The sequence below is a fragment of the Spodoptera frugiperda genome, chromosome 15 (assembly GCF_023101765.2).
Source record: "Spodoptera frugiperda isolate SF20-4 chromosome 15, AGI-APGP_CSIRO_Sfru_2.0, whole genome shotgun sequence".
NCBI lineage: Eukaryota > Metazoa > Arthropoda > Insecta > Lepidoptera > Noctuidae > Spodoptera > Spodoptera frugiperda.
This window is the reverse complement of record NC_064226.1, coordinates 6,567,918-6,640,006: the sequence shown is the minus strand read 5'-3', so window position 1 is coordinate 6,640,006 and position 72,089 is coordinate 6,567,918. Positions and strand designations below refer to the sequence as shown.

Below are 72,089 nucleotides of genomic sequence, written 5' to 3'. Positions count from 1 at the left end.
AAAGTTTACCTTTTATAGACCTTCTTACGCCACGTAGGTACTCGTAAACTACCAGCGATTTTCTCAACTAATTATTTCTTAAGAACTTGGATAAGATATTTTCAAACAAGACTCATTATCATTATTAAATCTCAACAAAGGATTCTAATTTATTTTAATATTCCTAACGATAATGGGTTGTTTTCACATTATTTTGAGTCATCTCTAGATTAAGTGACATTCAAACATGGCTTCATGTCTTGCTCAGAGCTGGTATAAGACATGTACGAAATAATTTATTACAAAGGGCAAAATACCCTTGTCTTTTATTCCTGTTTAAATGGAAGATGTAATATTGTGGGTAAAATATGGTTTACATGACCTTGCTTCCTCGTTATACATAGTTTATAAGACAGTGAAAGTATGCGAATAAAGTGTATTTTATACGAAAACTTCCTGCTTAAATCAACTAGGTAAACGTTCAAAGAACTAGACTGCAAAGCGGTTCTCTAGTGCAGTACGTGGTAAAGAAAATAAAAGTTGCATGTACGTACACAGCTACATCTACATAAGGTAGATATGTTACAAATCGAGCTCCCACTCACAGTCGCACGACAAAAGAGCTGAGACCACCTTTTTTATCTTTCTCTTTTCGCTTGGACGAACCTCGTGAGTGAAGAAAATTATTGCCTCGCAGAAAAACCTGTGGAGTTGGAGGAAGGTCAGGAAACAGCACACAAAGACAAAACTGCCGATTGAGGAGATCGCCGAAATAATCACCGCCGACGTCGGAACCCTGGCAATTTATCTTTATAAATTCCTTTTCTATTTTAAGAGTTCTGTGTGTGACGCAGTTCCGAACTATTGTTCAGCGCTACACAAAGACCTAATGTAATGAATGTTTGATATTCGGGAATCAGTTCTCCTCACCTCGTTCTAACCTCCCATTGTGTTAGATCAAATCTAATCACTTCACTTAACTAACTACCCACCCCAAATTTTAGGATTCGCAATTACACTCAATCACTCATATTATTAAATTGTGTGAATTTGACACAATATTTGAATAGCAAATTGGAGTACACAATCAGGAAATTGGAGCTGTTGTAAAGTATAGAGGTATTTAAATTTCATTGAAGTGGAAAGTATATTAGGGTATAATTAAGTGCGGCGAGCGTTCCCTGGCCGCCTGTGGAAGTAATAATTTGAGTGGGAATAGTGGTGTGGCGGGAACCTAATCATGCCTACATGACCGCGCGCCGATCTCCCCATCTACGTCTCATTAAGGCTCGGCGCTAGCGTGTAGGGCGAGGCGTACGATTCCCGGCAGTTTAGCAGAAAGCCCCAAGTCGTAATTCGTGGCGGCGAAGGCTGCTAACAGACCGACTGGCGAGCATTATTAACGGGCCATTAGCTCTCATTCGACGCTCGCCGGGATCTGCAAGACGCCACCGCGGCCTATAGACAACTATTTCGAGCCGAGGAACGGCGAAAATTGTAAATCCGATAATTGTCGACGACAGTTTAAGTTTGCGAAGGTTTCTTTGGGTTATTTCAACACAGCGTAATTGACTCTTCTATAAATAAAAGCGAAGTTGTGTATTTTCAGACTCACCTTCTTACTTAGATATTTCAAACACGTCCCTAAGTCTTAATGTAACAAATGGGTACACATTTTTACAGTGTACGTCATTTTCTCCAAATAAAGCAAAAACCTACGTTTCTTGAGAACAGTAGTTCGCTACAAACTTCCCTTTATCACAAGATTGATCGCAAAATAATATCTTACAACACAAGCTCCATATGTACACACACACTACGAGAAATATGTATGTACGTACTTGTATAGAACAAAGCAAGGCCGCGATATCGCGACGACAGCTTATAAGATGTTCTGTGAGCTCCAGATATATCAGTTGCTGACACGAAAACAAATACAAATCCGTTTTCAAACTTCCGTAAACATTATTCCATGAACTCTCAGCCGATTCAATATGCATTTCATATGAACAATAAAGAGAATAACCCATTTCCGTCGCAAAACAATTTTACTTCAAATAATATTTGTGCGCCGGCAAACTATCTGGCAGTCAACAGTAGTTCATGGTACACCGGCGGCTATATTCTGTAGCTGCACTAACTTTTATGCAAATACAAAGTGTAACGCAGGAGCATATCCCACCTGGGATCCGACGCTCAACTCCACAGCACGCCCTCCACTCACTAATTAACGACCAAAGTTTGAACAACAACAATACCTAAAGCCATACCTCATTAGAGATTGTACTTGTGTATGAAAAATAAACCGTTATCCGACAAAAGTTTGGAAATATCTTTGGGATAAAAAATGATGAGAAAAATTAGGGGTAATATTTTTGTAAGGCTTAGTGCAGGCTGAGGCGCGATACCACACCTACCAGGCTTCGGTAGTAAGTCGAGTCTACACAATTTGTAGTTCTTCGGATCATGGATCATTGGCAGATTAATACGTCGTAAATTCTCGGAGGCGTCATGACGCATGATCTGGTACAAAATCACGCGAACGTCCGGTAATCAGGACGGCCTAAGCCCCTGATATCTGACCTACTTACGTATAGAATAAGAGGATTTCTACTTCTAGGACGAATATGATTTACGAAGCCAAGTAATCTAGCCCAGTTATAGTAATACAATAGTGACGTAGCTTAGTCTAGCCGCTAATAAATCCTTGATGTTGCTGAGTTGATTTGATTAGGGATTATGGTTTGTCTGATAAGAATTCAAAGTGTCTTGTGTTGGTTAGCCTAACGCTAACCTAGTCGTAAGCGTGACTACACGGCACTATATTCGAGTTTCAACCCTAACTTGGATTATTATTAGATTGTATTTAGATTTTAACTACTCATAACTACAACAACAAAAACTGCGCTACTGTAAAGTGTGTTTCATAAATATATTTTCTCAATAAATCACTTGTCTTTCAAAACTATATCTTATACATTACGCACAAATATAGAAACAACATATAAAAGGTCACAACTAAAGATTTGTGTCAAGAAAATAAAGTGAACATTGAGTGTACTAAAAATAAACATGATTCGCCAACCCTATTCCGCTTGTATCTGCCTACTACTATACGAGTACTTAATAATATAGTAAAGAAAACATTACTAAGTATTCCTGGTAATAAATTCGAAGCCAAGAAAATACTTACGAAATAGCTATGAGAGAAATAACTAGAATTGTCAAATATAAGTGGCTGAAGATTTCTTTGAAATACGAACAGATCGTGATTTTCTTATTATACACGTGTTCTTTTATTAATTAGGACTTTGATGCTTTGTTTTACATCTTAACGCCTGTTTCAACACCTACATATAAGTACCCGTTCTGTTTAATATAATTACAGGTAGAATTACTATTGTTAGGATTTCCCTTTAACATAATGCGCGATAATTTACGGGGAACGCAAGACGTTACAAACCTCACCCCTTTCTATTTTCCATCTACGGTCCCATACTACAAAAACGTTGTCAATTGTCCACAAATTAATGTGCAATATTCTGAGCGCTTATAACCTATCTACACCTTTTTACTTTTAATAATCATTGTTTTAGTTCATTAATAATTGTTTTATCACAGTGCACAATCACATTATAGTATCTCCTCTTTATACTTACCTCCTAGGTAGTAATAAAGCTGCATATTTAAGGTGTGGTTACCGTAACCTAAATATACTACTACTATGTACGCCCGAAGTATCAAGTGTTTAACTGTGCCGTCGCTTCCGAGGAGGAAGGCTTCCCGAAAATAATAGCGCAATTAAACAGCGCACTTTCATCCGAAACGGGCGATATCTAAAAAAGAAAGAATTTCGACATCAAACAATTTTATCCTCTAAGGTCATTAGAAACGATTACTACCTACACAATGTTCTGTATCCTTAGTGCGAGTTTGCTTTACGTTGAACAAAAACGAAACGACAGCGTGTTCGGCGCTCTGATTGGCCGGCTCGAATGAATCAACCAATTAGAGCGGGGAACGCGCTCTCGTTTTGATCTCGTTGAACGTAAAGCAAACTCATACTAAAGCCCCTGTACAGAAACATAACATAACACACATAACTAACATAACATCACGCCTTCGTACTCGAAGGGGTAGGCAGAGGTGCACATTACGGTATGTAATACCACTGTACAACGTACACCCACTTTTCACCATTTGTGTTATAAGTCCTATGTAATAAGGGATGAGCCTATTGCCATTTACTGGGCACAATTCCAGACTCCGTGATACTACTGAGAAACTATCGAAAAACCGAAAAAAAAACCAGTAATACGCACAATACAGAAACTTTGTACAATATTGTTGATTAATTATTTTCCTAGCTTTTTCCTTACGTTGAAGCCAGACCCTAATTTTCCTATGACCTCAATATGTGTTAATTAGGAACTTCATTAACTCTCTACTAAAAATACTCTAATTCAATTTTTTGTGTTAGACTCTGTGCATCCGTTTTCGAGCAAAAGTTTCATGTTTATTATTTTCTCACTATTTGTTTTGTAGCTCACATTGCAGAAATTTTTGTATTTTGTTTTAACTATGAAAAGTGATAGATGAAAATGTAATGTATTTAATTGTTATAATACTTTACAGTATCCTGCTAACTAAAATAATACGTTGCGAGGTCCTCCTCGCAACAAAAAAAGACAATCAAACAAACACACATTCGAATTTATATTGTTTATATAATACTAGCTTCACCCGCGCTGCCGTAGGATAGAAAGAGATAAAAACGAGTATCCTATCATCCAAATCAGCTCATACCCTATTTGTATACCAAATTTCATCAAAATCCGTTCAGTAGTTTCAGCGTGATTGACGGACAAACATCCAAACAATGAAAGTGTGATTATTAAGATAGTAAAGATTTTCGAATGCAGCGTGCATTCTTAATATTTACACAATAATATTTATTATGCAAAGTAAACATTTACTATTTCTGTATTAAGTAAAATATTTTAAAGTAATTAACTTGATTCAATATTAAATGTCGGTAAACATCAGTTACAGGATATCGCTTTTGAATTTCCTTTTCTCGGAATGGTCTTTTGTTTAATGAAGTAATTAAGTACACAATCAATCAGAAGTAATATGTAAATTTTGGTCATATATTAAAGTTATATTAAGCTTTTTACAACTATAAAATCGGTAAATAGACGAAAAATAACAATTCTGGAGCCATTTATTAGAGTACACGATTAGCGCAGGGCAACTGGGACCCACAGATTGTTGTTCCGGGTCTGGGTGTTATGTGTATGTGAAATTGTATGTTTGTAAACACACTCACGACACAGGAGATAATCCAAGTGCGTTACCTCGCCTAAAAAAAAGTTGGTTCAAGAAGACCTTTGATGTTTTACAGGAACTATCATGAGCTTCTGCCAGGCTGCTTCTTCTGGCTTCGCTCGCGATACCTTAGGTTAAAAAATAGCCTAATGTATTTATTGTATAACATAATCTATCCCTGATTCTGATCCCTTCAGCCGTTTTGACGTGATTGAGTATCAAACATATGAACACACAAATTGGTCATACTCAACGTTGAAAAAAGAGCTGGTAGGAGAGTGAAAAGATACTCATTGTTCCTTATTTAACAAAGAAGGCTTATGTACAACCTATAATAAACTCTGATACACATGATATTAAGGTTAAAGTTTGTTGCAGTAACTTTAGAAGATTAGACTTTCTATAGTCGCATAGGTTGTGTTGTAAAACAAGTTAGTGCCACACGTCTTAAGAATCGTTCCTTAGAAGCTGAGATCCTGTTGCAGGAATATATAAGAAGCTTTAAAAGTATCTGCCACGACTTTAATAGGAGGTAGTGTTGGGTTTGAAGATTACAATAGTAAATATAAATTATTGACTATAACTTTCTTTTTTCATACAAAAAAAAAATAACGTATGAGTTTGTTATGAAAGAATTTTAAGAACTATCTCTGTCACTGTCTCTGTCGTACAAATAGCATTGATGACGTTGGAAAAATCGGCCCATAAAGGCAATAGAACTTCCCCCCCAATCAGTAACCCCATTCATAATTTAATATTTTACAACTGAATTCACAAATGTAACCCTCATACATTTGTCTACGAACGATTTCAAAGCATTTCAAGTTGTAAATACCACCTGCGTACACTACCGGAGCTAGGCAGGAATAAATCCTTGTAGACACAAGATACGACATAAAGGCACGCTATACCGTTTGTGTGGGGAGTGAGCTACGTAATATAGTGTATAATATCTCAGTCTGACATTTTTATTTTTGTATTTAAGAATATAATAATTTTAGAAACTTTGATTGGTTTCCGGAGCTGCGGACTACCTAGCGGGTTTACCGGGGCTCTGGCTCGAAAAGCAGGAGTAGAAACGGGGTAGTTTTTAGTCAGTAAGAGTCTGACACTCCCTCTCGCTTCGCTCAAGAAAGGAGAAGCAATTGGATGATTTATCCCCTTTAAAAAAAAGCTTTCATTGGTTAGACCTTTACGGCACTTTTGCCCTTTAAGATCCTTAAAGATCAGATCAGATTTACCCTTTACGATAAAGGGTATCTGATATACACACTTTTTTCGCTTCACCCACAATCATATCTCCGTACTTAAGTGTCGTTTGTTATACCTCCTTATAGCCATACCTCAAATCCTTATCACTCAACATACTACGTATTATTTTTAATTGTTAAAAACATAAAGGTTGTATTAAGCACTGTGAGAGAAAGGTTTCGTTTAACACCCTTTGGAATGTAAACATTAGGAATTCAAATGACATACCATTCGAGTTGCCAAACAATTCCTAACTTCAGACCAAGACACGGGTTCAGTCTATAGTTCGCATAGACACTAGTTTGTTAAACTGTAAATGTCACATAAATCACCACAGATTAATTAGAAATAGGATAATACGTGTAATTTGCTTAATATCAGTACATGGGCAATCTACGACACATAACAAGGTGGCCCCGTAAGGGAACAACCCAATTTACTAGTGTACAAGTTTATTTGCTCAAATGTCCTTTGGGTATCATAATAAATGGGAGGACAAATTCTCGACCTTTCCCTTTATATTGAAATTTTACTAAATCATCCACTCGGAAAGTTTAATTAGCATTTAAATATAATATGGTTTATTAACTGTGGATTCGGATTTATGAATAGTATTTTAATCTGCCTTTTTGGGTGCCGTACTTGTACAGAAAATTACAGATAGACGCGGTGGTTGGACAACTAGCTGCCGTGCAACGGGCTACCCCTTAATTCTCGTACTTACATAAAACTAAACCTAGACTGCACGGTTGACGCGGTATCTGGCTACCGTACAACGGGTAGCGGGTTTAATCACACATAGAACAACTCTATATGTAATCCACAAATTGTCGCTTCGGGTCTGGGTGTTATGTAAATCCATGTTAAATTGTACGGTATGTTTGTAAATACACCCACGATACAGGAGAAAACTATAAAGCGGGCCACATCTTTTAAAAAAAGAGACTTAAAAAGGTCTACCTAATTGAAGCTGTAGTAGAAATTTGCGTTCGATTCCAAAATCTACCGAAAATAGATATAGAAATCTGCAGTTAAAGAACAGAGTAAGCATCCATACGTACTCCCTTTATGATAATCATTTCCCCTTCAATGGCAGAATTGACGGAATGTGGGCGTACAAACCGTCGACCTTTTCACCGAGAAATAAGCGTGTGTTTAGTTATATGGAGTTGTTCTTTCAACACGTAGGCAGATACTTTTAATAAGGTTTCCGTGAACTTTTTAATACATATGTACATACATAAATTCACGCCTGTCTCCCATGGGGGTAGGCAGAGGCAATGGACCGCCAATTGCTACGAATCTTACGTACCTCTTTCGCTTCATCAACAGTCATCAGTCTTTTCATGCATACTTGTCGGTTAAGGGTCCCTTTAATTTGGCCCTTCTTTATTATATCGCCAATCTGGTCTCTATATATCCGTCTCGGAGCTACGGACTACCTAGCGAGATTACCGGGGCTCGAAAAACAGGGTGGTTTTTAGTCAGTAAGAGTCTGACACTCCCTCTCGCCCAAGGCGGGAGAAGTCATTGGATGATTTTCCACACTTAAATAAAAAGGCTGCCTCTACTGACATTCATATTCCTTGTATATTTTAATAAAAAGTTTAACTTTTTAATAAAATCCATTGAATACCGAATCATATTAATACTTGGTTCGAACAAACGGTCTAACCAACTTTCTAATTCATTCGTTTGAGTTTAATTACTGTTATTAATCAATACGGATTAGGAACGTATTTGTACAAAATTATTGAAATTCCAATTTCACTTTCCCAACACCACAGTGTGTTATTAGTGTATTAGTAGATTTAATTTTGTGGTTTTGTATTATACAGCGGTTAATTAATCTTGTATTAATGACCTTATAAATATTGTATCATTTATTACAAGTGTAGATATTTTATTATGGTGTTTACTGTTTCAATCTTTAAGTTCATTTTTTATTGTCTTGAGACATCAATAGTTTAACTGTGTCGTGTGTAATCTAATAAAGTTTAATTCATAAGATATTGAATGTGCCCTGGTACCCAAAATCCATTCTTGGCTAGCTTTTGATACCTAGCTTCACTGACAGACAGATTGACGGACAATTCAATTTGACGTTACAAAAGTGCCTAATTAAGGATTAATTGAAATAAATGCTTTGACTTTGATTTTGTTAATAGAGAGCTCAGAAGGTTTGGTAGGTAAGGTAGGTTTGGTAGGAAACTTTAGAAGGATACGATATACGTCACTTATCATAATAATATATGATATGTTACGTATAAGATATTTATATATTAGTTTCAGATTTGAACCTTCTAAAAAATCAGAATAAGCTTTCTATTAAATATTTAAATAGAATTCAACGCAAAACCAAGCGCCAAAACAAGTGAAGTATATAAATACAGAGCTTATTGTTCCATCATTATATTCCGAGACGATGCATTATGAAGGAGTCTGAAATGAGTATTCCTTTAATCCGGCTTACGGCTCTATTACAGACGGAAGAAAACAAGGGATCAGAATTAAAGAAAAGATTAGTAATTCCCCGTTCTGAGACGGCAAAGTGAAGTGGCGCAAACAATAAATCTTTGGCCGTTTTCTTCCGACCGGCCCGGCCGCTGCAAAAACGGCTACGCGTAATTAATTACCTCACTTGGTCGACCAACGTTGGATTCCAATCCCTGCTTTCGACTTTTTTGGCCGACATTAAACTGCGGATGGCTGGATAATTGATTCGGTCTAAGCCGCCAATCAGAGCCGTATTATACATAGGCAAGTGCCTAATGTCGTTGTGGCCCTGTGTTTTAAAACGCCCGCTTCGATACACGAGATTGCGGGTTCGAAACCTACTAACGGCAAGTACCAATGTGACTTTTTCCGAGTTATATGTACTTTCTAAGATTATTTAGACACCTCTGACAAACGGTAAAGGAAAATATCGTGAGGAAACCTGGGCTTATAATTTCTAATTACAAGTTTGAAATCGCCAACCCTCATTGAGCAAGCGTGGTGATTAATGCTCAAACCTTCTCCGTGTGAGAAGAGGACTTTGGTCAGCAGTGGCCACTTGTAGGCTGATGATGAACTACCTAGGGCGCCAGGTTACCGTCTGCCCAATGGAGAAAAAATTATGGGCGCTACAAAAATTATGAGGTGTTTTCCCAGGGCGCTCTCTAGGTTTAATTCCCCTCTGCCGCCAATGCTGCCAACTGTACAAACCTATTGTCAATCAACTTCAATTTGAGGTGAGTGCTGAATGACGGTTCCAAGTATTCGGATTGACGGGACTTTGACTTTATCGGTGATAGGTACGGATGTGAGGATTTTTTGAAGCGTAAGATTATTTGGTAATCTTCCATTATTATTATTCGAGTGTTAAAATATTCAATGCTTTTATTCATATTAGGATTCTAATGGCTGTATTGACATTTATTTGCGTAAAAGTAAAATTTAGTTGAATATTTTATTCGTAGTCTTGCCTAGACTAGGCGCTACTAAGCAGACTTACTTAACATTATTAAAATGCCTTCGGGTCTGAAAAAAGTGGATTACCTAAATTCCAACCCACATAAGTACAGTCTATCAAAACGTTGATGCTCTAATGTAGGTCGGTATATTATATTATTTTAACTGACAACGCGACGCGATGTATCGCTAATTAATTATATAAAAGTAAAAAACAAAACAAAGACTTATACCGAAAAGCATAATATAGACGTATTTTGACAACGCCAATCACAATTTACAAAGAGCTGAAGTACCCTTTTTTGCAGGGGGGGAAATCATCTAATGACTTCTACCACCTTGGGCGAGGAATGAGGAAATTTCAGACTCTTACTGACTAAAAACCATCCTGTTCCTAATCCTGTTTTTTGAACCGGAACGCCGGTAACCCGCTAGGCAATCCGCAGCTCCGAAGGTAATCCGCAGCTCCGAAAGCAGTCCGCAGCTCCAGACCTGAAGTACCCAAATTGTAGTAAATAACCTAACTATTAAAATAACCTAAAACAGAACATTCCAAAAAAAAATATACACCCAAATCATATCACAAAAACAAAAGAGTAGCTACTAACAACAAGTAAAGTAAGATAAAAAAAAAAACAAGAAAAAAGTACAGCCACGAACTCGAACTGAACTGTTTATTAATTTCCATGAAAAACGTTAAAGAAAAACGTGTTTCTCTATAAATTACTTCGGAGCACCATCTGATAGCCAGACGGGGAAAAAATATTAAAACATTGTACAAGTTGAAGATCTCTATAATGATCTGCTGTGAAACATTTTCAATTGTTTTCGTTCCCCGGCCCGAGGTTCGACTTAGCAAGAAACGAGACGAGAAACGCGTTTATCTGAGTTCTGTATCTGCTTGTATTCTGTAGCCTTTATACGTCGTACCTTTATTTTGGTGATGTGTTGAATGATATTTTACATGCATTCACACTTCAGTTATGTCTTTTAAGATACAGTTTTATAGTCGTTTAAGAAGCAAGGCTCATGAATTGTCTACAGATTTGTTCCTTACGTAATAATTATTATAATCACTTGTTATCCAAATTTTTATTTCAACCAGTCTGTAAATCTTAAAGGAAATACTTTGTTTTTGAATTTCTAATGCTATTAATGACAATTTTTTAAACTCATAAATAGTGTTGAAGCTGGAATGGCAAGAATGAATTATTACTTAATATATGAAGAGTTTGTTTGTTTGTTTGAACGCGCTAAGCTCTGGAACTACTGATTTGAAAAAATCTCTTTGTATAAGATACTCCATTCATTGAAGAAGATTATAGGCTAAAACATCACGCTACAATCAAAAAGTGCTAAGCAGAGTGAGTGAAACTGCACTAGTTTAGTAATAAAGCTCAACTAGCCAGATTTTGCTATACCATAGCAATAAAAGACACTAATATAATTAACTGACCAACGCACATCAAATATATTTTAAATATGCAAACGAATTGACCTTCTTACATTACCTCTTCTGGGAATCAAACCCCCTCTCTAATAGAGGGTACGGACCGTAATTTACTACGGGAGTCCAGTGAGGATTGTTGGATATGATGTGCCTTTAGGTCCAGATACTTATTATATTCTTGCTTACATACGTTAACAGAATGGAATTTTTGCTATAACTTAATATAGTCATCTCTTTTAATTTAATCCAAATTGTGATTGAAAGATATTATGACGTCTTAATGCATTGTAGCACTATTATTTCGATCAACTATAATTATAATAGGGATGATGACAGGGTTGCTAAATTAAAATAACATTAAGTCCATCAGTTAGGTAATGAAAAAAAAATATTTTGTCATATACGAAAAAAATACTCTACCAGAAGGACATTAAAACAAAAATTAGTCATCTATATTAGTTTTTTTTTTCAGACTTATTATTTGATCTTGAATCTAGAATTATATTATCAGCTAATAATTAAACGAATTTATAAAAGCGATCTATTCCTGAACAAAAAATAATCCACATTTTATTTTATGTTCCATTCCGACATTAGACAAATGTTCCCAAAATAACTTACTAATAAGCCCGGAAAGTTTTGTTTGACTACGTAATTAATTTCATAGCAAAATCAGCTACAATGTACGAGTAGGTATAACATGAAATAATTAATTGTAGACCACGAACAAAGAACTGCACATCATTGTACTGTAACCAATATAAACTGACCCCAGTAAATACTAGAATCATTCTAAAGTCCAGACTAATTTATAATGGATGATATAGCATGACATGCGGTAGTCTAAACTTCGCCTAGTGGCTAGTATGTATGTAGAGGTAAGTACTAAATACCCTTGTTGGGTTCCCCAGATTATCTAAAGAACTTAACTAGTTATTTACTGTCCAAAGAAACGTGTCCAAACATGTTCTAGTTGTAAATACACTATAAATAATCGCCCATTTTGTCTGTAGTCCCTTCGTATGCATAAAACTTTAAAACTACGCAACGGATTTTGATGCGGTTTTCACTAATAGAAAGAGTATTTTCTCCGACAGGTTTTTATATATAATTGAAATACATTGAAACTATATTAGCTGAGTTATAGCGATTTATGTCCAAGAAGTCAGAAAAAAAATCTAATTGAAGATTGCATTTGTGCGCGCCGCTTATACCGTTGGATACAAGTAAGAACAATGTATAGCAAAAACATTGGTCTTTATTAGTTCTACAAAAAAGTCCGCGATGACATTATCCAGCTTTTTTATTTAAGTCACAAAAACTACTTTTCTGTATTAAAAAAACATTTAATTCGTTGGGTGATGTTTAACTGGTGATATAACCAATAATACATATATCCTTATCATAATAAGTAAGTTCATCATCACGAGCATTTAATTTAGATTATTTTTGCAGTTTACAGTGTGTTATTTAGACATATAGTTTAGGAGATATCACGATATTAGTATTGCGGCACGGTACGGGCCGGCCGCGGCGGCGGGGGCAGCGTCCCTATAAATAATATTAAAAAGTAGGTACTACGACTTTGATCTATACATATAAGACAAAAAAAAATCTGTACATTACTTAAGAAGAGTCACAGAAACCAAAAAACATTTTAATATTTTAAACGCGGTTAAGGGAAAGAGAAGTTATTGTGAATTGAAAATTAGTATCCAATATGTGTTGGTGCGTTGACTGTATTTGTCGAAGTAGCGGGATACACGCAAACGAAGTTGCGCGGGTCAGCTAGTAAAGGCGTGACGTTGTGTATTGTTTAATTTTATGACTATTTCCACATCTCGCTAGTTTTATTATATTCTAGCTTCTATTTCTATTCTAGCTAGGTTTTTTAGAAAGAACAAGCCTATTACCTAACACAAAGCAACGACTAGACAAAAGCCTTTACCTACACACATATTGCTGAAAATTTCGCAAAGCAGTGTAACGTTTGTACTCCTCATAACATAGCGCTAATACACTTCTATCTGACCTCATAAATTCCAGCCTTTATAATAGTAATACGGGATAATACTCAAATATTTCCATTCTGAATTGTCATAACCCTGGCATGATATATACATAACCGGACGGAGGTCACGAGCCCTCCCCTAAATTAGGGGGATGAAATCTCAACAGGTGCCCACTTAAAGGCTGAAATACATTGGTGTCGCGCGTCGTGGGCATACATTGGGTGCAAGAATTTGGCGTCCCTGTGACAGGACATGTCACATAAGTGTGTCTCTAACCATAGAAAATATATGAAAATAATATGCTTCTGGCGTAGCACGACACGCCATGCTACGACAATGTGTTTCTGTCTTTATACTTAAATAGTCGGAGTTTATTATGCGTCCACCTGTGATCGTACCGTCTTATGATATTCAATGTCTTTTGAACTAATATTATGAATTCTATTACTTTTGAAACTATTTTAGGCTCTTTGATATGGATGTGCAATGTGGTGGCAGTCTGATTGTCTTTATTCAACATTAAAAGGTTGAAAAATAACATTATTATTATTGCTTTTCATATTTTTAAATGTTATATATTTTTTTTCTTTTATAATTTAATATTTAAAAATGTAACAAACAAGTATTAGAAATAAATAAAAGTTATAAAAGATATTTTTCAGCCGATATCGCTGCAAAACCGACTGCACGTAGTCATGTCTGTCCTACCCCTAGAGTGCAACTTTTAAATCGCGAAGGCGCGGAGGAGCAGGCGGCTGCGAGCGAACCGCCGCTGCTGAGGCTGGCCAATAATCAATCGAAAAACCATGCTTGGCTGCTTGCTTCTGATATGCTGCTTGCTTGCTTGCATGCTTGCTTGCATAATATCTAATCATCAAATTAGATATAATATTATTATCAGATTTTTTCATTCCGATTATAAAATCATTCCATTCCAATCAGATCACAGAACTATTTACACAACAGTCGTCGCTATGTTCACTAGACTAGTACACGCTATAAACCATCGTACGATTTAACTGTACAGGCTGACTGTACAGTTAAAATTGCACAGTTAAAATTATAAAATCATTCCATTCCAATCAGATCACAGAATTTCTTACACAACAGTGTCTATGTTCACTAGACTATGCACGCTATAAGTACGATTTAACCAGTCACAGGCTGACTGTACAGTTAAATCCTAATGCAACGAACCTATACTGTATGACTTTTCAAACAGATATATACTATATCCATAAACACTAAACTTAATTCTAATACAAAAGAAAATCCAACAGAATTTTCATAACATTTATAGCAAAGAGAATAAGTAGTGGGTTGCATTACAAAGGATGATGCTAAGAGAAGCGGAGAAGCCGACAAGCCTAGGGTTGATTGTCGGCTAATTCTTCGCGCTCCACTGAAGACTTGTACATCGCAATAATTCGTCGCATTGTCGGGACCCAACCAAGTGAAAGAGCTCCGATAAAAACGAGATGACTTGCTCTCCGCCACATTTTTTTACACGAAACACAACGTTTGCGACCCCTGAGGTATTAAGACGTCTACCCACTGATGGGTATTGTTTCCATTGAATATTTCATTACTTCCTACGCTTTTATCGAAGATCTCGAGTGAATGGAAGGGTTTTGTGTAAGAATAGTGCATTTCTTAGTAGTTGTAGCTTATTTGTATCGGGTGCGTTATTTTTTGATTTTTTGATTCGGTTCATTGTTCATGTGACCGACTGTGATTCGACCAACACTAACAATGATAAACATATGCAAATACTTATATTAAAAGAACACCAAATAGCTCGATACTGAGTTCCTATTCCTTTTGCTTCATTAACTTCTTGCAATGAGCACATTACCCACATTAGTTAGTAACTTAATATTAGCAGGTGCGTGATAATTATGGCCATAGTATTATTAATTTTGTTAATTATTAATAATATCTAATCTAAATTGGACGGTGTGACTGGCGTAGTGATCTATCAACCCACAGCCAGGACGGATCGGGTTGAAAGGCATGCTGGTAAATGTTATGACGTAGGCATTCGCTAAGAAAGGATTTTAATAAATACTTTAATAATAACATTTCTTAACGAGAGCGAAGCCTCAGACAAAAGGTAGTCATGAATAAAATTAATAATTAACTACTACTATTTACTATCATGCATCTGCTGTTAAAGTGATTGGCGACATCCAGTTCTCCCAATATCAATGTTTATCCCTTATGAGTTTGTCAATCGTCCGTTGTTAAGCCAAATGGTAACGTTACCGTATTTTATAGATTTCTATCGTAATACGGTGTTTTATATTAGTATTTACGAGTTTATTACGCGATTGTTTCAACAAATAAGGCTGTTTTGTGTCTGATTGTGTTCGGAAAATAAAAAAGGTTCGCACTCTTGAGGTCTTTAATGACGCCTCTGTTTGTTATTGAAATTGTATCAGGATTTCGTCATAGTGGCTTCAAAATAGTGATGTGTTTGATTCGACTGTGAACTAAAGAGTTTCTGATATAAATTTAGAAAGATGATGTCAATACGACTAGTATGAGTAGTACGATGTGTTAAGTTTTACTTCTGAATGTAATTAATAGGTTTTTTTATGATATAAGCCGGTAAATGAGCTGTGTGATAGCTTACCTGATGATAAGCAAGCAATCGCCGCCGCTCAAGGACACCCGAAACACCAGACGCGTAACAAGTGGGTTGCCGACCTATTGGGGGGTTTGGACCGATGGACACCCAAAAGACCAGAGGCGTTACAAATGCCTTTTGGGGTTTAGGAATTTGAGGATTGTTGGGAAATCGGGGTTTGCCAAGATTGGGCAGGGAGGTAATTGGGTCTCCGGTAACCTCATTCACACAACGTAACACAACGCAAGCATTGTTGCACGTCGGTCTTCTATGAGGCCGTGGTATCACTCCGGTCGAGTCGGCCCATTCGTGCCGAACCATGACTCTCCTACACTTAAAAGTAAAATAGTGTAAAACCTTAACCTTAGTCTTATTTTAGATCTACTTAATACAACAAAGAAATTCGTAATCTGATATTTAAGCTTGACTTTTAGATACTCGTTGGAATCCCTTCATTAAGCTAAAAATAGACGATCCTGTTCTCGTGGGAAGCATACTTTATTCTAGGGATTTTAATGTCTTTTTCTAATCATTATTTTCCTGAAGTCTTGTAGTTGTAATATAACGCTTGTTGTTCATGGATAGACAAACAGGGATGTATCTAAAACAGTTATTAAACTAACAATTTCCTTGGCCTGTGATGATACTAATGATACTAAGTTTAGAAGTCGTTTAATCCTTAAAATTGACATTACATTAGCCCAGTAATCCTAGTCTAACTTAGGGAATTGAACGCAAGACCTCTTGTTCGGCAGCCGCACTTCCGATCGCTCGACCAACGAGGCAGGCAGTCACTCGACCAATATTGTTATTTGTTATTAATCCAGTTGTAATGGTCAGTGAGCCTATTCTCAAACATTGGTTTCAATTCCAGGCTCCGTGCAATCTATGTTAATTTCAAATTGATTTAGGTTTGGCACTTACTCCACCGACTGTTTTTGTATTTTTGATGGTCAAGAGTTACTACATTTGTCTATTATTTAAAAAAAAAGTTGCCCCACTGTAAGATATTCACCTATGTCGTGGGTGCGTTTACAAACATACACACGACATCCAGACACGAAACAACAATTTGTGGATCACACAAAGAGTTATTCCGTGCAGGAATCGAACCTGCTACACGCTTCGCGGCAGCGGGTTGCCCAACCAACGCGACAATCGTGCACTATATACTTGGTTTTACTTAATAATCGTTTAAATGTACTCGTTCTTTACGTATATTTCTGTTATAAATAAAGAACCAATAGTAAAATATTAACCAACTTAACAAAAACGTGTCACTCATAAAGACTAACTAGGTCTAACTATATAACATAACGTAAACCCCAAGTTCTAACGTTACGTGATCTAAAGATAACTTGTCTCGCAGTCAGAAACAACTGGCCAGGATTACTTGCAAGCTTAAACACTTCACATTGTTCCCGACCCGAGGTTCAAAGGTTCCACAACTTTCTAGAACATTCACGAGACTGAGACTAGATTTTGATGTGACATGCAATAACGTTAACTAAGGCAAACAACTGCACTGAAGTTAGGTACTATTATTAATATAATATGTATTGTGTATCAGAACACAGAGTGTGTCAGAGTAAAATATATTTATCACCACCTCGTCTCTTTCCGTGGGTGTATTAAGAAAATACACATGTGACAGGGACTCGACAGTAGCACACTCAGATAAAACCCAAATACCCAAATACCTAAACCCTTTAAACTGCAATCTCAAATCCGTCTGCCAGACGTGGTAATTATGTGTATAGAAGAAGCCAGTAATCTAGCAATTGTATTTAGAAGGAGTAAACGATATGTAACTTACCTTGTCATTTTGGGTGTGACGTAATTGATGTGTCATTTGTTTATGAATTGGCAATGATTTATTATTTGCATTTATTAACTAAACAAAGTAACACCGCACAATACGCATTGCAAAAGAAATAGTTGGTTCATCGTTTTTTGCTTGAAATACCTAATAACAAACTTTCGTACGGATTGAAAAGTCATTTTACAGCTAAACATTTATATGGTAAGCAGTAAAACGACATAAGTTTTGACGTTCATAATTAACAAATAATTCTATCCACCTACTTATCATTACGCCAAGACAATGCCATTTCTCCATTAATCCTAAAAAGATCGAACATATTAACATTCCTCTTCTTAAAGAGGTTTAACAAAACACTCAGAATCAGGGTACTTTGCCACCAAAGATGTGCTATGCTACGTTACTATGGATGTGTTTGGCTTCCATCAATCATATTCATTGGTACACATAGCATTGCAATGGTGGAAACGAACTCAGCTAACCTATGTTTTTTAAATGAAAAGATGCATACTATAGATCTCCACCCTAATATCGATACATTCCGGAGCTGCGGACTACCTAGCGGGTTTACCGGGGCCCCGGCTTGAATAGCAAGAGTAGGAACGGGTGGTATTTAGTCAAAAAAAGTTTGACACTCCTTCTCGCCTTGCACTGGCGAGAGAAGTCATTGGATGATTTTCCCCCCTTAAAAAGCACAGCTACATAATAGTGAAAACAGTCACATAGTTTCACAGCTTAGCTATTACATCTTCCGAGCTACATAGCACATCTCTGCTGGAAAACCACCCTTAAATGGATCCCGTTTAACATACCCAAAGTAACATCTCAAGTAGAAAGATATCTTGAAATCTCTTTGTAGAAAAAGGTATTTTCTCGTTGATCGGAAATTCGAACGGCTTTGTAACTAATTACTGCAATACATAAGTAAAGAGAGGTTCTATTTTTATTTTTATTTGCTCGCTTTATCGGAACTGTTTCTACTTGTTTACGGTTGATAATCGGAATGTTGTATCTTTTATTACGAAGTTTTATGAAACTAGCTTTTATACTTACTTTGCCCGTGTGTTTAAAAGATTACTTACTCTTGATTATGTAGAATTCGTACGATTCGTAAGAATATGTGGATAAAAAGTAATCTATGTTAATATAGTCTCCCTGAAAAGTGAAATTATCTAGATAGTAAGCTAAGGAGTCGTTCCAAGTAGTCTAATAGTTTTAATATTCAATGTAACAATCCGTCAAACGTTTCCGCTTTCTAATAAATATATATTTTTGTATTGTATTTCGGTACGTTATTCTTTGAAGATCTGGATAGTTAGTGTAGGTAGTTGAAAGTAGGTGTAAGTAGTCCAGAAAATCAGACACGTTTTGCTACTTATCCCTTCCCACGTGAAGAGTTAAGTCTGTTGCTACCAGCACACATAATCTGGACCTCGTTATGCTGCTTTTTATGGCATAAACAATAAACGAGCAGACGGATCGCCTGATTTTTCACTTCACTTTAAACACCAGAGGCATTACAATTACGTTGCCTTCCGTTCCTTTTGGGTGTTAGAAATTTAAGAATTGTTGGAGAATCAGGGATTGGGAAGATTGGAAAGGGGTGAATTGGGCCTCCGGTAACCTCACTCACCAACGAAACACATCGCAAGCGTTGTTTCACGTCGGTTTTCTATGAGGCCGTGGTATCATTCCGGTCGAACCGGCCCATTCGTGCCGAAGCATTACATAGCTCTCCTACACACAAATAATGCTGCTATTAAAATCGAACAATCCAAAAGTGTCTTTACCTTTAAAACAAACCGACCCAATAAGCACTCGATTCTCTCGACGATTCTCTTACACACAAAACGTTAAAAACAGTTTAATAGAACACCAAACAATAACCAGATTACAAGCTAAATAAAATAATGACGTACAACACAAAATAAAACGTATACTTATTGAGACCGCGGCCGCGTCCCGATAGTAACAATTTTGGAAAACCTCGCTCGCTTCAATTTTATTTTCACGCCTGCAGTTCGGAGATACGCTGAAACTTTCATCGCAGGCTTTCACTAGAGGCGAGAGCGAAACATAAATTTGTCGACAGACGGCCCGCCGCCTATGTCTTTATTTTTCAAAAACAATGCTCGTATGCCATATTTTTTGGCCATTTTTTGTCAAATCTACTGTCTCTTAAAAGAGTTTATTTAAATTAATGTCCATGAGTGTTTTGTGTAGATTAGGCTGCTGGTTTTGTGGCTTAATTCCTTTTTTACGATTTTTTAAATCGCTACATAGTATAAAATAAAGTCGCTTTCTCTGTCCCTATGTCGCTTTGTATGCCTTTGTAATCTTTAAAACTACGCAACGGATTTTGATGCGGTTTTTGTAAATAGATAGAGTGATTTAAGAGGAAGGTTTATATGCATAATGGTCGTGTCGCTAGTTAATAATAATAAACTGACTGTACCTAAGTAATCGTTAGTATGTACTTTTATAATGTTTCAATAGTTTTCAGTACTTTTCTTTCAGATAAGTAACATCTATGTAGCAGTTTTTTTGATATACATACATAGATAACCTCAGGCCTGTCTCGCACAGGGGTAGGCATAGACAATGGAACGCCAATTGCTTCGAATCTTATATACCGTACCTCTTTCGCTTCATCAACAATCATCAGTCTTTTCATGCATACTCGTCGGTTAAGGGTACTTTTAATTTGGCCTTTCTTTAATCTATTGCCAATCTGGTCCCTATATGTTCGTATTTGTTTCTATTTTATTATAGTTCAGTGATACTCCTAGGTTTTTGAAGTTAGAGATTTAAGTCAAGTAAGACACAAATAAATAATTGAATACTAGTTTAATATAATAAGAACATAACATTTAAAACTAGAATCTTGGAGAGTATTATAAAAGCGGCCCTTTAACTGAAACAAACTATACAATTTCTATCCAGTTCTCAATACGAAATACAGTTCACAAACTAGTTTTATTTCCTTTGTATACTAAGCAATCTCCTTATGGAATTATACGTCCGCATCACTGAAGTAATTGTTCTTTGAAACAATACAGTATTTACGGTACTACACTCTTGTGTATCAAGCTCCTTTACTATTGTAATTAATAATAGATGTTGACCTTGTACTACGAGGTAATGAAGTCCCCGTTCGATTCCTCAACAAAGTATTAGTACGCTTAGTATGACTTTGCTGGGCCAGTGCGAATGAACCAACCAATCAGAATACCGAACGCGCCGTGAACCGATTACTTTAAACGTAAAGCAAACTCGTACTAAAAGTACTGTTATTAAAACTTTCAATTAAAAGTCTTGATTTGTGTCTAGTACCTACATCTCTCTGATACTATATCTTTTGTCTCATTATCTGACTGATCGAAATTTTGTATCTAAGTACTTTCTACGTATACAGCACGGAATCTATAGCACTATGCCTGGACTGAAATATGGCATTAGGCTCACTCCCTATTACATGGGACTCACTTAACTAGTGGACAACTACATTGTGTATGTCTGCCTATCTGAACTTCTGCCTTACGTGGTACAGAAGGATACATATGATTCCTATGTGTTAATTTTACCTCTGGCCATTGAACACAATACCTACAAACAGTGATAGTAATTCTATCGGCGATGAAGCACTCGTATTTAATACCGGGAAATACAACCAGGCACAATTATCACGGGATTAATTGAAAATTCGATTACCAAACACAATATTGGAAGTAAATGAAACCACGCAATTATTTGCTAATATATTACTGATCTCTATAACTCCTGAACTATGACTATTTGGTTACCAATTCGTAGTTCGTTGCTGGTAGCTATATTATTGGTTGTTTCTCCCAATTAATCAAATATTTGGTTTGATTTATTTATAGTTTTCGAGGAGGGGGAATGCGGAATTGATTTCTTAAAATATCCACTGTGACGGTGAATTATTTCACAGAAGTCACGATAGCAATTAATTTTCATGGAAGCCATGTATTGAAATCGGTTTTCTCGCTAAAATAAAAATAAAATACGTAGGTACCTAAAGCCATATTTAGGTACAAAATAGATAGATAGATAAGTAATATTTCAAAAATAAAGTAAAAATGAGTTTAAAAGTGAAATTCCTTGCCGAAATCTGTGTTTCCTGCAAAATACAACTAGGGTGGCTTCAAGTTCCGAGTAAACAGCTAGGTTGCTCATAGGTAGGCGTGGTTCATCGTCCACGTTATCGCTTACCACCAGACGACATTGGGGCCAAACATCATCTTATTAAGTATAAAAAAAATTTAGAAGTTAAAGTTAAATTATGAACCTTTTTTATGGAATAGGGTGCAAACGAGCTGACGGGTCACCTGATGGTAAGCGATCAGCTCCGCTCATGGGCACCCGCAACAACAGGTGAGTTTCTTGAAATAGGAAGGAATACGCTCTTTTTTGAAGGTTTGCCTTTTTGGTAGGTACCATTAATATTTCTGTGGGCCCTACTAAACATAAACCAACACTAAGGCTAGCCGCACACACTCAATAATATTGTCAATGCAAGATTGTCAATATCTTCATCAATAAAATGATCCCCGCACACTACACAATATTATTGTCAATTTTTCATGGTACAATCTGACTCAGTCGATCCGCAGCTAGATTCATGTGCGCACGTTGAACATCATGGAAAGAAAGAAAAAAGTCGTTGCATTGAGTATTGCATTAATTTTACTAACTAAAAAAAAGCAAACAAGAAAGAAACGATGGATTAAGGACTGGATGAGAAAAAAAGCTGAGTTAAATCACTTTAATCTAATAAATGAACTACGAGTGAATTTGTGATTTTTTTTATTTTTTTTCGATTTGTGAATCTTCTTTAATTCTTTCCGAAAATTTGTTCGTAGGGAATTAATTTTTTTTTACGTCTTCTCTTGTACTATTTGGTTTGTTTTTTTTTATAAATTTTGAGCAACTTATCAAGCGTATTATTTTTCTTAACTGTATCACGATATGCTTTGCAGGATGTATTCCATAATTCTGGATAAGTTTCCCATGTTTTAATAAACACTGACAAATAATGTTTTTCCGTAAGGGTACAACACTCGGCGTCACAAAAATCGCACCTCTTGGAAAATTTAAGTTTAAAACATGTCCCGCCAGTAACGAATACATTACACCTTATTAATATTGGTATCAATTGAAAGTACGTTTAACGACCTTTAAATTAACAACAGTTAGAATTCCTAAACATAACAGATCTCATCAGCACGTAACGTTAAAAAAATGCAGAATGGGATAACATTCCTCAAGAGACTGTTGTCACATTAATTCGTCCATGAGAGAAAGCATGGAAGCAGTCATCAGGGCTAGGGAGGGTAACACTAGGTTTTAAGTTGTTTTAAGGACTTATTTGCTGATAAAATAAAATGTAACTTTTTAATCATTTGCATTTGCTTGCTTTTTTTATTCCCTGCTAAACAAAAAACCAAATCCATTGATTTATTCTTAAACTTAAATGAATTGCCTTTCCAATGATACTTTAGAGTCATATGTCTGCCATTGATTAATAGGGTTAAAATGACTATGAAGGGAACTTTTAAAGAGGTGCGATTTTTGTGACGCCGAGTGTATTATCAACAGTATCAACACTATTTTCGCTTTGGAAACTGTTTTCGTCTTCCATTTTGAACAAATAACACGAACGTCCGCCTGCCTTGAAATCTTTTCCTCAACTAAAATATTGCCGCGCGCCCGCACACGTCAATATTATTGACAATACCCCTGCCTCCCCCGATATTGACGTGACAAAATCAGAATTTCTGGATAATCTACAATATTATTGAACAATACCGCAATACAGGTCGCACACACACAATATTATTGACAATACGTACTTTATTGACAATATTATTGAGTGTGTGCGGCTAGCCTAAAACCAAATATAAAAAAAACAGTTCAACAACACAACACCGAAAATATTTCGCGCATAATAATTTCAAAAGAGAATTGGCAGAAGCTCAGCAATATCGCGTTATCAACGGCACTGGTATCGAACATCAACATTACCCGTATTCCTCCATTAGCACTTGTAATGGTACGCCCAGATTTTATCTAGCTGTCGAGATACAACGTAATTACACCGCTAATGTGTTTTCAGTATAGCACAATAGATATTTATGATGTATTTGCTAACATGCTCTTGCTTATTGAATCAGGTTATATTGTCGGTCACGTTACGCTTTGGGTTTTTTTTTAAAGTTTGTAGGTTTATCATGTGAAGTGTAGCTGTCTTTTCTAACGAAAGTAGTCCTCCATTCGTTAGAAAAATTATAAGGCCGGGTTTCCTCACAATGTTTTCCTTCACCATATAAGAAAGTTTTTAAACTGACTTTGCCAGTGTTGTCTAAATAATCTTAGAAAGTACATATAACTCGGAAAATGTCACATTGGTACTTGCCGTTAGTAGGTATCGAAGCCGCATCCTCATGCATCAGGAACGATAAACCTTCAAGCCACCATAACACTGAACCGAAGGCGTAAATGAGTCCGTAACCTTAATGCGAACATTACATTTAAAAACACATATAAATCGTTCTTTGTTTCAACTAACAAAACCCGTTTCGCTCAATATTAATCCACATTGTCAATACTTCAAACAGTAGAGTTCATATTCCAATAGTAAAAAAATAACAATTGTCGATTAAACGGTAGCAGGATTGGTATTTGCGTCATTCTAAAATCGCCCGTGGCGTTTTATGATTCCTGTTTGTTTAGTTGTTACTTTTTTAACGTGAAGCGTTTTATTTAATAACCGATTGGAAATTACATTGGTGTTGTTGTTCCAAAACTTTATTTATTCCGATTTTTTCTATGGTACTGGGCACAATATGTAGTGCAGTATGATATGGCAATAGGCTCACCTCCTATTACATGGGACTGAAAACACAAATGGTGAAAATTGGGTGGACATTGTAATGCGGCATTACGTGCCGTAATGTGCACCTCTGCCTACCTCTTCGGGGATAAAAGGCGTGATGTTGCGTGTTTTTCTATGGTCTGATCATATTAATATGGGTAAACTGAAATGGTGTACCCCTGTGCCTTATACAATGATTATTTACTTAACCAGAACTTAGTAATAACAATCTTTAGATTTCATAACAAGGAAAGATGTATGAAGAATGAAAAATCCTTTAATCATAACTTTCGTGAGACATCCTAAATAAATTATTATGTTTTTCGACTGGCCATACTAAAGGCTCATATTCATGAGCAGCATTTCGCGATACACAACGCAGCGACTATCGCGCTGCTACTATTGTTGTAGCACTGCGACAGTCGCGCAAACCAGTCAAGTTCCTCGTCAAATAATTACATGAGTAAACCGAAAAACATAATAAATAATTCTTTAATCATTCAAAACCTTACTTTTCAGAGATAGGCCACTGTTTTTTTCAATGTTCTGCCATATTCGAGAGAAAAATCTTCCAAGTTCCACAAGGGGAAAGCTACCGGCGGAATGTGAGCCTTAAACAAATGCATTCGGTTATTGGCAACGCCTAAACCGCTGGCCGAAGCATGCAAGTATGCACAAGAGTTTTCTCATTCAATGAAAGTGAGCTCTCAGAAAGAAATTCTTAAGATTCCTGGGAATCAAGTCTCGGACAAAGCGCTTGTTGATTTCAGAAAATTGTTTAACAAAAGATTACCTACCTCGGTTCTCTTGAACGGGTATAAACGAGATTTAAGATTTTTAGTATCTGTAATTAGAATGTAATAAATATGTAATAAATAGTAGTAATATGTTTAGTTTATTTTAAACTTAACAATTATGCATTAAACCTTTCCTTATAGGTCATTTCATACGTTTTTCAAGTTTATAGCCCTCAAACAAGCAAACTAGATGAAAACAGAATCTTTGCCTTGGTAATATGTAGACTTAATAGTATGGAGCGTTGCTTTTACTTAATAGTCTGTAACATTACTGTGATATGAGTATCAAATGGTCAATATAAAATTCAGAGATATATTACACCTAATCGCCATATTTATCAGTGACCCCAATATCATATCGATATAGCCCACAAAATTTCTCGGTTGAATACCGCCTCCAGCAAGAATCGTTTGCTTAGAATTGATACTTAGGTAAACACGATTTTGTTTACAGAAAAAATTAAATATAAAATGGTGTATGTGTTCCTATAACAGTGTCTAGTGTGTATATTGTTATTATTGCTGAATTGGATGGTTATTTTTGTTTCGAAAATTGATACGTACAATTTCCATAGGTAATGTCACGTCTTGTCGGTCCTTTAAGGGTTTACAAAATATTACATCTATTATTTGATGATTGTATAAACAGAGATGTTAGTGATCTTTTTGACAGTTTCAAATATAAATTTCAGCATCAATATTTTTTGATGTCTACGCCAAATAATCGCGTTTCACTGTACGTTGTCCCACATTAGGATTTTCTCCTGTCTCGTGGGTGCGTTTACAAACATACAATTTCACATGCACATAACACCCAGACCCGAAACAACAATCTGTGGATCACATAAATGGTTGTTCCGTGCGGGAATCGAACCCGCGACACGTTGCACGGCAACCAGTTGCCCAGCCACCGCGCCAACCGTGCAGTCAAACTTGTCATGTACCTACATATAGTCAAGGATTGTTTAAATTTTAAAGCATTGTTGGACATTCGGGAATTGTGGAGATTGGGGAGGGGAGTAATTGGATCACCGGTAACCTCACTCACATAACAAAACACAACGCAAGCGTCGATTCACGTCGGTTTTCAATGGCAGTGGTATCACTGCGGTCGAGCTGGTCCATCCGTGCCGAAGCATGGCCCTCCCACACTTAAAATTATTAAAAAAAAATGGTATAGTATCCAACATACTCTAAATCTACAATAATACATGCTAGATAATTGTCTACTCAATAGAGCGATAGCAGCAGAATTTACCTACGATAATAAGGTATCGATCGCTGCACCGCAAGCGAGCGAAGACACCTCACCGCTTTGAACGATATCATTAGCATTATTTCTTAGAGACATGTAGTCAGCTCCCTATATACTTTGTAATGGATGGTGTTTTATTTTAGTTTTACTAGATACATAGGTACGTAATATTGTTTCCTGGTAAGGCTGCTAATGCTAGCTCTTCTCTCTTAAGCAATGTAATTGCTACAGAAGAAAATTATGCATTAATAAAGTAATAAATGAATGAGACAATGTGTTGTGTTTTTATTATTTAATGCCATTGACTTTTCCCTGTCGCATAAAACAGAACATGGCTATCCAGTAAGTACTGGTGTAATACTTTCTCCTTTAAAATTAAAACACTTGAAAAATATTTTACTAAAATTCCAAGTGAATATTTGTAACGGACACAAATTCTATTCAATTTAGCATATCAACACTTTTCCCCATACACAAGACGGACTTAAACAACTGACGGCACTTTTCTAACAAAACCAAACATCAAAACGAGCAACAAACAAAATTCTAGGAAATGTGAAGAACGGGAGCAACCATTGTTGAAAGACATAAGTCAATATATGAGGCTGCAAGTGCACTGGGCAAGAACACATCAAGCTACAACAAACCAGTATAAATTGACCGTCGAATGTACGGAGAGATCACCCAAAGCGAGACCAAGATAAACTGGTTTTGTTAACTTGATATGCAGCCGTAAGTAAGTACTATCTGCCAGTACTCTTCGCTAGTACTCACCTTAGCTAGTGAGACGTGAAATTCGGCACTTTGAATTTACGATGCCACCACTCCCGCGCCTTATACGAGATTCTGACCTTTCGTTTATTTCACATTATACTGTTATTTTAACCTGTATCCACCTAAGATCGTGTTGGTTCAGAATATCTTGAAATAAAACTTAAAATAAAATGTGAAAGTTAGTTTGTTTGGATGTTTGGAAGCTTGTCCGTTCATCACACTGAAAATACTGAACGGAGTTTGATGATATTTGATATGCAGACAATGTATAAGCTTACATTTTTATCCCCCGGGAACGCGGGTGAAGCCGCTAACAGAAGCTAGATTTTAAATATTTTTCAAGAACATGCACACCATATTCTTGACTTACTTATAATTTCGAAAATGACTGTAATATTTAAAAGTTCCGTAACATTTAGTACAGAACTTAGATCAAACTCTGGAAACTGTAATGTTTTAAGAAACCAAACCAGCAACGACTATACTATACCTCATATTAATGCAGGTAAAATCACAAGTAAAAGTTGGTCAAGTATCAAATATTAATAGTTATTCTCAAATATCCTATCCTAATATTATTGCTGAAAAACCCATTTATTTATAGTAGAGCTCGTAATATCAAAAGTTTTATTGCCAAAGCGTTATTTTATTGTGTAGTCTTGAGAAATTCGCCGCAGACTCTTTTGTGCTACCTACCAATATTACAGACGAAATCAATTGAAAATCCAAAGTAAAGTAATACACAACAATAAAATACGTTTTTGATATTTGGATTTATTGATAATAATATTTATGAGTGTTTTTAATTTTTCACTACGGTACATAAAATGAATAACGATTTGCTGATCGTCTGGGTAGAGTAAAGAATTGAAGTTATTTGTTGTAGGTATACCCACACGAAAATTCTATAAATTATAGTATTGTTTGAATGAATAGAAATGCTTCGAAAAATTAATAAAAAAATCATAATGTTATATTTTATCGCCAACACAATATACGCCTCTACTTTACAAGCTTCTTCCAGCAGCTTCGCCACACCCTGTTTGTATACCAAATTTCATCAAAATCCGTTCAGTAGTTCCAGCGTAATTGACGGACAAACATCTGCCCAAACTTCACTTCTATCATTTCCTGACCAAACTTATGTAGATACAGATTAATTGTAATATTAATCAACATTTCTGCTTGCCACTTCAGATAAAAGTCATGCATGATATTCAACTAAATATAATTTTCCAAATGAAGCCATAAATTTAAATGGATTGAAATTATCAGGAGAATATTTGACGCAATACTTATATTTGACCCTAGAATTCATAGATGATTTTTTCATATTCACCTTTTAAAACTATTTTATTATTGGTCTGTGCAACCTTTGACTTTAAAATGAGTAGAGGTGATATAATATAATTAAATCCTTTTTTATGTATTCTTTTTAATAATGGTTTACAATAAAGATTAATCAGATTAATCTATCTACCTAGATCCCTCTACATGAAATACGCCGTTTCCGTGGATTACATAGGCCTCATCAATAGCAGGCCACTGACCTTAATCTTTAGCTCTTCACCTTCAGCCACTGCCATCAAAATATATTTTATAAGTAATACCGCAACGTAATTTTTTAATCGATTATGATTAAAATATAATACCTTAGTCACTACATCAGTCATAGTTAGGACTAGGATTACTTTACTTCATCACTGAAACACGCAAAATTTTCATTAAAACTTTTACACAAAATTGATTAAAAAAACAAAAACATTCTTGCCTATAAACAATTTAATTAAGAAAACACAGGTGACGTAACCAATTAAAATCGCTTTAAGTAATTACGGGCGCAGATAAAATTAAAATAACCCAACAACCAATTTAAAAGTCTACCAAAAAATCCTTGTAAATTGTGTAAGTTGTCTTATAAACTGTCAAAATGTAATGTCGAAGGCAGATTAATTAATTAAACGAGATGTGCTGGCTGAGCCGCGGTTACCTCGTCTGTGGGGCAAGATAAAGAGGCGTTCTAAGTAGCAAAGTCAACTCGATTGTGTTAAATATCTTAGTGCTGTGCTGTACAGGTATTGTGCGAAATATAAGGAAGCGACAGAGCGGCAGAGTTTCTGACGTCTAGTTAATTAAGTTATAATTTTTGTGAACTACTAAAGTCATGGAATTTTTGACAGGATTTTCACTCTGTTATATTCGGAAAGATTGGCAGCCACACGTCTACAGCTAAATATGGATATGACTTCCAAATCTGCCGGTTGAAAGCAGCCTGCGTTCACCGACTCCCTAAGAACTTTATCATAATATGTATATCATTATATCATCTGTCCACTACTAAGCAATAAACAAACCAAAAAGCAATCAAATAAAGCTAAAGAATCACGACATAAGAATAACTTTAACTCAAAACTCTCCACTCACCTATGTATTTCTTTAATATCTCTTTTAATCGACAACACATAAACCCATAATACACCACTAACAACATTTTTACGAACTACATTAAGGCGTATTCGTACCTCAAAAATGGGAAAAAAATCTTTATTGGTACATTCCACGCTGTAGTTAACAAATCCCATAAAATTTTCATAGGTGACTCCCATGAAACATAAATTGTTGGCGTTAATACACTGGGGGCGACATACTCGAGCCGAGATGAGAGACTTTAAGGAAGATTTGTTACTACTTTACTGTGATCATGTTTCACAGACGGCTTTTGTCTATGTTTTTTGAATAAAGCTCTTAAAACTTGAACATGTGTGACAATATAAATATTTTCACGCATTTAAACGTTTTCTGGTTTAATTTGAAGTTATTTAGAAGACTATAAGATCATTATTTTTTATTCTTACAGTTTTAAAGCAGTAGTCTCAATTATCTACGGCAGACAAGTTCACGAGGTCTATTTTCGTTAAATCTTAGCTAGGCGATTTTGTAATTGTCAATTCGAAACATTTGAAGTAAGCTTGATCGCATTCTCCGCCTGTCATTGGTCGACATTATTCTCACAACCAATGACATAGCGGACCGCGATCGAGTTCACTTCCAATGTTTCGAATTGACAAATATGAATTGCCTTTTTTTGAGGGTGGAAAATTATCCAATTACGTCTCTCGCCAGGGCGAAGCGAGAGGGAGTGTCAGACTCTTACTGACTAAAAACTCCTGCTTCTCGAGCCGGAGCCCCGGTAAGCCCGCTAGGTAGTTGGCAGCTCCGAAATATGAATAGCCTAGACAGTAACATTTTAGTTATAAGGTTTTATGATTTCGAAATTCTCGATACGGTACTTAATTTGAAATAGTGTCTTCGGCAACTGTCAAACGTATGAGTGGGTGTAACATTTACGAGAACCTACATCTTCGCCTATGAAAATCTAAATAAAAGGTCACGTCTTGTTTGATTTGTTCTATGTATTTTTCACTTACAATATTTTCGGATCCTCTCAAGAACATGTACCTACATAGTTTCTAGGTTGTTTACGAATTTATTTTGCACAGAAAAGATGGCTAGTTGTGTGTAGGCCAAACGCCTACAAATAAGAAGTTATTTTTTATACAAAGGTTCACATTTAGTGGAACTTATATTTTGTGCAGTGCCATTGTTCAGATTTATCAGTGCTAAACGATTTAATTTGCGATCTTCGAATCGTCTACCAGAGACCATTTATCCTTCCAATGCTATTTCCTGGCATGGGCGAGGTGTTAGGGAGTTTCAGACTCTTACTGACTAAAACCACCCCGTTCCTACTGCTGCTTTTCGTGCCGGAGCCCTGGTAAACCCACTAAGTAGTCCGCAACTCCCGATCAGGCATCAGCCCTACTAGGCCCCATTCGTGGTGACCAGGGGACCATATAGAACGATTATTCTTCTATCTCTTTTGTAGAGGAGACCCTGATACAGTGATGGACAATCATGGGTTATGGATGATAACATGTAAACTATAGCCAAATAAATACAGAAATGAACTATGTAATTGGCATCTCTAGTCCCTTCTTAATTTGTCACCCTTACAGCGTTATTTAGCAGACGAGCTCGGCATGAACAAGTTCCGATTTCAAACAGTAATTCACGTGTAGAATTTTGCTCTGATGCAACGCAACATGTAGAATACAAATTAACTGTGTCGACATTCGGTTAAACTCACACAATCTGCATATTAATCCAAATATATAGATACGAATTCTAGTTACATGGAATTTGAGCAGGGAGAAATGTCGCGATGCATTGAAAGAGTAGGAAAGTATCTATTACTTAAATACAAAATAAACTTCGACTGTTTTGTAACTATATTCCTAGTGTGATAGTAATGAATCGCATATTTTCATCGTTCGACAAAAATATTATCCTGACAGTAGCAATCGTAATTATCTTAAGTCCTTTGTCTAGTACTCCTAGAGTATTCAATAGTTAGGTAGCTACCGTAACTAGTTACTACGTAGTTTGCTAAGATCAACAAGACTATTTTCTTTTATGTGCCTCATCCTAATGTTTTAAAATTGAAATTATGTATTATTGTAATCCTCAGTAATTCATTGAATGTACCTAGATTTAACATTATTGGTTTTATTAAATACTAACCGTGCATTGATAAAAGTAAAAAATATCACTAAGATATCAACTAGCCCACTAAAATATCATCGTTTTCCGTAAAAATCGCATTAAATGGACAAATAGCGATAAAGCAGGTAATTTAGATAGGGGAATGGATACAAATGTAAATAAATCTCGCGGTCGCAATAAATAACGTCGCATTGGCAACCCCAGCTGTTAAAACCTACCATCGACCACTTGACCATCGCTTCCTAGGAAATATTTTCAAACAGTAAAAAATACGATATAGAATATTACGCAGAAATCCAAAAACCAAACTAAGATAATGGGAGCTGCGGACAACGTAACAGTTTACCATGGCTGGCTCAAAGCAGAAGAAGGAACAGGGTGGTTTTAGTCAGTAAGACTCTGACACTCCCTCCCACCTCACCCAAGGCGGGAGAAGTCGTTGGATGATTTTCCCACCTCAAAAAAAAGATAATGATACCACAATAGGATTAGAAACGGTCGTGGGTTTGTAGCAGTCGCGTCATGATATAAATTTTCTTTCAAGACCCACTTAGTTGGGACGCGTTAAAAAAAATAAGAACAGAACAGAACAGAAGTGAAAGGTTAGTTTCTCAAACATAGGGATATATGTATAAAGATGTTGGTTTAGAAATAAAGAATTATAATTATTATTATTGTGCGAGTAAGGTAACCGGAGGCCCAATTACACCCTCTTCCCAATCTTCCCAAACCCCGATTCCCCAAAAACCCTTAAATTCCTAACCTCCTAAAGGCCGGCAACGCACTTGAAACGTCTCTACTGGTTCGTGTGTCTCAGGTCTCAGGTTTATGTATTATGTATTATATTATATATTATTAACTACTTATAACTAGGTACCTACCTACTTAAATACTCTAATAACTCGACAGAGCTTCCTATCGTAAGTCTGTACCAATAACTACACCCATTTACGACTATGCTGTTGCCTGTTCCATTTTAGACACCGACTCACACATTAATGGTACCTATACATAATAGGAAATGAGGTACGTATGAATGTTTTCTAATGAAATTTAACCAGAATAAACAGCCCGCTAATTGAAATGAAATTCATTTATCGTTCGAACGCATCTATTGGTTCTGAGAAAACCATAGGTACACTGCCCACTGATTAGATAATAATACATTATAATGGACAAATAAGTAACTATTTCACTGAAACATGAGATTATATTGCATAGTAACTTAATCTTTGACGGCACGGTACTAATTTAGTCAGTTTGACTAACAATTTTGATTAAAAAGTTAGTAAAGTCATAGTAAATAAATCTTCTTAGAATGAAATGTATTTCAAACAAACTGCCTTTCCTTTATGTTAGTATGCCGCCCTTTATCGCCTTCCCTGAAACGAATGAAAAGCTAGCTCAGTTTCACCACGAACAGGGAAACTACTGGAAGCCACTTAATTTTAAATTTTTAGTTACTTCTCCGTATCGACAAAACATTAATTTTGTCGATACGGAGAAGTAACTAAATGTATGTACGTATGAATGAATAAAGTTATTACTTTAGTTATTAATAACTACTTATTTTTCAGGTAAGGTGGGAAAATCATCAAATATCTAGCACCTCCCACCCAGTTTCACCACCTTCATATAAGTCCCCGAAAAACCTATGTTATAGATACAAACTTACATTCAAAGTTATCTGATACATAACGGCTATCCAGACAATGTAAATGACTAACAACCACCCCAATACTGTTTTAAATGTTTATATCACCCTTTGTTTACCAACGACGACGCGCCGTATGTACCTATTTCGACATCACAACAAAAAATCACGTGTAGAATCTCTTTCTGAATACAGCTACACAATCTTTCCGGACACCTTTCAAACAGTGTAAAAGGATGTCCGGTTAAGATAATGATCTCCACTGAATATCGTCCCTTTATGCCGGCGGGTTCGAGGCATCGATACTCTATACACAACTCTATATATGTAGGTACGTTGGTCGGCCGGGAGTAGGGACGGAAGCGGCGCATCCAATTTTGCGTTCATATTATCTCTGTTGTTGCAGCAAGCAAACGACGGCAGCTCCCTCAAATTAAAATCTGTCTTTACAAAATACTTTAAAATATAATGAACGTCTGACAAGTAAAGTTTAAATGCGATAAAGTTTTGTTCCAAAGATATTATGCTAGAATTGATTCGGATTTGGGATTTAGGATGTACATAACATACTTACTTCTTATTTTTAGTATGTTTATAAAATTATGTAGGGCTTAATAAAACACGACATAAAAATCCAATAAGGATCATAATTTATTTAAAAAATGATATATTACACTTTACAAATTGACCGAACTCGTGTTAATGTGGCGGTGGAGCATCCCGTAATATTCGATAATTTAAAATTTCGAGTATCACAGTTCTCTTTTTATGTAATGATGCTATTTATTGATAAAGAACATCCAAAATAAACTACCCTTTGGTACAAATGTCCACAATATCGTGGGACACCGTAGAACCGTGATGAAGCGTACTTTGATATAACACCATTAATGGTGCCAAAATTTAAAATGTCCATTGGAGTCAATAATGACAATACTAAAATTTTATATAAATGTCTTTATTAAATTCATTAGGTCCACAAAATGTATGAGCATTCCTGGATACATTATTCTATTAATAATATATTTTAATATCTATCTGTCGGGTACATCCAGCCACATTAACAGCCGCAGTGACCGATGCGTAAAAGCATCCTACACATACATTCCATTGGTAATAACTATAACATTCTAATAATATGTACAATTTTATTTACAACATGAAACTCACGATTTTACTGCCATTTTGAATAAGACACATATGTGATAATAAACCCAAATGTTATATTGCTTTAATACATTGTTATGTGTAAGACACAAAATACCAAAATGACAGGAAAACTGTTAGTTTTGGCCGACACATATTCACGTTCCTTGGTCAACAAACTTCGTTACGAATCAGCAAGACATGGCTGTAATGCACGAACGAAAATGCCTTTGACAATTAATGAAGATATGATATGACATTTGTTGATGAATGTTAAAATGCTCTACTATAATTACAGGACTTCTAAATATAATCGTTCAGTTTTTTTATAAGATTCATACAGATTAACAAAGTATTCTGTTTCTTACAAACAAAATGATTCGCATACAATACGCAGTAACTATGCGCTCGACAGTGAGTCACTGGCGAGCCCGTGAGATCATTAACATCGCATCTCGTGTTATATTATACTGTACACTGACGACATGACTACTTACCAGGCGGAATCGCAATATAAAATCATTGAACATGATCATTATATGGTATAGTAACAATACACTGGCTTGGTACCATTAAATTAAACACAGAAATTAATATCATAACAGCACATGCTTGTGTCCATTGTCTATGACGAACCAAGTTCTTGACTTTGAACAGCAAATGTGGCCACCACCCACGACCAGTCGAAAAATGTCCATTTGTCTTGTTTACTCACTTTACTAGCTGTGGTTATTAGCATTACTGTACAACACTGAGTTGTTAACTCTCTTCACACTAATTGAGGCACTGCTTCCGTTTTTCTCTAGTCCCACTAAAAAGTCTTCCAAAAGTTTGGCGAGAGCCTTACGCTTGAACCTTAGAGATTCATTTATGACTTCGCGTATCACTTCTTTTTTAACGTCCACCCCACCTTGTAATAGTTTTAAATGTTCGAACAGCTTCGAATAATCTGTAAACAAAAAAAAATAAGGTTATCGAAAGAAATATAACGTTGTATTTTGCTCTAATTTTGTTGAATGAGTACCAAACGATAACGCGATAACGGTATCAACTACTAAGCGTCCGACGTAAAAACAAAATGTTTGTTTATTTGGGAAATACTACTTTATCTGCGTTCTGTAATCACACAATGTATTTTGACTACAGTTTGCGTTAAGTTTAATATTGCTTATAAAATATAATCTGTGAGGATCTGAAGATTAAAAGTATTACTATTGATATCAACCATTGTTTAATTTGAATTGAGTTTATTGTCTCATATAAACTCATCGTCATAGTGTTTATTTCAATATCATCACAGGAATTCTTGTCAATTAACCTTTTAAGTGCCCAGTTAAATATCAATTACCGTGCCCCGCGGCTACAAATCGATAAAAATATATTTATACTGAATAAAGAGGCGCAATCGTGTGATTAGAAGGAAAAAAACATGCATGTCCTCTGTCGCAATACGACACGAGCGGTAGGGACATAGAAATATGTTAACACGTAACATAATTATGTTAAAGAATTAATACATTAACAATTTTCTTAATAATATTGTAACAGCGATGTTTACCTTTGCCAGGTCGTCGGACCGCGCGAAAGACTTCTGTCCGTACATCTAGGTTGTGCTTCTTTATGTCTGCGAGCTCTTTGCGCGTCAGCTGAGGCGGCATCGTCAACTGTATTTTGTCGTTCTGTAACAGAGAAAACATCTTAGTATTTCAAGTTCAAGGAATATAATAACTATCTGGGATAGTTATTAATTATTTGTTTTCTTTGTATTTGAAACAGCACACTACTTAATATGTAATTTGAATGTCGGGACTTTATGTTGTTTCTTTATTATTAAGCAACTTTTTGCAAATTCTGGAATTATGCTATTGATAACACTCATTTCAGCCTATACCTTTATAGAATTACGGGTACGGTATATTATGAGGTCAAGGTAATAAATTGATGTCAATTGTGTATTCCAATTCGGAATTAATTTAGATTAAGAAACTAAATATTACGAAGATTAAGCATTTCATACAATTAAAATCCATGTTACCTTTCGTTTCCTCTTCCTGGAGCGGGCATTGGAATTGTTCTCGGCAGCTACCCCTTGCAAGATAGCATTGATCTGCAGTTCCTGTGAGTCGTGTAGCACGACCGGCACCATCGGCACCACGGGGGGAGGCGTCGGCTCCGGCGGCGGTGGCGATGGAGACCGAGGCATTTTCGTACCCATCGTCGTGTACGCGTCTGGAGAAAATTATGAGGATTATTGTCAAATTCTATGAAAACTTCAATAGTCAAGTGAATAATTACAAGGGCGATTAACAAACAAGGATAATCAATGATTCTCTGTTTTGAAAAAGTTTTCAATTTGTTCGATGTTTGGTAAAAAAAAAATGGCAAATCATAATATGTAATTAATACATGTCTACATTAGTCTATAGCTTCAGTAAAATGGCAAGTGGGTATAACATTTTCTACTTTATCTAGTATGAAAGTTATATTATTCGTGTTACTGACCTCCATTGAGGAACGGTTTGACAACAGGTGGTAAGTTGGGCGGTGCGGCGACAACTGGCGGCGATGCGGGCGGGGACGAGGGACCTGTTGCAGGACCACCCGTATCCATGTTCGGAGGCTCCTGCAATAGATGATGATATTTACAAGATTAATCAACAATTAAAACACGTTGATATGGAAATATAATCATGGTAATTCCTTTACAACATATATTTTTACTATTTATTGTTACTTGATTACGTTAAAGTAAAGTTTAACGTCTAAATGTAATGTGTGTTGACAGTGTGTGGACATACACATTACATTTGATGTATAGTCTACACCAAGAAATCTGGCAATCATAAAATAAGAAGTACTAAGTAATATTTTACTACAAATTTTCAGCAATACATACCTCAGGAGGCCGTCCAGATGGTAGATCAGAGGGAACGGGCGCCAGTGGTGAGGCGGGTCGTCTCGTGGTGACAGGGGAGAGGGGTGCCACGGGGGCTTTGGGGGGTGTAGGGGGGGCAGGCGGCGGCGAGGGGGGCGGGGTCGTGGGCTCGGAGGGGCGGCGCGCCACCACGTGGTGAGGCAGTGGGCCTGCCTTCCGCTTTGGAGGCGCGGCGCGCGGACCCTCAGCTCCACGCTTGCCGCCCGCGCCGCCGCCGCCGCTGCGCACCGCGCCCACCGGGTCCATGTCCGCCTCGTCCACCATCATACGCTGCAATCATAGATTACAACATTAGTAAACAGATAAACTACTAAATCTTTCACTATAATGTCGACTGTACTAACACTCAATCAGTACAATGATAAATGTAGCGATAAAAACTTCAAATATATCGGATATTCGAAACAAAACATGCACCCACCATCCACCCTTTACTAAATATGTTATGTTGCACCACTACCAATAGCATGCTAGATTTTACATACTACATTTTTATTGCTTCATGGGCATGGCATGGGATTATTGCTTCATCTTCGATGGTTTGCGTAGTGACAACAGTGTACTAATGAAGTACAAGTTTGGCGTATAGCTTAACCCAGCCTCCAATTTCTTTGCACCAGCATATAATACTAATTTCTGAAAGAAAATAAAATAGTCACGAAACACAACTAACATTAATCACCTTGTCTATCTTGAAGGGGTTGCCGAACATGTGTTGTCGTACAGGTTGCGACTCGATCTCCCGAAGCTGCGGCGTCATACGCTTCAGATATTCCTGGTAGTTGCCCATCTGGGCCACCGGCATCGAGTGGACACTGTCCTCGTCCACTAGTCGAGTGTGAGCTAGAGATGGTTGAAGGAAATTTGCTCGCATCCTCACCACCTGGAATTAATTGCATTGAAATAAATATAACAACATTTTAAACATATGGGTCTGGCTGATTGGATGTCTTTTAATTGTCGTCTTCGCTTTTTATGGAAGAAAAATTACGTTAACTTTCTTAGTGCAGTTACTATAATTCCCTCCCGTATGAAGGCAGGTCAAAGCAATTCTATAGGTATAAAAATGAGTGTACCAAGCATACAATTCCATTAAGTCTAAATTCTTATTGAAACCAACGAAAAAAGGTCACTAACCATTTAATTTCATTCAGCGTATTCAACAAAAACATTCCTTTTCCAACATATTAATTATAAACAATACTATATTACGCTCTGTTGTATTCCACTCCGAATGCGCAATAAATTATGTAAACGATCACTTACATGCCAATAACGGCTTATTAGAATACAATGTGGTAATGAGACAAAAATGATCTTACAACTAGAATACAAATTCGCATTGGAATCTTGTCAAAGAATAATATGTAAACATCAAATTAAGTGTTGGAAGAATCAAGAATGATTGCTAGCATTGTTGAGAGAACACAATCCTTTTTCTGAGAGATAGTTTAACCAGTGGCCTGCAGATCCCACTAAGTCATCATATCAAAACTTAACTATATTTTAATATTTTTCTTTGACTATGTTTGGATGAATTTGAGCATTACTTAGAAAGACTTAAATATGCAATTGTACACGACTTTTAATAAATATATAAATATTCTCACCTGATCTAACAAATCTCTCCTCTGTATATCGAAAGGATTCCTATAGGTGTGCGCTTGTGTCTTATGCCTGCCTCGAGACAGTCCGACGACGAAGCCGCCGAACTCATTCAACTGATCCCGAAGCGCCGAAAACTTGTCTTGCAAATTTGGATGTGTCGTTAGGTCCTTTCGTAGTGGTGACCTCGACATTACTCTAACGCTTTCTGCTACCTGGAATTGTTTGTGGAATGTTTAATTATAGTTTATATACTAAAAGTGGTGTAAGAATGTAGAAAAGCCATAGAAAAAGTAATTTAAGTTAAAATGTATATTGCAAATATACTTATTTATTATTACTTTATACTAATTGCTCACAACCTAGTATTGCTACTTACTAACTGTTTATGTCTGTTTCGGATATTGTCTGATTTGTTCTATGTATGTTAAAATAGTAATTGAACGCACCTTTTGAGTATTGTTGCTAGATGATTTATTAATGACGTCAGCACAGAGTTTCTCGAATTCAACCTTAGCTTGATTTTTCAGTCTTTTCAAATAGTTCAATACAGAGAAACTGAGAGAGTTGTCTTGTGAGTCGGGCATCAAACTCTGCAGGAGCTGGGCAGATGCACCCATCTTTGTTAGAGCTCTACGTAGCGGCTGGAAAGATAAAGTAGTCATTTAAATAACATGTATTTAACACTATTGATTTGTATTATTAAATAAAATATCATTATTCTATACACCATTAAGCCCATATTTTGAAACATAAATATTCATCACTATATCACACTTTTATTCACTTGTCAATTACATTAGCTATAGCATTAACTATCACAATATCATAAATACTATTAAGTACTAAACTCACCACTATGTAGTAAGTGGGCATTCTATCAAGGTAATGCTGGAAAGCAAGCTTCCACTCAGGAGTGGGCTTGCACCGATGCACTTTGAACAGATCGTCAAGTAGTGGCAGTAACATCGGATAGTTGTACGGTAATACGAACAAGTTGACACACGTTAAGTTGGTAGACGCCTTCAGGTAACCAAATGGATGATTGATCTCGGAGTTTTTGCAACCACTGTTGGCTACAAATACCTGGAATTATAAGAGGAATTATAAGTAATTGTAGTTTGTAAATCGCTAAAAATAACTTACATTTTAGTTCATTAGAGATGTCATTACAAACATGTACACACGGCTGAACATCTCAGTTAATATTGTAATGCAAAAAAGCATTAACTGACCGTCGAATGTGCGGAAAGATCATACAAAACGAGACCATGAGAAACTGGTTTTGTATAGCTCAATATGTAATGTTATTTTATGTGTTTCAGTTTAAACTAAACTTAATATTATTATTTATGACCCATTTTATACAAATAAAAATTGTAAAGTTGTTCGAAAACAAACTCATATGAGATTCTCGAACTTAGAAAACCTGCTTGTACAGCCCTAGACAATTGATTTGCAATTTTAATGAGCATTATGTAATATGACCATTACTAAATAAATCAATTATTAACTTCGACACTATTAAAGTAATTGGTGACATTATCCTATTAACGAAGTATTATTTGATAGTTTGTTTACATTCTACAAGGTAACCTACATAACAAATTAATACAAATTGAAGTCAATTGCTAACATGTTGAGACACGTTTGTAGGAATGTAGAAGAACATTTTCTGTGTAAAGAAGACATTATTGTTAAAGGCAAATGGCACTATTCATAATCATTACCTTTACTCACTTTATTATAATATTCGTGAGACATACTAAATTAGTTATTATGTTTTTATTGACAACAAGTTTACACCTAATGCTATGTAGATAAACAATTAAAGAACTATAGAACATATTAGGTAACACTAGGACTGCATTGTTGTATTGTACTAAGATATAAATGATTGTCTAGATAATAAAATAGACTTATTAGATTAGACAATTTTCTGTAATCTTGACTATCTATATCTATTTGTATATTTCCTCACCTGCCAGCATATCGTTGGCTGTTTCCTGGCTAGTATGAACTGCGTCAATGGACTTGGTTCCAACTCGTACTTGTCGAATGGTAGGTTGTCTATAACCATTGGCTCTTGGCTGGAACAGGTGAACTTCACAACTGGATGCGCCGAACGAGGAGGCTGAAAATGAGATCATACAATTTAGCTTTTATCAAAAGAAATTGCTAGTTACTATAAATATTTGAAACAGTTTAAATTCGCTAATGCATTTGACCGAAAAAGACACCAAACTAATAAAAAAAAATGGAAGCAATTAGCAAATGTATGATATGTATGCGTCACTATTTTATTTTTCTATGTATTTAGTAAATAACTACGAGACAGATCCTAGTCGAGACTATCCAAAATTAAAGTACACGTCAACATTATTCAGCTATTAGCAATGAGCTGTGTAAACAAGCGAGTGCAAAACGATGCATATTAAACAAATAACTCGAAGGTCATAAGCATCGAACTTTTATTTCTCTCAAGTCTACGCTTTCGTAAAGTGTAAAGTTTTAAAACAAACAACGAAAGGTTTTCAAGGAACATAAACCCATTATAGAGTCGCCGTAAATCAATATTTCCGAAGGCAATGCAAGGTAATTTATTACAATGATCGAGAGTGCAGTAAGTTCGGTTAATAAGCAAGCCGACCTGTTGTTCATGGGAACTGTGATGTTTCAAACCACCTGACGCACTAGTTCTAACATTAAATATTCACTGGATTGAACTAAATAGTTCCTCAACCAATAATCAATTCAATTACAACCTTGTAAGCTTGCATTTCCCAGAATGTTTTGTATGGAAAATACTGAGGTAATCAAATACAATTTGAATCCATTAAATATTTACTTTTTGACGTGTAACTGCTATGTGCATAGCAACAATGGCTACAAACGTGCTCGAAATTGTGTATACTATGAATAAAAAACTGATAATAATATTACAAATGGTGACAAGAGAGAGGTATGCCAGAATCGTGTTAATTGGCATTCCAATGTCTCTGTCTACTGCAAAGGGAGTCAGGCGTGACGATATGTAATGCATGATAAATTGATAATAGTTTCGTTTTGATTTCCTTCGAACGTTCGACAAAAAAATAAGATTACGATATCCTAAGTAAACAAAGGAAAGTTACATAATCAAGTAGCACCGCCCGTTACAAAGATAAAAAGTAACCTATAAGTATATTATTCCAGACTACAATCTATCTCTATTCCATCTGCCAAATCTTTTAATGTGCATTTCCATCCATACATCCTCATAAACTTTTAGATTTATAATATAAGTAGGATACATACCAATGTTTGTGCATTAGGATCGGATCGGAACGACTCCGGAATAGGCCAGAAGCCGACGGCGAATCCTTTCTGTGCCACAGTCCGTGGTACATAGATAAGTCGTCGACACGAGTGCCAAGCTTGAGGAGCTCCGCTCTGCGTTTGGTACTGGCCGCTGTTCCAACGCTGGAAATGAGAGAAAAATAGATTAGTTAAAATAACGTACAACAAGAATATGACGTAAAGTAACACCACGCCCAAAATATAATTAGTCCTTAAAAGAAGAAATACTGTGCACTTAAATATGTGCATAGTGCGTATACTATTGGTTCAAATCTAAAACTTAGTACTATATGAAAGGAATGTTATTCTATATCATCTCAAGAATCGAGTCTCTTAACAAACAAGACAGGCAAGAATTGCCGAATAGCAATAATATAGCTATTACCGATTTGAATAATCATGACTTAGTAACTTAGTTACCTAATTGAAAAAGTTAATACCCAAAAAATATTCAAAAGCAATCATATTGATAGAAATCAATAATCTAGTCTGTTGATCTATACATAGAAACGAAATAATATCAACAATTGATGAGGACAATAACAGGATAATTGACTTTTCCTTATTATAAAAGAAAAATAAGGTCCTTTATGTACAGAGTTATTACAATTACGCAAAACATCTTGGTTTCATTTCTAATTATAGTCTAAAATTATTTGAAAGGATTCCGTCATAAAGTTTTGCATTGCAAACATGATTACGTCACTCTTTAGCTACTATTACCGTATAAAGAAAAAACTTTTTCAAACGGCATTGTTTTTTGCTCATATTTTACTAGCTTTCTAGTCGCGGCTTCGCTTGCGTGGTATTTTTCTTTGCCCGCGTGGTCTAAGGTAAAAACTACTACTAAGTTGACTACATTGCTTACCTATCCAACCTTCCTATCTTCATAGTAAGATCTTACTAATATTATAAATGCGAAAGTTTGTGAGTTTATGTGTTTGTTGTTACTCAAACATGTCAAACAGCTGAATGGATCGGGTTGAAATTAGAAACAGGGGTAGATTATGGACTGATGTAACACATGGGATATTTTTTTATCCCACGGGATCGCGGGCGAAGCCACTGGCAGAAGCTAGTAATTCTATAAAAACGCTCCGTTATGGTATGAAAGTAAGACAAACAAACAAAGAAACTTTCGCAGTTATAATAATAGCAAGAATTCGTTTATTTTTAACATTCGAGAACCGGTTTAACTAAATAAGTTTACGACTTTCTATGTCAAACAATAAGGCCTTTAAAGGGAAAAGCATTGAACGGTTTTACTTCACAATTTTATTTATTTTGTTTCACTAATTAGTTTTCTTACACGAACTTTTCAATTCATAAACAAAATGGAGGGCTATAAATACCTCCATGGAGGTACTCCAGGAATTAATAGGATAATTGAGGAATAGCTAAATAGGGTCGGCTAATTATTGGACCGCTTAATTAATATAGACAGTTTAATTAAAATAGCTCATCAGTCCTTTGATTTATTAATATCGTGACGAAGAAAATTGTATGAAAATTACATAATTATTTATGTTAATTGCGGTGACTATTAACTGTAGATTTGACTTTATTTAAATACAATTAAGTACTATAATTACTACGCACTAAGTTTTAAACGATTTCTCAATCAAAACGCCTCAGGCTTAATAGACTAGACGCATATAATTGGGCAGTAATGAGCATTCGTTTATCATTAAATTTAATTACGTCTGTGTGACTAATACAAAGCTATTATTAGTCGTGAATTACTTTATAATTAATTAAATGTAAATTGTATCTTTTTCTTTAAGTTATTGAGCTAGGATGTTCGGAAGTTTGAACTATGTATAGGTAAGATCGGGTTCCTTTGAACCTAGGTAGATTAACTTCAACAAATTCTATAACCAACAGGAATTCAGAACAAAACGTCTATTAGTTTTTCATAGGTTTAAAAGTTTGGATCAAAGTTAGCCCCTAGGGTCGAAGAAACCCGATCTTACAGTACCAATAAATCATACAAAATAAGTATAATATCAGCTATAAACTTTTATAAGTAACCGACTCATTCATTTAGCCATTTTAAAACAATTAAAACTTCCTTAAAGCCTAGTTTTTGTATAGTCTGTACTTTTTATAACATAATAAAGCAATTTTATTGTTCTCATTTAAGTTTAATATCATTATTTCATAATGAGATTTCAGTCGTAAACTGAAAAATACCAAAGGTTGCGCCGCCCACGTAGCTATTATAAATAGTAAATGAAAGCGCAACAAATAGAGGGAAGCTCTTCGATATCATAATACAGAATAAATCGAGTTCTCGAATAGTTAGTGTTTGTTACAAATGTTCTTAGAATAAGTTCGCGAAGTTTCTAGCTTCTTAGAACTTAGTGCGATTAGTTAGACCGTATATTGTCTGTTAAAAGATTATATACAATCATATTTTATTTTAATTAGTAACGATAGTTAATTTTGTTTCACGCTTGTTGGAAGAATAAGTATCGATTCTTGATTAGTGGCCTTGGCCTGCATGCAACTTTAATTGCATCTATGAAGTCAAATGTAGCATTGTAGCTAAGAACAACGCATACAACATAAACAAGAGTCCGTAGGCCGACGTAGGTCGACGTAACTTGCATCCCTGCGTAAACATACAGTGGCAGGTGGGGGACGAACAAGCATATTGCATGACTTGCCATCATTTATGTGGAAGCTAGATTTTTTCCAACTCATTGTAAAAGTGACGCCTGATTCTATCACATGTTATAACCTCAGAACAATCAAGAGCGAAATGTCACGAAGTGTTATTAAAGAAAAAAACAACTTACTCCATTCCTTTCGCCGTCGCCTTCCATTTCTTTGTCCCCCTCGTGGTTCGCATCATCTTGTTCACCCTCTCTACTGTTGGCCCCGTCAATGGGCGGTGGATCGGGGCCAATCTTCTCGAAGTTGATTACCACTCCACTTTGCACTTTTTGAACCAAACTGTCGATACACTGCATCAGCATGCGATGTGAAGTGATACAGTACGAGCGCCCTGGAAATGTACGAGTTGTCGTTCATTGAAACGAGAAATAATATCATCTATATACATTAATGTTTGTTTGAAGTTGTTTTCCTACGTGGGTGGAAGGTGGGGTAGTTTGTTTATCAATATCATCGACAAAGGACCACAAAGCCTTCCAAGCTATACAATAAACATATACATATTTATTAAGAAATATTTAACATGAACAAGGAACTATTTACAAGAAACAATGATCCGTGTCGAAGTATATATAACCTTAGTTTTTGTTTACAATAACCACTTAACAGAAAACTCTTCAGTAAATCAACTTTTGCTTACATTTATGTTCACAAAAACTTGGGTTCTTTACACGACTTCTGCGTTAGCGTTTTTCCCATAGTAAAACGTCCACAATAAAGAGTGCCTACATTAAACATTCAAAGGTAAATTACGAAGGAGAACCGACGTTGTCGTACCTATATTTCTATAGAATTACATTTTATACTATTTATAGGAATGAGAGGGAACGGTAGCGAAATAAGTAATCATTTTACCGTCTGGTCTAGATTGTTATACTTCGGTTATCTTTACCGCTATTTCGTCTTTTACGACCCTCCTTATGACACGTTTGTTTATTTTTTCTCTTTTCACGAAATGTATTTTAAAATATTTATAAAATTAAAAGTAATATTAGAACCTTGATGTGTTTATAGAAGGTTGTTCATCTACAATATAAATGCTTCAAAAATGTCTAAATAACGGGAAACATTAAACTTATTATAATGATCGTGTACTGCCGATATCATTAACGTTGATACGTTTAACAGGAAAACAAAACCTACTTTTATAATGTTAAGTTTAAAGAGACTTTTATACGGCGAAACGTGTTTTGATTTTGAATGGCAGAGTAAACTGGTCTATCTTTGAGCTAATTTATTCATATGCTTTAAATAACCTAATAGTTTTAAATAATTCGTAGGTATATAAAATACTAGCCGTTACTGTCTCAGCTGTTATGTAGCAAAAACATTATTCTTATAGTTTTGTACCTCGTATGAGTTGTATGATACCTTGACTCTCAAATGAACAGCACAAAAACTAGTCAGACTGGTTTTCTAAAGGGCTTACTATCCCCCTGTTAACATGAAATTTCTACATCCGTTCAAGACTATATTTTTAGCGTATTATTATCTGCAAATGAATCCATTTACAATTTTAAAGCTGATACTAACGTTCGCTAAGATGAAACAAAATATCTTGCAAGGATCGCTTTAGATAAATGTCAATATTTATTATTATAAACTAGCCGTGCAACCCAGCTTCACATGGGCCCTGTATCCCCACATTCCTAGTAAACTAGTCATATAAACCCTGTCTTAGTAAATGGAAACGCAATAAAACAATATCCAATTTAGTGCAGTCGTTCCGAAGTCATGGTCGTACCAACATTTCAGTGATTCATCTTTATTTATACCTGTAGATAAAGATTAGTAACTTACCGCCAGTAACTTCGCACATCGCGTCGATGGGCGATGAGTCGGAGGGCACAAGGCCTGTGTCTCTCTCGACAGCTGGTGTTCCCGCTAGCCTTAGCACCAACGAAAATAATCTTTGGTCCCATCTGAATGGCTCGCGTGTCAACTCAGACCCAGGTATAGGGCAATTCATTGGCAAGTTGAACTGAAAAATAGATCAGAAACGAATGTGTTTTATTAATGAGACCTTCCATCAAACTGCCTTGTTGGTCGAGTGTTCGTAAGCCAGACAAGCTAAAAATGTCAGTCTGTTATGGAAAATTGATTGTAGAGTCTCTACACAATAGCATGCTAGTCTGAAATTGTCTGGTATACTTATGTCAAAGGCTTCCCTTATTACACGAGTCAGGAGACTCGACAACTCGCTAAAAATGCGCCATACGTTAATATGTGCAACCCCGCCCTGTCTACGCTTTCAGGAATAAAATTATTTTTTCATTAAATAACCTTTTATTATCACAATATCGTTCATTAAAACTTCCATTAAGAACACCAAAAAGGCTTGATTAATGTTAATTTCAATTTATGCTCTTTTCCTTGTCTCAATTATAATGTCGAGCTTAAACTACGCAGTGTATGCGTCGCATCGACGTCCCTGACTTCAGAGATAGGCCGCTTATACATGTCGAGTGTATTTTCCGATACATATAAATTCCTATACACCCTATATGACACGTGCATGATGCAGTCAGTTCAAATCGTATCATGCACAAGTTTAAACAAGTTAAAACTGAAACTGACAATCTGAGTCATCAAAATGTATCATTTCTATCTGTGTTATTATTCACTCTTAGGTTATTATCCTAACTTAATCACGCTCTGCTCATTTCAGATTCGTATTACGGAATTTCATTGAGTTGAACATTACTTCAAGTTCCAAACTTGGTATTTGATTGGTTGACTAGATCGGAGTAATGTTTCAATGAGAATCTAAGATCTTCTAGCGCCCACGTTAGGTAACTATTCATTCATTCAAGTTGAGTTTAACTTAGGTGTGATAACGTGAAAATAGTTCTTGGCTTCACAAAGTCTATTATTCCTGATGACGTTTCCAAAAATTCACAATTCTATTGACACAGTATTCAAATGAAACACTTGTAAGAGAAATTTGAATAAGGCATGCGACCTCCAAACCCAAGATGCGAGTTAAGAGTAAATAATACATAAATATACGTAACTAAGAGTCAGGTTCATACATAACATTAGGCTCGACGCATACATGCTACTTTTAATGCCACGCATATTTTGTCTGAAGCAATTTGCTGTTGCCGTGCAAGTGTCGGGTGACTTTGACTTTCACATAAAAAAATCTATCCTTTACGTGTCCCTAACTGAATTTTCTTTGCAAACAATGTATGATGCACCCGGATGATAGACCCAAGCGAATGCATCATAATTTTCGGTGACTCAATCGCGATCCCGAAATCGTCCGCCAAGTATGGGGATTGAGTGAGCCAAACCCCTTTAGTAGGTAATACTTTGTTCAAAGACGGACAAAGGGCAAAGTGTGACGTAAATGCTAAAGTAGAAGACCTATTCTTAAAATCGCAAAATATGACTAAGCAGACTGTTGTCACCTAGGTAAAATAACGTATAAAAGAATGCACTTTTCCTGATATTATTCTGTTACGAAACATTAGTTACAATAATAGCGCAGTAGACATGACTTTGTGCTTATTTCTTTTACCGAAACCGATGCAGATGCAATGCGACTTTTCAATATCATTCATGGATAATCAGCAATATGCATCTGCGGAAGTAACCAAGGCGACAAGTCGACCAATACGGATGAATGAATACGATCGTAAAATCGTAACAACGTATGGTGTGCGACGGACCTTAGCCAAAATTTATGTGCATCACTGCAGATATTTATGATGTAAATAAGTAGGTCACAACAAAAATGATGATGCCTAGGTACTACTGCAATTGAATCTATGACGTTAATTAAATATAGCTATACAACCTAAACCTTTATGGATTTGTTTATATCTAATTATTAACTTCTGTTGAATTTAATAAAATTTGGTATTTAAACTTTAATGAATTTAACAAAATAGTTAAGATGTATTAATTAACAGTGTCCCTTCTAGGGAAATGAATGCAGGCAAAGGCGCGAAGTTAGCACACGAACTTGACATCGAGATTTTATTTTTCTATACTATCTCTTTTACAGAAGTGAAAATTGATTATTATAAAAATGCTTAAATCTATTCATTACAATAGGATGTGTAATATTACCAGCACAAAATAGAACTACGGTCATATCTGTTTAGGGAACATTCGAGAGAATACGGGAATTAGTAAGTTCTAGAAGAGGAGTTTACTGGAAAGGAATACAAGGGATATAACCACGACTCGAAGGTAGAAGTGTGTAGTTCAGACAGAACATTACCTTTTCGTGAATTAAGTTATCTTATGTAATATAAACCCAATCAATATGTTTATAAAGTTTTGTTTCGTAAAATAGGAGAAGTTTGGCTGTAAAATATTTATTGTCAAGCAAAGATTTCGGATTATTATTTACTCCACTCGCACTGTTAATCTCTAAATCATTGGTTTTGAGAATGGGCAGTGTGTGAATGTGACATTGATTTGATTTCTTTGTTGTAGCAAACCTACTAGTCTTCATATAATGACAGGACTACACAACCCAGCCTATCCTAATAACATATCATCAAAATAAACAAAAAAATATGTTAATCAAAGCAATGGAACTGAAAATTACACCACTGAAACAATGTAATTATCTCTAAACCATTCAACTTTGATATTGTAATTGGTTATCATAAAACCACTATAACTGGTCAACCAATACTAAATTAAATTCATTCCACTATAACATCAATTGCTTACACAACACAAAACATATATAAAAAAAATAAATTTTAAATATTAAACTGTCTGCAATAATAATCCTAAAAATGTACACAAACTTTTCTCTTTACTTATTAATATAAACATGAATAAATTAATTAATGTTTATGATTTTAATAAATAAGCATTACTTTTCTGTCACTGCTTGCATCAGTAAGCATAAGGAATTGTGTGTCATTTGTGTTGCTATTAAAGTCCAATATAACTTGAGCCCAGCTTAGATAAGATAGGGAAAGCACATTAGATTGTGGTAATTAAGGTATGCTCAGGAGAGATGAAACCTTAATGCCTTGGTATTTAAACTTTTTATTGTGTAACTAGCGTTACGACTGCGGTGTCGCCCGTGTGGTGTATAAAAACAATTGAGAGTGACCTGAGTTACTACCTGAAATGTGACTTGTATAATGGTGAATGAATTTCTAAATGAGTCCCATATTTTCGGTGAATATCGACGGTTGAAAGGCTAATTAGATATGAAGTTTAATACAAAATCGCTGATTCAGAATAACTAAGATAATTAGCTTTTTAACAGTCAACAAGGAAACAGTAAAATTTTTCCTGTTATATAAGTGTTCATCATTTTAATCCCTACGAAATTGCATTCTCATCTGGAGTTAAATTAAATGGCAATCACAAGAATGTATTCTATAATCATCAAGGCAATCTTCCTAGAGGTTATTATTTAATTATTCATTCAAGTTGAGTTAAAGTTTATTGACCTCTGATGTTGATATTAATCCATGAATAAATAGAGTTCATATTAGTTATGGAGCAAGGATCAATGTTTACTAGTTTTATTAAAGGTTTTATGTTTACTTAGTACACTCTCACTTGTGGTATGGATTTTGGATTTGTGCCCAGTATATGTATAGCAACAGGCTTAGGTATAACAATGTATGGTCTTAAGACTTAACCAGCAAAAAATATGGTTTAAATACTGTGTATAGCTCACATATTTGTCTCACTTTCACTTCCCTGATGATAGTAGTATGAAACAACTTTATTTACTTATAAATTTCAATAGATAAATGGTAAATAACCTTTATATCATAAAAGTGAAATGTCAAATTACCATGCCGAACTTGTAATTTAAAAGTGTGAAGAGTGAGTCAAATGTCAAATTATCATGTCAAACTAGTAATTTATTTACATAATGTGAAGAGTGTCTATCACATTCCAGTAACAGGTATAAGATAACACTAAAGAGCAATCAAGTGTACTTTTTTCTATAAAAATATACCTGAGCTAGGACTTAAATACATCACTAATACTGTTAAGTTAGTTTGTAGTCACATATTTAAAAAAGAAGTAAGCATAAAACTAAGATAAGATTAGTAAATTATGTCAGCTCAAGTAAACCTAAAAATAGGTCCACAAAAATAAATGTATATGTAAAAAGTAGCTTTATAAACATACATTACTTATTTTTAATTTGATTTTTTAATGAAAAGAATATTAAAACTTAACTAAACCTCTGATCTAGACAAAATCTAAACTTATTTCTTTTAGCTGAATGCAGACTAAAAATACCCAAGTGGCAAAACATTTATGTTTACTGATAAGATATTATCACAAAAGGAATTAAGGTCTAAAAATAAATTGTATTAAAAATATTCTATCCCATTTTAAGCTGCAGTTATTAAAGTATTGTGTGCAAACAGAATAAGTAAAGCAAACCAGTAATAACCAGTTATAAAAATATAACAATTACTCACCTCTTCCTGAATGCCAGCATTACTTGAAAGTTTCCCTCCGTCAGTTATAACAACAATAACAGAGGGCTCAAGATAGAATGGACATCTTCCTTGGCCATACGTGTCAATGCCGGTCTGCATACGATTAATGTTTAGAACATCAAAAGCATGCTTCAATGCTGCACCCATTGTAGTCAGGCCCAGACATTGCAAATTCTTCAATTCATTTATAAATGTAGCAAGATTCTCTTTCCACCCAGCCTGAAACATAACAGAGATGATAACACAACTCATCAATAATAAGGTCTAACTAATAAATAGGTAACTATAGCTTGTAGGTGTGATAACTTTAAGAGGGTGTGGTGTGCCATAAACCAATGATCTTAAAATATAGTTTCCCAGTGTATGTTATCATTCATCACCATACATCATTCAGAACAATACAAATTATCAGACTTATAAGATATTAATATTAGTGTGTATGATTCAGTTTGAATTTCCCCCCCAGATTCGCCATTTCGTAGTGTGCGATCTCGACCAATGAGAATGTGCGACGAGCGCGCAGTAGCGAGCGCTATCGCGAAGGCAGCAACGGCGGCGGTTCGTCCTGTTTACGTCGTGCTGTCTATTTCAGTAAATTTCGCACTTTCAAAATATGTAAATGTTCTTGGATTGCAGATTACAGTGGTTGACATTTAGACACTACAAAACCGGCATAAACACTCACACCTATGCACAATCCACAAGAAATTCTTCGTTAACGTGTTCACTCTGTTATACTAACCTTGATGTTCGCGGGTGGTTCTTCGAAAGTTAGAAGCATATACCTGTCGCCTCGGCTTTCGGGGGAACGTTGACGAACCTAGGAAATAAAATAAATCAGTCCAACACACTAACACGCGATAAACAAATCGATCACAAAAACGAGGCGGTTGACGAGTCGATGACACTGCACGTACCTTTACGAACGTTTCCACAGCGCCCTTGGCTACATCGAGCAACGTTGGGCGTCCGCCCAAATAAGCTCTTTGGTTCATAGAGGCTGAAGTATCTATTAGGAAAACTATTATAGTCATCGTGAAAATTGCCTAAAAGTCCCTCGAAATACATTAAAATATGCGCACGCTATTAGAAGTTAGAATAAAAATGGCCGCTACATCGTACGCAGACTCGCTGAGAGGCGACCGTCCGACAGCCGCTTCGACGAGCAGCTGAACAAGCTACGCCACGACGAAGACTCCAAAAGTACCACGTGACCTAATCACACGTTCGGAATTTGTCGGCTATGTCCGTTGACTGGCGACGAGGGTTGCCAAGCTGAAATTAAATTTACCTATGTACTTTAAAATATCGCAAAGCTAATCAACTTAATTGTTAAAATCAACATTTTTAAGAATAACTTAATAAGTTAACTTATTAACTTATTAATGCAAATCAATTAGTATTGTAAAGATAATATAATTAAATAAAATTATTTTATTATTTGTAAATAATAAATGATTTTTAGTTTAATGTTTATTTTTTAAGTTTTTTAGTTAAGTTGTAAATATTGTGAGAAATTATTTATGTATAATTAAATATATACTTCTAATGCTAAAACTTAACCCAATGTCGACTTAATTAGTGAATTATATATCTTTAAACAATATACATAATAAGTAAATAAAATAAGCAGTATGTAAACTATAAACCACAATTTGTTTCTTTACAGACACTTGTTGTGACTTGGCTAGTTTATTTAAAATAATTAATTATCCTGTGCGTGCGTTTAGTCAAATAATACTTACTTTGGGTCAACTTATTTATATTCGGATGTTCATTGATATTTAACTTTTTAAATAGTATTAATTTTAACAATTATATTATTATTTATTAATTGATTTTACACTAAACAGTCATATAGACATTTAAGAAGTCTTTATAAATAATATTCCCTTATTTTCGGGGAAAGACTTTTTAGTAGCAATACCACTTCCGACTAAGTGAATCTTGAAAGTATTGAAATGATTAATTTGCATGAGCTAATATAGATAATATTAACATAAAATTAAAATATTAATAGTTCCATTAATTATACATTTTAAATAATAGAGCAACAAATAACGTAAAAGCAAATAAAACATTAAAGGAGAACATAATCTGCCACCAGCTCTTATTCGCGGTAAATTCGAATAAAGAATGCATAGAGCAGTCAATTAAAAATAAAAAGAGGACAAATTCGATTAATTTGATATGAAAACTATAAAACTAACGAACATGGGTTTTAATAGTCTGTTTCTAAGGATTGATGGTGGTTCCATAGCAATAGGTACCAAGCACAACTCATTTTTTTGGTAATTTTATTTGACCTACTTCTTGATTGCAAAGCATTAATACTTCATCAACATAACTGAAAGTCTAAAATGCCATAGTATTCCTTAACACAGTGTTTTTCCCCTAGTCCCTAGATGACCATAGTAGGTGGCTTTATGTGATGATGAGTGAGAGCGATGTTAGAAGTTTCGTCCAGATTTTGATAGCCTAATCCTAATACAATGCAGTTTAATCAGTCCTTTGATATCATCATGGACAAAAAGTAATTATGATGAATATTTACTTTTTAAATATAAATAGGAGCGGACCAGCGGAAGCATGGTCCAAGCTACCGGTGCTCAAGGCACTAGAGACCGAAAACTCCTCACGATGTATACTGTTTCAAAGAGCCTTCTGTATCAGACCTTTGATCCATCAGACATACAACCTTCTAATGTAGTTGTCGGGGCTGTTAGGGATTAATCCATTGGCCGACATGACTATCGGCTCAATGATAGTCAAATGGACATTCCACATGTTGCTGCCTATGACAATGAGCTTCACCTACACGAGAGATCAACAAGAGGTCAGCGTGAGGTCTTCGTTCTTATAAAAAATAATCCCATACTTGTACATAGAAAGTAAAACAAACTTGGCAAGTTTTTACACACTTCGTTATAAACCTTCTAAACGCAATGAGTCAAGTATATAATTTTCTAATAAAACTTGCCAAGTTATATAATTTTTAACTGAGGTCTGTGTATGGAACTTGGTACTTATTTAGATCTCACTTCTTTTATAGGCGAAGCATTCCAATATTATCGAACTTGGCAGCCTTTCACATTTATGTTTTGGGTGGGATTTCATTTATTTTTGTAAGGTTTATTTTCTTTTTTTCTTATTTTACTTTACTTTGACTAAATACAAGCCTTCATAACGAATTTTAGGTCGGTACGACCATTGGAAGATATAGATAAATTTTTTGTTTTAGTTCCTTAGGGGTGTGAATTTACACCTTCATTATTTTTAAAACCGACTCACACTTGGCCATTTTCAGATTTTTTCCTTTACCTTGACCTAAAGACCTACCTCCATGCCAAATTTCAAGTCGATACGACCATTGGAAGTGGTCTAGGTTTTTGATGAGTGAGTGAGTCAGTCAGTGAGTGTATAGTAAAAATAGCGATTTTCTGACGTCAATATCTCAAGACCTACAATAGGTACATTAATGAAATTTTGTATTTTAGATAAGTAAGTAGATCTCGACAGATACTAGAAATTTCATATGCGTAGATAAAATAGATTTTGAGTTATAGGTGGGTCGAACTTGGCCCGAAATGGTTCGTGTAATATAACCCACGGCCGGTGTGTCGCTTTTTTTGCTCGAACTTGGCGGACACACTGCCGTGTGTCTAGATATTACGTTCTAAAACAAACATCAATTTAATTCGATTCTTCCATTGAGAATTCTTATGAATTTATTAAAATTAATCGAGTCGTTGATATCTCTGAGTCACAAGATCCTTCACTGTCATGACATCTTGTATTCTTAAAACCATGTTTATTTCTCTCATATTAATATTAAGTATTATTAAACATTATATTTAGCGTAGGCTATAACACTACACTTAGAACCTAAAAGCTTAGGACAAGGGACAAGTTTGTTTTCCGTTTAACGAGATCGAAACGAGAGCGCGTTCGTCGCTCTGATTGGTTGGTTCATTGGTACTGGCCAATCAAAGCACCGAATGCGTTCTCGTTTCGTTTTTTTTTTTAACGTAAAACAAATTCGTACTCACTGTACAGAGTATGTTTCTATTACCTTGAATAGCATTATATCCTTAAAGATCCTTTGGTTTAATGAAGTTGAATATTGTAACATGGATTTAAGAATAGTGCCCAGTGCATTAGTTCTGGTACTGGCCAGAACAGACGCAAATTACTATACAGAGGTACCTAGCACGCACCTAGTATAGGTACCTGTTATGTTTGAGACTTAATTGGTTTTATGTTAATTAATTATTAATAATTTTCTTTACATTTTTTTAAATGCTATAAATCGAAAAATCTTTTTTTATAGCTCCCACTTTTATACTAATTTATTTTTTCTTTCATCACATCACTAAACTACACTTTTGCATGAACACTAAAAAAATGAATGGGAGTGTCTGTTTGTAATATTGAAGGAACCGCTTTTTACTAAATGCATATGAATACATACGATACATACACCAAAATAATACTTTTTACAATATATGTGTCTGTTTATCCTAGCTAATCTCTGTAATGGCTGGACCGATTTTGACGGGACTTTTATTGGCAGGTAGCTGATGTACTAGGTAGAAGTAACTTAGGATGCTTTTACTAATCACAAAGTCCGTAATCCACGCGAGCGAAGCTGTAAGCATCGGCTATTGTTTTAATAAGTCCATGACTTTAACATAGTTATCTAAATCGATGACAGTAAAACAAATAGTCGATTATTAATTTTGAAGATGTGATTTGTTTACGTTGTAGTTGTAACATGGTTGTGTTGTTGTATGTATACATTTTATAAATATTTATATAAAAAAGATTATCTTCAAAATAATGAAAGTTGTCTAGTTTTTAACAACATTTTCAGATTGTTTAACCATTTTGTCTTTGCAATCTGCACATAGCTTAGTCGACTAAATTTATGGACAGCAACTTAGCTGCACAACACTAGTAATCTCTAGCAACCGGCCGGATCTGTCAGTTTTGACAGTTGTACATGTGTATTATTTGATGTGAATGTGTTATCAATGAACTAATATCTGATTGAGCGACAAAATAAATAAATTTGGGTTATCGAAAGTGTTACAGTGTTACAAATTATAACACTTTGTATATTTACTATAGACATCTTCGTGTCCATATCTAGGCCGTGTGAATCTCTGAATTCTTGACAGAAAATTAAATAAGACACGCAATCATGGACGATGTATTAGATCAGTTTAATAAAACTAGTTTTATTGATCTGTATAAGCAAAAAGGGGATAATCAAGAGCAGAGAAGAAAAGACCTTCTTGATGCTCAAAAATCGTAAGTATTATTTATTTTTTAGTTGTTATTAAACATCGTGAAATGGTGTGGTGTTTTTAAGACTCTCACTCTCATGTTTTTATAACACCAAATGCACTTTGTTATGTGCTTGCAGTGTTCTTTAAATTATTGGATACTCCATAAAGAAGGAACAACTCTCTATGTGACATAAAAATCTACATTTATTAAGGAAGGAGTCTGCCTATTAACAGTTTATTTAATTATATTGACAACCTCCTTTACAGGCTGCGCAATAATTTATTGGACACATGTAGAGGAATCTTGGGATTAGTAGATGAGACTGAAAATGAAGATGTCTTTCAAGAAAAAAAGGTAAATTATTTTTTTATAGTTACAATTTGTAATGCTTAGTGTATTTTTTCATTTTATTCTATTTTATTTTTAATTTATTTATGAATTATTATGAATTTATTTCCAGGCTTTGTATAAACCGAAGATCTTTGTAGCTGGTTTCACTCGGTGCGCATACAACAATGTTTTAATGCTTTCCGAGTGGATGGTTGAGCAACCTGAAGATTTCCACGAGAATTGGTATGTGGTACCATGTCCTAAAGGTGTTAGGACACTTGTTGTGGCCAATAGAGTGAGTTTACAATTTCATAATATTTTAATGATTTATACAGAAACATGCTAGCTCCTGCCATGCTGTTAAACTCTATACTTGACTCCTATTGATTGTAGTTTGTCCTATAGCTTAGACATAGCTTTTCTCGATAATTCGCATATCTAAATAAAAAAGAATGATTAAATTTGAACTGGCAGTTCTGGAGATAAGAGTGTTTAAATAAAAAAGAATCTTTACTTTTGTAATATGAAAGTAGCTGTCATCTATATAGCATGATTCTATGTATTATAAGAATATATTTTGATTATACATTTTCAGGGTACGACGAAACTATATTCAAAGTATGGTCAGTTTAGGGGTGAATATAAAACAGCTTTGCCTGGTGGTTCTGGAGCATTGAAGAACCGATGCTGTATCCTGGACTGTTTCCAACCTGAGAACTCAAATATTCTGTATGTTTTGGACCTACTGGCTTGGAATACTCAGCCAATGACTGACGGAGAGGTTTGTGGTTTAAATTAAATATTGTTGTACATTTAGGCCGGTAAACCAGAGCAAACTTTTGCTGGTTAACTTTTATGGTATAAGCCACAGAAGGATCACCTGATGGTATTCAATCGCTGCCGCCCCTGGACACCCGATATACCAGAGGCGTTACAAATGCGTTGCCGGCCTTTGGGGTTTAGGAATTGGGAAGGGGGGGTAACTGAACCTCTGTAACCTTACTCACACAACGCAAGTGTTGTTTCACATCAGTTTTCTGTGAGACCGTGGTATCACTCCGGTCAAGGCGGAGCATTCATGCCGAAGCATGGCTCTCCTACACTAATAATTGTACAATTTTAATATTATTTGGGTGACAAATACGATTTGGTTCTTTATTTTAGTTTAGGTTGTTAATTATACTAATATTTTTCTTTTCTATAATTTCAGACACAATTTAGACATTTTTGGATAGAAAGCCACTTCCGAGAGATACCAGAGTTGGAGAGGATATCTAAGAAAAATAAGTTAATATTCAAAATATTACCAAAAGTATTATGCACGCGGGAGAATTTTAATGAGTAAGTATTGTGTTCCTTGTATTCAGAACTATACAACTTTAAACATGTGAACTAGACTAATATAATCTAGAGTGGAGTTGAGTGTTACTCCATTCTAGATTACATACTAGGAGAACATAAATATGGAGTTTCGAGTAATCCATGTGATACTGCTTACAAACAGGTGATCTGTCAGCTCATTTGCCAGTTTATCTTGTAAAAAATGCTCAATTATAATTACAATACAGTTCTCTTAAATTTAATGTGTCCTAATCTATAATTATTATGTCATAAACCGCTATTATATAGATAGGCGAGTAGCAGCATCTGCTACTGTTTTGGTGAAGTCTCCAAGTCACCTGTAGATTTGACTCTTACCGAACAGAAGCTACCGTCTCTTCCGACATTCCACTGTTCATCTCATCCTCCTATGGGGAGAGATATTTTGGCTGAAAATCATGATCATTCATGATATTTACAAAATGACAATAATCTTATTATTTTGTTTAATAAGATTAATAATATTGGTGTAATTCTCTTGCAGATTTATGATGAAAGCACCACACTTTCCAAACTTCAATCCCCCACTGGATGGTCTACTCTTCTACCATAAACTCGCACATTATTACTCTGGAGAGACGCCGCTGGTCGGCTGGATCTACCCTTATATGGTGCCAGAAGTATTTGGAAAAGGTATGGTTTCTTTTAATTTAGGTCTTGCTTGTGTTAAATCTATTTTATCTTACAACCATTGATTACTCAGATAAATGATAAATGATATTTATTTTTGCAAATAGGTTACAATGTAACTCGTAATGAGGCAGGATAGAGAAGTTATAGCGTTTTCTTTAATCCTTTTTAGCGTTTTCTTGAAGCCGAGAGATTACACTTACTTGTTAAAATTGTTTTAATATTCTATACATTAATTTACATGTTTATTGCTGTTTTTAAAGTTTACTTTCTTAGGCCAATCTCAGTCTCAGTAATGAACAGGGTCTTAGTAAGAGTTTGCTTTAGGTTTAACGAGATCGAAACGAGACCGAGTTCGGCGCTGTCATTGGCAGGCTCCGATGAACCAACCAATTAAAGCGTTACGTTTCGTTTTCGTTCAACGTAAAGCAAACTAGTACTAAGGGTACAGTCCGGAATTAATAATACAATTTCTCCTTTTTTTAGATATCAAAATAAATCCAGTGTACAACTTGGAAAAACCTGTTAACTATGTGAACCAAGCAGAGTTCATAGCTCGTTTTAATGAGACGTATAAAAAACGGACGAAGAAACTCCGAAATTCTGATCTACCAATGGAAACTATGACTGGCGAAAATGAAAATGTAAGTATAGATTCAGAATACCTAGAGTTTGTCTTACGTTAACATGATTGACACGTTTATGACGTTCGGCGCTCTGATTGGTCTGCTACAAGTTAATCAACCAATCAGAGGGCTAGTTACGTTAATATAAAAATAGCTCGCACTCACCACTCACTATTGTAACATTTGTAGTCGGAAACTCTTTAGAAATTTGTGTACATAATCATAATAATATCCCGTAATTAATAAGTACATAAAAAATAAATACACCTGTTTGTTAAGTTGCTCAGTGATGTGAATCTTGACTTGCACGGTTACGCTCTATAACGCACAATTCATAACTTAATTTACATAATAACTATGTTTAAACTTTATGTTAGCTATGTTACAGTACTATGTTAATTACTTTTTGGCATTGCTGGAACCCCTTATATCATAAAGGATATACCTTAATAGCAGTAGATCAATCTAATGTGTGTTTTGCAGGACAATACAAAATCCGAGTCCCAACCAATGGATCAGTTAGCCCCATCAGAAAAGCCTGCATCTGAATGTGAATCTAATATGGAGTAAGAATAAGAACCAAAATGGTTTGTGTTAAGTTATTATTGTTGAAATATATTTCAAGCAATATTCTTTAGATTTTCCTAAAGGAGTCTCGAGTGTTTAAGTAGATGTACTAGTCTTTAAGTATATGACGTGTCTTAAGGAAGTGTTAGGAGCGAATTTATTGTGTGATTTATGAATAACTATCAGTTATTGGGCTTTGAAATATATCATTAAATGTCTATTCAATATCTTACGATCTTACTATACCAGTGCTATGCGTATAAAATAAAGCAAATTCGTACTACGTACCCACAAGCTTGCAACTATACAATAGTTTTTTTTAGTATATTTTGGTATGAAGATCTTTGATATCAAATAGAAGTTCTTATTATATCGTATAATGGGGCACAATAGCCTTATGGACCTAAAACTACACTAGCGCCACCGAGTTGTCCTGTATTTTAAAAATGTTCCTGTATTTCTTTTTTGTATATCACCGTTCGTTTAGGAATCACATCATAAATTCGTTTCTTTTAAAGGATTTTGCACTATTTCTTTGTGAATGCAGTGCGAAATAAACTAAGGTGTGAATGGAATAACATTGTGTTATTGTATATGGCTGTTATTTAAATGGTGATATATTTTTAAGTAGACATAATGTTTATGTTAATATTTTTTAAATGAAAACCACCTGTTGTTTATTATATTGCTATTGTGTAAATTATAATGAGGGCTATTGCTCTTGTGCCCACTAGATGGCGTTGTTCTATTGTTTTTATTTGTTCCTATTATCGCTTAAGATTCGTTATTTATAATGAATGAGTGTATGACGATTAAATACATTTATAGGATCAATTTAACTTACAAAAAGGATCAACGGCCTGTAACATATATTGTCACGTCATGTAGCAACTACCATCCAAATAAAATCTGAATATCTCTAGTTTGTATGAAATCTGAGTATAGGTATAACGCACCAATGATTAGAGTTCATTAATAAGATAAGTATTTTAATTTATTTCTAGTAAGCGATCTTAGTAATAAATTGATATTTGTACTCATATCTCTGAAATAAGACTTCAATTTATTATACTCAAAAGTTTGTAATACTATACGATACGCTGGCAATAAACACATTAACAGGAAAGCTACTTTTATTTTTATGTTAGACAAACCAGTTGAACTCATTTGAGTGCGTTTTGGTCCACAGACCAACTTCTTCACAGAAGGCTAACAACGCACTTATAAGTCCTCGAGTGTTGTGGATCTTCATGGGCAACGTTCATGACTTAACATCTTAAAAATCATGCGAAATCTACCTCTTAAAAAAAATCACACCTCCTTTCTCAGGTTTTTTTTTATGGTATAAGCCGGTAAACGAGCACACGGATCACCTGACGGTAAGCGATCACCGCTGATCATAGACACCCGATACACTAGTGGGGCTATATGAGCGTTTCCGACCTTTTGGGGGTCAGGAATTTAAGAATGTTGGGGAATCGGTGATTGGGATGATTGGGAGGAGGAGGAGCGGGGGTAATTGGACCTCTGGTAACCTAACTCACATAATGAAATACAACGCAAGTGTTGTTTCACGTCGGTTTTCTGTGAGGCCGTGGTATTACTCCGGTCGAGCCGGCCCATTCGTGCCGAAGCATGGAAGCATGGGTCTCCCACATCCCTTATAAGGATTCTATTTCCTAATCAGTACTGGGAAGTACTTACTAATTTATCCCTTCACAAGTACACATTGTCGAATAAAATGTACGAATTTAGTGAATACGCACATTCACCGAAGCAAGAAGCAAAATTCATCTGAATAATTAAGTGCCTATATCTCAGACAGCGAGGAAGAGTAATAAAATTCGAAACGATTGTTTGCAAACCGTAAACCGATGTCCTTGAGAACGAAGCTATGAATTCAGGAATGGCTATATTAATTAATTTTACTTACCTAATAATAATATCGTCAGCGAGACGTTTATTTCGAATGCTAGGATTGCCAAGTACTCATCTAGTTTTGTCACGAGTGTCTCTCGCTACAGGTAATTTTCAAAAAATAATATTTTTCAAAGGTCTGAGAGTTCTGTCCTTACCGGGTCGGGTTAAGTATAATAGATTTTTTCTAAGGCAAGAGTGCATACCATATCCCCTGGCAAAATAGGGGTTTGTACCTATGTCTATCAAAGGCCAAGGTACCAAAGGCCTTGTCTCGCACGTAGAAGGTTTGAGCATTAATCACCACGCTTGCTCAATGCGGGTTGGCGATTTCAGGTATATAATTTAGAAATTACGAGTACAAGCCATTATCTAAAATTCTAGAGGTACATAAATAGGTAAGTATCTAAAATACGCTCTTTTTTGAGGTGGAAAAATCATCCAATGAATTCTCCCCCTTAAGTGAGGCGAGAGTGAGTATCAGACTCTAACTGACTAAAAATCACCCCGTCCTGCTGTTCGAACCGGTGCCCTGGTTAGCCGTCAGGTTTACCGCGGCTCAGTATCGGGTATCAGCCTACTGGGCTCTATCTGTGGAGGATCTAAAATACGCTAGCGTTTACTTAAGCTAAGCATATTCGAAAACATTTAGCATGTGAAATAGGTAAGAAAACAATAAATCATCCCTCATAATTTATATCTGATTTACTACAGTCCGTGGATAACGTTGAGAATTGAACCGTGAAAGCGCGATAAATCGGCGTCGGCGAGTAGGTATTTGTAAGACATTAGGTACGGTGTCCCATAAAATTCTTAAGGGGTCAGCACGTTTATGATAGACGAGCATGGGAACGAGCGTATTGCTGACGTAGCGTTTAAATTTTTATCGGCAAAGCATTTGGGTACCCAAATTGTAATTTATCGAATGATGCCACACATCAATATCAAACAGATTTGGAGAAGTTGAACTTATCTAACATATTATATAAAAATCAATTGCTGTTCGTTAGTGTCGTTAAAACTCGAGAATGGTTGGGCCGATTTGGCAAATTTGGGTCTTGAAGGTAAAAGTTCAGAAAAAACATTATTGAAACGGTACCTAGATAGCTGAGACAGGAAACAGGCCGAATGTATTAAATACCTACAGTTATCTACAAATTAATTAATCAATTATTATCAAATCAAATCAATTATTATCTTTTTTTTTATTTTAAGACTTTTTTAGGGTTTCGTAGTCAAATAGCAAAAAACGGACCCCTTATAGATTCGTCATGTCTGTCTGTCTGTCTGTCTGTCCATCCGTCCGTCCGTCCGTATGTCACAGCCATTTATTTAAACAAAACGTTGCCTCCTCAAATTCACAAACACTCAGACCCGAAACAATAATTTATGGATCAAGCAAAGAGTTGCTCCGTGCGAGAATCGCACCCGCCCACGTCGCACAGCAGCCAGTTACCCAGCCACAGCGCCAACCGTGCAGTCCTCGTTCAAGATCTGATAATGTTTGACCCAAATGAAGAACCTATCTTCGTGTACAACTTCAAAATTATTCAGCGTATCAATTATACAGTCAAGTTTGGCAATACGCCAGGCATTACTCCCGAAGGTGGTTCCTGACCGATAGCCATCGGCTTTCAAAAGAAATGACTGACGATGTTATTTCATAATGTAGGAAATAGGAATAAATGCAATCTCATCCTGTTTGGACCTTTTTTCCTACTCTATCGTGTTTCTGCCTAGTCATTCGATATTGGGTTCTTTTTTCCCAAAGTTTTGAGGGCTTGCGAAGTTTGTTCGTGAATAGTTTTCGAGAGGGAATCTCTACGAGGATTTTGTTCGTAGAAGCTTTTCATACGAGTTTATATGTATTTAGGTTTCTTTTATGTTGGATTAGTATTTCATTATATCTGATCTGACTCGAGATTTTGTTCTCTCTTGTAAGAAGTTCGTGAGTTTTATTAATCTGTGTTTGTGTTGAAAGATTTACTGTTTACCTCCTATTTAGCATAAATAACAAAATTACCTGCTTATACGTTTCTTATTGCATTCGAATACCCCTTCGATAGCAAAGGGAAACGAGCGAGATTTATGATCCCTATTCTATACCTAACCTCCAACAACAAAACAACTTTCCTTATTTTTTACAAACGCCTTGTAAACAAAATCGGGTTAATAACCCACTACTAAGGTACAAAAAATATTCACTAAAACCAAGGGAATTTTACCAGCAAACTTTATTTAATAACAAACCGTATAAACATTTATTTTTACGCTCCGTATGCGTGGTTTGTCTCAGGTGTTTGTAACACGAATTTATTTCTTGCGAACAAATCCACACAGTTATAAATTCTATATAATAGCGCTCATGACGTGTTTCGTACGAAGCTCCCTTTGAAGAATTATTGGAGTGTTTGTATGAGAACAAACCGTCTACCGTTCTGTGTGTTTATGGTTCAATTAATCACTTATTTAGGGTTAATTAAAACGAAATACATGTCTTGTTGAAATTATTTCTAACGAATTTTGTTATGAATATCTAAAAACATTAACATAATTATTTGTTACTTTAGGTTTGTGGTCCTCCCACGTGTGGTCAGTCATGTGGAGGTAATTAATGAGTGGGAGGGTATTGCTTTTTAAATCAGTCCCTATTCTACGCTCTGCTGAGCTACTGCCACTGCCAACTACGAATTTCCAGTTGAAAGCATCCTATCATAGGTCACTTGATTCTGAGATCGGTCTCTATTTCTATCATTTCTCACCCAAACGAAATGTTAAATGCCATGCAGGTTCCTACATAGCTATTTATTGCTAGTGTCATTTGACCACACATAGGGACCACCTGATAACAACTACCTAGGTACCTCTCATGATTATCAGGGCATTTTTATCATCTTTGTGATTTTCTTGTACCTATCTAATGTAAATAAATTAGGTACTGGCTAGCTTACAGGACCTAGGCATATTTACTTAACTTTAAAATAAACGTAATCAATAGTTTGCCGTCTTCATAAAATATCTCATAAGAGCAACAAATAACAAAAAAAGGCTAAGCAGAAAAACCTATTTTCGTAGACAAAATGAAAATATTTACCCAAACCTTATCTATCTGGACATTATAAGCTAGATAGGAGCTTGGTATCTATCAGATAAAGAGTTTTTATGGTCGAACAAACAAACGGAATTGTCCTGTTATATTAGTATGGGCTATGATTGATGGTGACCTAACTGACTAGCCCATCCATTCATATCTATTGATTGGCCGCTAATAAAAACAGTCTCGGTTTATCGAAATTGTGTAAAGATATCAGAGAATGTTAGGTAGTTCGTTATTTAATATCGTAACATAGGTTGAGGCTATAACTATTACTCCCTGATATTGGATAGACAGCAGTGGGTTTGTAATAAGCATTTTTACAGGTACGAGTACTACTTATGTAATAGTATGTATTATATTGTTAACATTGTACCTAATGTAAGAGTACTTTTTTATTGAGGGGGAAAATCATCAAATGACTTCTCCCGCCTTACTCGAGGTGAGAGGGAGTGTCAGACTCTTACTGACTAAAAACTATTCTGTTACTCTTGCTTTTCGACCCGGAAGCCCGGTAATCCGCTAGGAAGTCCGTTTAATAGTTTCAGCTCCGGAACTTTGTTCGACTTAGGGATCGCATTCGTGGAAGTCCAAATTGTTTGATAATTGATATTAATATCTGGTTAGTATTTTGCAAAGCCCCTCCTTTTGTCAACACCTGTGCAGAGATAATTAAATTCATGTGCCTTAGAATAAGGTCTAAAATTGTATGAGAATCCATTATCATTTACTATTATACATTGAACCCATGTAGCAACGAGTACAAGGACCCAGGAACTTCACGCTCGTTATAATATAGAGCTGAACATTATTCATGGGCCTTTTCGCGTTATTACCATAATAAAAATGGCGGAAATAAAAAGAGTAATTTGACACAAACGTCTTGTGGCGTATCCAGCACTTAGCTGCGGCTATATATGAGCTATAAAAATCTCTTGTTTTAACATAATGGTAATGTCTTTGTTTCGGAGTGATGTAGAGGTACATATCTACTTATATGCATACAATACATACATTATACATACCTTTACGCCAGATTCCGACCATTAGGTACGTGTTCCATGTGATTTGAGAGTATATTGTCAGTTGTCATGCTTTTAACTCGTAACAATATGTATCGTCACGCCGTTTATCCTCGAATGGGTAGGCAGAGGTACCTACACGGGCATTCCAGACTCCGTGCTAGACTGCGCGCGAATGTGCGTTTTGCCTCGTTGGCCGAGTGATCGCGAGTGCGAATGTCAAGCAAAGGGTCTCGGGTTCGATACCAGGGTCGTGCAAAGTATTACTGTGATAGTCGTTGTCTATCCTCGTGTTGGGGTCCTTGCATCTACTGCTATGTTATAGGTCATAAAAGTGAGATAGGATTTTCGCTACCAAGATTTTCATTGATGTATAGAAGTGTCATATTATAATGCAATGTGTAATGGTTGAGTGGACTTTCAAAAACTCGTTTGGAAGATAAATCTCAACTTATTTTTACAAAGACCTACAAAAAAGCACATGTACATAAAACTGGAAGAAACGTTGCGACGTGACCTCGTGCCTACTTTGTATTGCTCACGTTTTCTTTTTACGGCGACGCTGTTATGTAGCAAAAACTTGGGTCGCGTGTCGCGTCACTTCTAGTCAAATATAGCAATGACGTTTACAACGCTTTGTGTGATTTGTGAATGCATTACGTTATTCATACGTGTTGAAAGTGTTTGAGAGGACTTTTTGTAACTAGAAGTGCTCTCTTTCTTACTTTGTTACTGATTTACCTTGTTAGTGTTGTGACGCCACAGAGGAATACGTTTGTTTGTTTGTCTGTCTGTTTATATGTTTGTCTATCTGTATGTCTGTTTGCATGTGGGTGTCAGTGTGTTTCTGAGAGACCGGGCAGCAGCATTCTCTGATTTTAAACCTTTTATACTGTGATCTCTATCAGCTTTCCAAACGTGAAGATTGTGGTAAACCCTACCACACTCAAACATACAATTCCGAATTCCCAAACTAAGACTTCTTGCTCTTGCTTGCTTGTCCTAGAAGTTTTAGAAAATTATGTTTGAAAATGACTTGTAGTAAATCCCTGCATGTGCACTAAAATCTCCATTGTCAATTCCACTTCTGCATACGTACTTGATATTTTCCAATTTAACTTTTAGAGCTCGCACGAAACGATATGCAGCTTTTCATTCAAAAAGCTGAAACCGAAAGAATTTTAATATGCACATTGAAATGACCGTTTTATACGAACATTTTATGTGCAATGGATGTGTGATCCATAAATTTGATAGGGGAAGTCAGCTCAAAGCGGCCACCTTAACTTTGAGTTTAAAAAAAAGCCATTAAACGAAAGATTTTTAAAGAGAATTTTATACTAGCTAGTCGAGAATTTATCGAATTTTTGTAATGGCCAATTGAAATTTGCGTAAGTTGAATAATAATCATATGATTTGCAGATTACGAAAACTTGTCATAAAACCGCTTTGCCCGAGTGGTCGCCCAAAGCGGCCACGGGGGTAAGGGCAACGTGGCCACCCCAAAAGTTTTCAAGCAATGAATTGTTTTTTGTTGGAAAATACCGTGATTGACAAAATAAAAATGCAAAATCAAAAATCAACACATATAATTCACATAAAAACAAAAACAACAACATTTTACCTATTTTAATCACAGTCAGTCATAAAAGTAATTTATAAAAATCGATATACTTGGGATTTGTTGAAGCCTCGAGCTCTGGCTATGGATGTGGGTTCTGGTTGTCGCAAGGTCAAATTAGGATGACGCATGATGAAGCCTTTATTATAATCGTGTCCAGCCGTTTCATTTTTAAAAGGATGTGGAATATGGTTGGATTCAGCATATTGAAACACAAGCTGCAAAAAATCTTGGTTTGTGAGGCAAAAAAAGAGGTTGTCCATATGAAACAAGTACTCTAAGACGCCTTTTTCCTGTTGTGGTGTAAACAAAATAAATAAGAATTATATCTATGCAGCGATAATATGAAAGTAAGGGCAAAGCGGTCAGTTGACCGCTTTGCCCGAGCCGCTTTGCCTTTTTCAACCATTTTATTAAAAATAATATTTTCACTCACATTATTTACTATATTTCGAAGCAAATACCACACAAAAAAGGCAAAATAGATAAGTAACGTTAAACGTGCAATAAAAGCATTTTAATATAAATAGTTTTGATCAAAACAGGTTGAACTTACCTCGTATTATTTTAACAAAACGCACAAAAAAATATTTGTCGTTACTAGAACCACGCGTTCGTTCTCCTTCCTGAAAATGAGTGACTGGCGCGGGGCGGGAGGTTTGGTTATACGTACAGAAAGGCAACGTTGCGCTATCATTTCAAATAACCGAAAAATTAAGAGTGGCCGCTTTGCCTCCTATGGCCGCTTTGAGCTGACTTCCCTATTGCTGGCGATAGAAATTAGAAATATCGTATTAGTTAAGGTATCTATTCAGTTTTATTTGGTTCTACACCTATTTGTCAGGAAAAAAAAACAATCAATAAATAGAATAGAGTTAGGCGTTACTTTGCGGAAATTAATGCTACATTAACAATACAATTAATTTTTAAATTTTATTCCGCGCGTATTTCAGCATGCGGTGTAAAATTTGCAGCACATCCCACAATTAAAAATGTTTCGCTCCTCCACGTAGCATCTTCAGGAGCTGTAGACTCACATCTACAAGTAGAAAAAAACTAAAAAATATCGTATTGTTAATACACAAAAAAATCAATTCCAGACTCAAACTTTAAAAGTCTTAATATCCCCCTATACCCGGGAATTAAAACCGAAATTTCTCACTCGATAACCAGCATGGCAATCAACAACAGCACAAAATATAAAACATTCCATCAACATTCTACATAAATACTTACTTAACTGAAGACTAAAGAGATCATGTTGCTCTATTGCTGTTACTCATTACATTATCACATGATGAACATAATCCCGCGGTGTGCAGTGACGCATCTGGAGTAATAACATGGGGAGGATACGCTGGTCTCCTGAGGGACGAGGAAGTCTCGATTAGTTATTGTTTTCGTATCATATTTAATAGAAAATCTTCGCTACAGACTTATTTATAGACTACAAGTTACACGCTGAGGTATAGTGTAGAAAATGTGGGCAGACGTAATGATGTAACCAGATGATGAAGCTATCTATGCTAAGCGCAAACTCAACAGTAGGTATGTAGGTACAATGGCAATACTTTTTTTTGTGGGCGAAAATTATCCATTTATCCAATGGCTTCTCCCGCCTTGGGTGAGGCGGGAGGAAGTGTCAGACTCTTACTGACTAAAAACCACCCCGTTCTCCCGGTAACCTTTTACGTTGTCCGCAGCTCCGGAACAACGGCAACCCTGTGATACGATTTCTTCGAATTTTTAAACAAGACAAATTAATAAACAATATGTAATACATGGTACGACATGATTACAAATTTTGCATCCTGTTAATTGCACAACGCATTAACATGATCGGATCTATATCTGATTTTATAATACCATTCAGTACGTACTGTCATCTATTGCATCCGACGGATTGTGTCGTGTGTCGCATGTCGTGTGTCGTGTATCCCCCCGGGACGCGAAGCCTCGATTGGCTATTGTTTCATATCACTACACGCCCATTGGGATAACTTCGCGCCAGACTATTTTATCGCCAAGCGAAACTTTTATGTGTGAACAATTCAATTCTATCAGAGCTCTTATTTGTTTTATGTTAGAAAGATACTTACGTGAAGCTGGCTTTTAAAAAGATAATGGATTGGTTGGTCGACATTAAACTGCGTAATTATTTTTGGTAGGATAGTTGTACTAGATTAGCTGTTTGATTTTGAGGTGTATATCGTTGTCAGGTAAGGTAAGGTAAGTCTATAATCTTGCTTTCAAAATAAATATTGTCTGTTCTTACAAATATTATCGTAAAAAGTTATACCACAGACGCGTAGTTCCATTTTCTGTAGATAGAAAATTGGTTAAAAAACTTAGCAGAAACAAAGAACTTCGCGTTTTGAATTTAAAACAATGCATAGCTACTTACTCGAATCCTTTTTCCACATTATCTGCAGCATCAGAACCAGTCTGCAAGTAACGGATAGCGTAATTTTCACATGAAGGGTGGTCTCCGGCGAGCTCATTTCTCAGGATCCCAACTTATCGTGCTTTCACAAACTTGCCGAGAGCTCTTCCATTTGCATTAAGTTATTTCATGTTGCGGTAAATGTGATGTCACGCGAATACGCGATACATTCACTTTGAATGATAAATTACGGATTTGAACTGAAATTATTATCTTTTTGTTGCTATACTTTTGAGGGAAAATAAGACTGTGTTTGTGGGGTTTGAGTTCTTAAATGTCTCTTGCTTGAATGGTTGTTTCCCTTCACACCGTCTATGTCATTGATTTATTGCGTTTCGTCTGGTTTTTCATTGCACCAACCATTATTTTGGACGGCCTTCCTCCCCGGGACGATGGTGCAATTGATTGCACGGTTGGCGCGATACTTAGGTAACTGGCTGCCTACAACGTGTCATGTGTTCGATTCCCGTATGGAAAAACTCTCTGTGTGATTCACAAATCGTTGTTCCGGGTCTGGGTGTCATGTGTACGTGGAATTGTATGTTTGTAAGCGCACCCACGACACAGGAGTGTCCTTAGTGGGACATAGTTAAAAAAAGAATCCAAAAAAGTTAAATAGTTTTATTTTAGCTTTCGAGTTGCAAATGTATTGTAGGTACTTATGCTATTGTGTCCGCTTCCTAACAGGCCAGCGGACTATAAGTTTGAGTTGCTCCAATAGTACCTATACATATAGTATAATAAAAAAATCGTCATAATAACGTCGATGATTCACACAATGTCAAATACAATTTGACTTTTTTATAAACACCAATACAATCGAAGCCTATGGCATACATGTAAGAATTCAAAAACATGTTACTACCAATCTACCATACTGTCATAACAAATTGTGGTCACCTGTCCGGCTGCTCCTGCGATCCTGCGGTAATTAAATGTCAATTCTCCCTTTGAACGGTTATTGTTGCGGTTTTTGTGAAGCCTTTGATACAAATATGAATGAAAACTTTCAATACGATGCGATGCTACTGATAAATCGATTGTCATTTTTATTTCGATTAAGCTCGCTGTAGGTAATTGAATGTACAGTTTTTTGTTAAATAGTAGTAAGAAGTAAATGTATAGCTTCGTGATATCATGTTTAAAATGTTA

At 35.6% G+C, this 72,089-nt stretch overlaps 2 protein-coding genes across 3 annotated transcripts; one reads left to right on the top strand and one right to left on the bottom strand.

Moving 5' to 3' along the window:
- Positions 1–34,489: 34,489 nt before the first annotated feature.
- LOC118273386 (integrator complex subunit 6) lies at positions 34,490–53,223 on the bottom strand. Of its 2 annotated transcripts, none has more exons than XM_035590331.2 (16): positions 52,933–53,223; positions 52,758–52,835; positions 51,995–52,234; positions 47,367–47,547; positions 45,689–45,897; positions 42,846–43,010; positions 41,530–41,682; positions 40,404–40,634; positions 39,998–40,192; positions 39,554–39,763; positions 38,617–38,826; positions 37,905–38,213; positions 37,511–37,631; positions 37,044–37,237; positions 36,567–36,687; positions 34,490–35,957 (listed from the first exon to the last, which is right to left on the bottom strand). In XM_035590331.2, the coding sequence occupies exons 1-16, from the start codon at positions 53,047–53,049 to the stop codon at positions 35,728–35,730; spliced, it is 2,964 nt and encodes a 987-aa protein (XP_035446224.1). In that variant the 5' UTR covers positions 53,050–53,223; the 3' UTR covers positions 34,490–35,727. The 2 variants fall into 2 exon arrangements, with proteins under 2 accessions (XP_035446224.1, XP_035446232.1); XM_035590339.2 differs by having other exon boundaries at positions 38,626–38,826; positions 52,933–53,222.
- A 3,791-nt stretch (positions 53,224–57,014) lies between these two features.
- Positions 57,015–61,966, top strand: LOC118278258 (snurportin-1). Its single transcript, XM_035597426.2, has 8 exons — positions 57,015–57,328; positions 57,574–57,661; positions 57,768–57,932; positions 58,233–58,418; positions 58,848–58,978; positions 59,502–59,650; positions 60,134–60,291; positions 60,757–61,966. The coding sequence occupies exons 1-8, from the start codon at positions 57,219–57,221 to the stop codon at positions 60,841–60,843; spliced, it is 1,074 nt and encodes a 357-aa protein (XP_035453319.1). The 5' UTR covers positions 57,015–57,218; the 3' UTR covers positions 60,844–61,966.
- The last annotated feature ends 10,123 nt before the right edge of the window (positions 61,967–72,089 follow it).

Bases quoted from the DNA above. Each gene is read 5' to 3' on its own strand.
- LOC118273386 (XM_035590331.2), bottom strand. From the start codon at position 53,049: ATGACTATAATAGTTTTCCTAATAGATACTTCAGCCTCTATGAACCAA. The intron at 43,011-45,688 runs GTAAGTTGTTTT...TCTCATTTCCAG, and splicing joins GCGACGGCGAAAGGAATGGA to CGTTGGAACAGCGGCCAGTA. The intron at 37,632-37,904 runs GTATGTATTGCT...CATCTATTGCAG, and splicing joins CATCTGGACGGCCTCCTGAG to GAGCCTCCGAACATGGATAC.
- LOC118278258 (XM_035597426.2), top strand. From the start codon at position 57,219: ATGGACGATGTATTAGATCAGTTTAATAAAACTAGTTTTATTGATCTG. The intron at 57,662-57,767 runs GTAAATTATTTT...ATTTATTTCCAG, and splicing joins ATGTCTTTCAAGAAAAAAAG to GCTTTGTATAAACCGAAGAT. The intron at 57,933-58,232 runs GTGAGTTTACAA...ATACATTTTCAG, and splicing joins CACTTGTTGTGGCCAATAGA to GGTACGACGAAACTATATTC.